The following is a 60,948-nucleotide window of genomic DNA, read 5'->3' on the forward strand; positions in this document are numbered from 1 at the left end:
CCAAACACAGTTTTAGTATAGTGGTATCAGGTGATGATGTTTTTTTTTTAATGAAACAAAATATGTTTTTTTACGTGGATATTTTATATCGGCTAAGTATTTTTTTAAAAGTTAGCTTATAAGCTACTTTTTGGTTTGTCAAACATGACAACATAAAAAAGCTTAAAAAATAAGTTAGCTGTGAGACGCCAAACACAATCTTAATATAGTAGTATCAGGTGATGATGTTTTTTTAAAAAAGGAAATAAAAGTTAAAAGCCTTGTGATAAACAAATGTGTACTTTTAAAATAAGATTTAAAAGGTGTCATACCCATCAATATATACTTATATAAAAAATATTTTTACTTGTTCACATGCATTTGAATTTTCATAATTTTTCAATCTCTTTCTAATAATTATTATAAACTTGTTAATAATGTTAGATTAATGCAAAAACTAAATTATAATAATAAATTAACTAAACTACAATATTAAAATATCATATTTTATTTCTATTTATAGAATTATGATTTTAATTTTTTAACATATTATAATTAACTTATTACTTTAGATATGTTGGCGTATGTGAGTAATTGCTATTTTAAAGTCACATCATTTGTGTAATTTATTATTTTATGCAAAATAATTAAATTATTAATTTCAATATACTTTTAAACGGTTAACTTAATTCAAATTTTCAATTAAACTTGAAAAATAATCGAGAGACTATTTTATAAATTGTTGAAAGTTATATAAATTATAATGCTCAACCTAAATTGTAATCCTAAATTAACAAAAAAAGAACCACGAAACTATTTCTTATCATCATTAAGAATTTTCAAATAAATAGCTAAAAATAACTTACAATAAAAATAGTTTAAAGTAATATTATATAAAAAAAATATAATATTATCTTTAAAAAAACAATGTTTGTTGTTTTAAATAATTACAATCAAAGAAACTAGTAATATTCATCAAATAAATTTCAAAAAAGATAATTTCTTAAACCAAATTAAAATAATTAAAAGTTTTCAAATACGTTATTTTATATAACTTACAACAACAATAGTTAAAAGTAACATTATACACAAAAATTATATTATTACCTTTATAAACAAAAATAATGTTTGATGTTTTAACTAATTACAATGATAAAAATTAAAATATTAAGCAAATAAACATGTTCAAATTAATTAATCATAACAACCACTATAAAGATCATTAAACCATATATTATATTTAATTTTATTCATGAGTAACACGCATGTAAAGATCATTCAGACAATTAGGATTATAGAATTTTAAAATATGTCTACATATATTATCATATAATTCAAAACTAACAATAATTTGTAACATCCCAAAAATACAATCCATAAATTTCATTTTAAATCATTAATAAAACCATAGTTATAAAAACATTACCTCAAGTCATAACTCATTATTCTCAAAACATCATAATCATCTGTCAAATATATTAGAGTATAAACGTCCCAAGCTACATAAATGGTGTGTGCACTGCAGTCATCCCGAACTCTTCCCGTTGCTATTGGAAGTACCTGAAACTAAAACTAAAAACTGTAAGCACGAAACTTAGTGAGTCTCCCCAAGCTACCACGTACCATACACATAAGCACATACAAACATACATTGGACCTAGCCCGCTACCTCGAGCCCCGCTCGGCATCGGACGAATCCGGTATCAGGCCCCGCTTGGCATCGAGCCCCGCTCGGTACACATATTTGTTTCTACCAGGCCTCACCCTCTATACACATATAAACATATAATCTTAATCATGCTAGTACATAAAAGTCAAACACAACACTATGACTTTTAGTCTCAAGGCCCCGCCCATACTCTGCTAATAATGAGATATGGAACCTCATCCACACTCAGCTAGTGATGAGATACGGGATCCCGCCCACACTCACCTCCCTACCAGGAACATACTGTTGGGTTTTATATACTACAACATCCTATGGTGCACATACAACCCTAAATACATTGGATCTATGTTCTCTCTAATTATACATGTAATGGTGTTTCCAAAGCATTAAGCCTATAACTAGCATGCAATTGATATAGACAAATACAAATACTAGTTATAAGAACATACTTTATTATGTAGCTTGAAACATTGTTGTATTTGGCTTAAAGAAACTAGAACCAATAGTATGGATGCCTCAAATGGAATCACAACACACCATGGACAAAGAGTGACATTTGAGATAGAATAGTAGGCACATAAAACCGTCCATATGAACTCCAAGAACTTAAGTGGCAATTTTGGCTATGGAGCAACATATTTATATGTAGGATTCCAAAGGTCATGGGTTAACTCAAACCCATACCCATGGGTTTATGATCCATGGTTCATGAGGCCCAACTCTTAGTCCAACATGGATTAATAGCCCAATACATATGTTTCACCAATTACCATAATTAGTCCATATAGATTTAATTAGTCTCTTTTAATCACTAAATTAATTCCAAACTAATTCTTGATCAATACTAATTAAATCATATGGTTTCATATTAATATATTGTAACTTATAATATATTAATAAATCATAAATAACATCTTCTCAAAAGTCCATCCTAACAAATTGTCCTAATGATATGCAACCCAAATGGACCATGCTACTCTCAGGTCAAGTACATACCAATTATAGTTATGGGCTTAGACACCTAATCCAATAGCCTCCCACTTGGATAAGTATAATAACTATTATTGCAAGTACGACTCCAAAATCCCGACAAGCAATCGTAGCTCTTAAAAGCCACTGTTGAACTTTGACCTAGTCATTGACGTGTCCATTAGATAAGGGATCCAATATTCCTCCATTCTAGATATCATATTGACTAAGACATGGATTATAATCATTCTCTGTGTCCATCTGTTGTTTCCCGATTTCCGATTTATGATGACTGGTTAATTAAACAAATCAAATCAGTCTAGGCCCGACCGAGCACTTATGATTTTCATCACTAAATCATAGAGGGGCCCACAAATATCGCTTTATCCCTCCAAGGGTAAAAGGAATGGATAAACTTTGACTCATATGCTTGCTCTATCTACTCATCAAATCACACACAACAATGCGTTTTATAACACCAAGTTACTGGTGCTTTTTCACATTATCAATGTGCAACCAACTTGTAGACTGCAACTCATAACTCTCCATTTCAAAAATATAAGATATTATCGTCTCATGATCACTCGTGATAAAATCCATGAAGTGATTTAAATGAGTGTGGGTTTAATCCAATACTCAAATCTTATTCCAAGAGCACTCATGAATACTGAAACTATGTCTAGAACACCTAGACAAACTACAGACCCATTGATGACAGTCTTGCCTCAATATCTACTTCCAAAGTATGATCGATTGTGGAAGACCCATTCATGACAGTCTTGCCTCAATATCTACTTCCAAAGTATGATCGATTGTGGATGGTTATGATCGATTGTGGATGGTTTGAATAACCTAGTTATTCGGGAAGTCAAAACATGCAAAGTGAAACACAAGAATAATACTAATCCTATATAGCCCTAAAATTTTTTAGTGATATTGATTACTCATTATTCATTTTATAATGTTTCAAATAATCAACTTAATACTTGAACTAAAAGAATAGTTGTCCCATGCTACAAACATGCACACTATGTTTACCTATGATCCTTTCTTTGTGGAATAGATCGATTGAAAACATTTCAATGATGCTCATTTCACAATTCCAAATCCTTATAATAAATGTAAGAATACAAGATTCTTTGCCATTTACTGAAATCTGTTAGATTCTAAACTTATATGCAATGATCCTCTTGTAATGACTATGCACAAAAGTCACGAAGACTTGGCAACAGACATTACAAAGTATTCTAATGGAGAGTTATTCCATGGAACTGAAGACTTAAATTCAAAGTACATTCATTTGGACATCCTTCTTGCAATAAGTTTTCTAGTCTTACATAGATTTGAAGAACAACTTCCACCTATGGAAACATTTCCATATTCCCATTTTGACTACCACTTCTGAACAAAAGTTGCCTCTTTTCAGAATATGTCAATATGGTCCTTCCAAAATCTATACTTCCAACTGTCCATAAGCAACTAATCTTTGGTAAACCTCAGATTGTCCTCGACAATTGCTTAATCATTTTAGTCATATCCAGTTCTAGTCCTTTTCCCTTGTAACGACCGAAATTTCGAAACAATTAAAACTTTTCAAAAACAATCCATTTTAATAACGTTGTTACAAAAAGGTTTTCAATACATTATTTAACAGAGTATTTCCCAGGTCCATTTCTTAAAACACCAACGGGAAGAACGGTACGATCACGCCTTTGCCTTGCCACAGACTCTTGAGAACCTGAAAACATGAAAACCACAACTGTAAGCCCGAAAGCTTAGTGAGATACCCCCAAAATACCAACCACATATACGCCCTTCCAAGCCACAACCTTCCGGTCCAAAACATATCGCCTTCCGGCCCATAGCGTAATGTCTTCCGGCCCATAACACATTGCCTTCCGGCCCATAACATATCGACTTCCGGCCTGCAACATAAAAAGCATACATATCATCATAGAACAACCATGCATACCGGGTCACACTCCAGACCAGACAACCATGCACATAACATGTAATCATATAACAATTCACAGTTAGCAAATCGATCAACAGATCACATAACATATCATTACCCTAACCAAGATACCAACCTAGCCGATCACTAGCATAACATCACCCTACGACTCAGCCAACATAATAATTATGCACATACGCCTTTCCAGGCCATGACCTTCTGGTCCACATCGCATTGCCTTCCGGCCCATAACGTAACGCCTTCCGGCCCATATCCCGCAATATCATACAACAGACAATTACCCGAATTTCCATCCGATAAAAGGGTCGGCCTTGGTGCCTTAAACCCTATAGATATAGTGAGGATAACTCACCTTGAAACTGCCGACTGAACACATAACTCAAGGTGCTCCGATCACTGATACGATCCCCACCACTGGATAGCCACCAAAGCACTGAACTCAAAACCATAATCAACAATTACCAAAGTACCCCTGGAACCACTGGTTAACCCTTGGTCAAATACTAGGTGAAAGTCAACCCCTGACTGACCCTACTCGCCGAGTCAACCCTATGACTCACCGAGTTCCCATACTCAAAACTTCACTCAATCCGCGACCTAACTCGCCGAGTCACCCCGAGACTCACCGAGTCCAACAACTCTGAGTCCACTCGCACACAACTCACCGAGTCATCCCTTGACTCGCCGGTTCTCGACTCAACCAGAAAATATTTGGACTCTTCGACAAGACTCGCCGAGTCTAAGGCTATCATCAACCTACTCATCGAGTTGTTCATACAACTCGCCGAGTTTCAGGCCATCTTCATCCAACTCGCCGAGTTGTTCTTCCAAATCGTCGAGTCTCAGCTCATCTTCAAGCAACTCGTCGAGTCCACCCATGTGACTCGCCGAGTACCACCGGTCTGAATCCATACAGAAGCGTTCCAGACCATGCAATTGATCCAAAACATAGATCTAGCCTCCTACCACTCATTTATCACGTAAAGTGGCAAACTTTACGTGAATCCAAAGAGATCTATGCATTTTGCACTTTAGGGCTAACGTTTGGGACAAGATAGCTTCATCCAACACTCAACACAGGGACTTTCCTACATTCCAACTCCCTTCCATTCCAGATCTGAGGTAGCAACCTCAGATCTAACCTCTAGATTCCAATATCACCCAAGATAAGCTTCCCCAAACCCCAAAATGAAGAGACAAGATAACAACAGCCTAAGAACGAGATATTACCTCAAAGGAACGCCCCAATCTGCAAGGAACTCGAATCCAAGCAAAGCCCCTTGCTCCACACCTTCAAATTCCCAAACTTTCTTCAACAATTACTTCTCCAAGCTCCAATCCACTCAACAATGGTGCTTCTCCACGATTTTAGGGTTTCTGGGACTCAAGGGGGTGATAAAGAGGCTGGGGAGGAAACATAATGCTCTTTATATAGGGATCAACCCCGAGAATTAGGGTTTTCTCCACTCAGCGCCTACGCGCCGAGTCCATCTCATTAACTCGCCGAGTCAGCTATTTAACACGCAACCAAGTCGTGACTCTACTCGCCGAGTCTATCCATGGACTCGCCGAGTCACTCTTTCCCAAATTACACTTTTAGCCCTTCAACTCAACTCTTGCTATTCCAGGATGTTACATCCCTCTTAATGCCCTAAGCATTTGGAAAACTGAGAACGGATAAATATTACAGCACGTATAATCGATCATATATCTGAAACATATAAGACACGATTCATGATGTCTCACATAAAGACATGATACTAGACCAGTCTTTTGCTATAATATTTTTTGTTTGCCATGTTCTCACAACTCGGACTATGAAGAGGGATGTCGTAATCATAATCGAATTTTGAGAACGCAATAAACATTTCCATATATAGAATTTCCTTATGTTGAACCATTCCAACATAACATTCACACACACACACACACACACACACATATATATATATATATATATATATATATATATATATATATTTGACTAAATTTGATTAAAATCTCAATCTAAGCTTTTAGAATTGGGATGAAGTATAATTTCCTCTCCCTTAATTATAGCAAAACAACTTTTCAAACCCTGCAACTTTGCAAATCGAAACTTTTGTTTTCTATAATTAACATTGCTAACTTGCAATACTTAACATAATAATCATGCTCCCACTAGCATGATAATTATATCCTTATTAACATAACACTTATGCTCTCACTAGCTTTGACATGTATCCATAAATTAGTTGGACTTCTAGAAATCAGTACTTATTTAATTTCTTACCAATGTTCAGATTTCTGATACGAGATGCTTCGATAAGACTTTAACAAAATCATACACCTTTCCTTAGACAACTCACATGTGTATATAAACAATTATGAAGAGGGATGTTGTAATCATAATGTTTAGACCTTTTTCCATTTCTCACAATTCAAACTATGAAAAGGGATGTCGTAATCATAAACAAATTTAAGAAATGAAAATATCATAATTGCTAACTATTTAAAATCTACTTAGTGAAAGCGTTTCCTCACCATCATTTTCATGAATCGGAGAGAAACCTTATGACACTTAGATTCTATGGTGTACGTGTTCCTATCCATGTGAATTTGTCATAACCATAATCACAAGACAAGGTTAGTGATAAATCCAAGCTCATATGGACTGAAGTTGTTTAATCTCAATTTCTCGCCACCTGGCAGTACAAGATCCTACCATTGCTTTCAGGTTGTTATGCAAACAATTAAGCACTCATAGAACTCACAAGCATAGCCAACTTTAACTGGAATGGGAACAAAATTATGAATATGTCAACACGATGGGGTACAAAACTCAAGTTGTATGCTAGTGATAAACAACATGTTTTATTCTTGATTATTTCTTGAGACCCTTTTCAATTTCATTAAGACACCCATTGACTCCATGACATATGAGATTCTCCTGTCAAGAACCATTCCTTAACAAAAAAATATTCAAGAGTTAGTGCGGATTCTTATCAAGAAAAACAGTTCACAATATTGGTCTTAGTTGGTCTTTGTTTTATCCAAAACATCACAACTTACTAATTTCGAATGTACAGGAGTAGAAAGCATTTTACTCTACATTTGACAAGTGTTATAAACCTTTCTTAAGATTATGTTACTCGAGTTACAATCTTGGAGTATGACTCTAAGACTTGTTTTAGTACGAAGTATGACTCATCTTCTTGATTTAACCATTTCAACAATTCACGGTTCCTCTTCTTAGCCAAGAAAATGCACTAAGATGTCCTTAGAGGATCAATTGTGATATGGTTTCATAATCACTAAGATAATCATAAAACAAGATACTCAAGTACTCTCCCATCGCTTCATATTAGAGAAACTTTTATCTTTCTACCTAATTTGATTCTTCTTATTCATCCTGCTATTCATTGAAACTGTTTCAATGATTCAAAATTACACTTAATCTTGTAAGTATAACCATATTTACTAAACTTTAGCAAATCATAACGAATAGTCTTATTGTTCTTTGTGGTGGACCTGATTAGCGCACAAACAAGTGTACCCGATCCCCTGGTCCTTCACTTGACTCACATATACATGTGAACAAGGAGTTAGTCTTAATTTCACAAAGATGAAAATTCTCATTCATCATACAATACAATTTGCATGATTCCAAGTTTCTATCCAACTGAAACTTGATTGATGAGAATCTTTCCTTATTTAGTAAATAATGACACTACTACAAACGAATGAATCAAATCCATTTCCAATATTGCTATCAATGGAAATATATAAACAACAATTTTCACAAATTCCATTGTAATACTTAAAATAAAATAAAATCAAAATTTTTCTTTTTATTAAAAAATTGCAGAAAAACATATCCTTACAATGCAAATACATATGAAAACAATGTTGTTATCTATTCCTAAGCAATCTATCATAACTCTTTAAAGTAGCTCAAAATTTTGATCATCGAACCATGCGATCGAAATCCATCTCTTCATGATCAGAATCAACATACTCTTCCTTTAAGCTTCCTTTGATTCTCCAAAACATCAAAATGTAATTTCCTTACATCATGTATTAAGAATCACCAAATAGGAACTTAATAGAGTTATATAATGGAGTTTACCTGAAGTAGAGTCAAACATTTTGACTTTACTATCTCTTAGATCTCTCAGTTAGTAAGGGCAACTTCGCTTTCAATGTCTCTTTAATTGGCAAAAACAATCCAAGAACCGACCTTTCTCTTAAGTTCAAACTTTTTGACTTTAGCCAATTTCACTCTCCTAGGAGAAGAAATCACTTCTAGATTGTTCCGTGGAAACTTAGGAAGTAGATATTCCAATAAAATTTGTTTAACCAGTGCTCCAAATCATTTTTGATTCAACAACAACAAGAAAATAGGTAAGATCAATAAGGGTTATGTCGTGATCTGTCATAAGGGAGTGACTGAGGAACCAAGTCAACAACCAACTTCCTTGAGACTTTGACACCCAGCTCTGCCAGCCTATCAATATGTGACTTCATCTCCAAGATGTTAGCACATATAGACATTGCTTGTCAATAGGGATTGAGTAGACGCTGTGAAGAAAAACCCCAAATTCCCGGGTTTGGGGCCTATTTAAGGGCACTTATAGCCTTATTTTCCGCTCATCAGCTGTTTGCCTTCACTGAGAGAAACCCTAATCACCCTTTGAGATAATAAAGAGGGTGTGTGAGTTAATATTGAGTATTTTGGTGTATCTTTGAAAGAAAAGATAAGGATTTCAAGCAAGGAACAAGATGAGGCTATTAGATCTGTGGTTATTCATCCAAAAGCTTATGTAAAAGGTATGAAGTTTGTACCTTTCTCATTAGTTTGGGTAGATCTTATATTATTGGAGTTTAGGGCTTCTTTTCTATCGAATATTGGGACTATGCATGTTTTATGCACATATAGAGATTTGGACATCAGATCTGGACCTTGTGACATCCCTAGAGTCCAAAGATTCCTACTTTATGAAGCCATAATGGAGCTTGTGGCTTTATGTGATAAGCAAGCCTTGAGAGTGTAGATCTAGAGTGTGAGAGGGTTTCCTACCTTGAAATCGTCTGTTTAAGTCATGGGTCTAGATGGACTCGCAGAGTCGATGATCCGACTCGGCGAGTCAGTTAGGGTTTTGTCCCGATGAGCTGGCCATGCTATAGTTGGACCTTCATGAAGACTTATGAGGGACGAGTGGACTCGACGAGTTACATGAGTGCAATCGGCGAGTCAGGTCAGACTTGGACTGTTGACTCGAGTTTGACTTCTATTGACTTTAGGGTTTGGTCAACATGAGTAATGGAGACCATGGAGGGGTAAAATGGCCTTTTATCTATTCCAATAATTCGAGAGAAAGAGAGAGAAACCTTTGGTTTATGTGAGTATGAATAGATTATTAATTAGAGATGATTATCGTATGTATTAGGCGGAGGCAAGTTTGAAATTTCCGAGTACGAGACCTTTACTTCCTAGCTTACGAGGCGAGTCTTCTCACTATACTTACCATAAGTCATATATTTGTGTGATTGAGATGTATTATGCGCTAATCTGTGTATTGTGATACTTTGCATTTTATCTTTGTGTTTTATGCTTATCGTTATGGACTTACTGAGTTAGGTCTAGAGGGTCCACCCGAGTTGTGGAACCGAAGGGTCTCCACTGGAACACATTGAGCAGAGGGTCATATTGAATTAGCCTCGAGTAGCTAATGTGATGTGTGTGGTATTTTGGGGAACTCACTAAGCTTCGTGCTTACCATGTTATGTGTTATGTGTTATGTGTTTCAGATACTTCTAAGTATCACGGAAAGGCGCCGACTTGATTGTAAACACATCAGAGGTTGATTTATGATTGAGAGGATCCTGGAGTTTTGATACATAAACAACTTTTGGATATGAGATTTGATAATTTGACATTGTGACATTTTGTGATTTTATTATTGAGATATATGTGTTTTTAAATTGAAAATTTTGGTTTTAAATTTTACGTTGTTACAAGTGGAAGATGAGAACAAGGAGAATACTATTGAACAAACCAATGACTCCTTGAACTATGAATCTGATGCTTCTAACTCAGTTACCTCTAAACCTATTGTTGGGAAATACAGGCCACCAAAACAAGCGAAACAATGTGTCTGCTGCAAGTATGCTTGTGGGAACAATCAGAGACAAGTCAAGGGCACACTACCAGGGGCAGGTGTGACAACCCGATATTTCGAATCAATGTAAAGACCTAAAAAGTCAAGAATTGTAATCTCTTTTGATATAATGGAATTAGTGTCAAACAAATAAAATGTTCAAAAGTCTCTATTGGGTTTCCTAAAATGATAGTTATCATGTCAGGGTTTTCAGAAATATAAAAAACACTAAAATATGAGTTATAATGAAGAAGTTATGACCAATCGAAAATTCGCGACAAAACCGGTAAAACACTGGCAAACGTAAAAAGTGAAATTTCAATAAAATACTTTTTAGCCTTAAGTATCTAAACAAAAGTCGTAGATTATACTAAACCGTGAGCGTTCATAAAAAGAACGTCAAAATCCCACTTTGTATGAAGAAGTTATGATTTTTCTAAGTTTTGGGATAGCAGTAAACAGATAAAAACTAGAAATAGAGATCGAGGGATTTTTGGCCGAAACAACCTAAATAAGAATCAAAGATCTCAACTATAGTAGCGCAACAGTAAAAAGTCTGACGACAATGGACACCGGATGAAGAAATTATAGATTTTTAACGGACTTTTCCTATCCCGGCGTGTTAAAAATATAATATTAAAAACAAAGTCAAAATTAGCCGATGGAGTCTAAACGAGAGTTGTAGATCATAATCTCATCTACGCGTGGATATAAAGAACGTCATAAATGGAGCTCGTACACGAAAGTTACGAATTTTACAAGTTTGGGACACAAAACTCGAGGCTGTCAAGCAGCTGACGACGTGAGCCAACCATACTCACGACGTGAACCTGTGACTGATGGGATCCAAATCCTATCAACGAGTTGTCAATTCTATGAGAGGAGGCAGGTTGAGCTCACGACGTGAGCCACCCATACTCACAACGTGAACCCTCATATTTCACCCCTAAAAATAGATACCGATGGTTTAGGGTTTAGGTGCTCAATTCTCTACTCTCTCGTGCCAAAGCTCTGCGTTTAACCCCCGAAGCCATCCCGAAGCCCCAGTCTTCACATCCAAGTCCTAAAGGAAGGTTTTACACTCCCTAGATTCTCGAGAATCTTGAGAAATCAGTTTTCTCCTGTCGAAGTTCTGCTCAGTTTTCCTCTCACCTTCTTCAATCTATCAAGTGAGTTCATACCCCTATAACTACGTTTTCAAATGCTTTGTAAATGCTTTTATACACTTTTAAGGGGGAGGGAAACAAGTAAACACACGAATATCCTCATGTGAATAACATAAATCTTTTGCTATATTTTTGCTATAATCAATCATATGTGATTTATAACTATCATACGAAAATGTTCTCATGCAACATATCACAATAACACGTTGTCCATTTTGAAATGAAACATGTTGTTATACAAATATCAAACACTTTATTTATATTTTGAGTATAAATGTTCAATGATGTTATTACAAATGTTATACTTTACATACAAATTCGACACTACACTAGGGTTTACCATTCAAGCGAAACACACTTTTGGAAAAACGATAACAAGTATAGTTTACAGGGAAATCATGAGATTTTACACACTATAAGTACTATATCAAGGAAATACTTTTAAATACAAGAACAAGTGGACTTTTCATACGCAAATCTATTTGATACTAAGTTTTGTGAGACATTCAACTTCACGTACTTTAAAGTATGTCGTTAAAGTCATGTATTATATACCATAATCTCTTGTAGGGAGAGTGTGATACTTGTGTATAGATCTATACGGGATTGACAATCCCGCACCTAAACTCTTAGCTACAGTTAGACCGGAAGGTCTGGTGTCACACCCCCGAACCAGACGGCGGAAATGTCCGAGGGCTATTGTGACTTAATTGAATACCATCACAATGAATATACATGAATCATAACATCATTCATCACCATGCATTGAAATATTACAACCATCAGTGTTTACATTCGGTACATTGTTTTAAAACATTACATTTCCAAAACACAAACCATTCGATATTAATTAAACAAAACATCATGATATTACTGAATACATTTTCTTCGGTTTACCTGTTACCTGAGAATACAAGTATTTTGGAAAAACATCAACATATGAAATGTTGGTGAGTTCATAAGTAATGTTTGAAAAGTAATGATTTGTATTGTTTTGAAAACCACCAGAAAATCCGATATTTTCTGAGAAAAAAAAAAGTGTTGTATATAAGAAAAAGTGTGGAGATCCGTAAGTATGCTTGTTGATTTCTGTAAGTGTGAATAATTGTTAGACTTGGTATGCATCCCATAGGTGAAAGTGTTGAATTCCCTAGGAAAACCCGATGTTTTCCTAATACATTAAATTACGTGTCTTATATATTGTTATGTCGTTGCGACGTTTGTATTCGATGATTCTAGGTGACAATGGATTAATTATGGGTTGTGAGTCGTTATAATCAAGCATTAATGAAAATGAATAGTTGATAACTACCAATTACAAACTATCCTTTTGGCTTCGTCCGTAAGACTCACTTAATCCAACCACCCTGACTTCTCATAGCCCCACAACTGAGGAGAATAAGGGTACGAAGCCCTCGATATTTCCATAAGTCGTTCAAGGCTATCGTGAATGCGAAAGGCACTTGGTCCGACTCGCATTTGACTTCTCGACTTTGCTAGCAGTACCAAAGGACCCTTGGGGCCCAACAGCACAATAAGGCTATTGAAAGTCCTTTTACAAGGAATTAGGTCATGTAAGGCCCAATAACATGTAAGCGTGTTCCCTTCGGGCCTAAAGATTATGTTATTGGGCTAGCTAGGCCCAAGAAGCACGATTTGAAACTTTTGAGCCCAAAGAATGTGTATTGACTTCTCGTATATTACCGCGTGTGTATTGTAGTACCGTTGTATATTGATTTTTGATTCGTTATTGATTCGAGATCGAATCAATTCGTTTGGTAACGATTTTTTTGGTGTTGAAGGTGTATTTATTATCACGTTTCGCCAGTAGACGTAGTACTCGTACTTTTATTTTAAGGGATCTATTGTTTTAAGAATGTGAGTTTATCTTCTTAAGCCCTTTCTCGGACAAAATTTACACTTTTAACCCTTTGTGTATAAAAGAATTTCCGGTTTAGTCTGTAAACTATTTTTCTTGACACTTTAGTATCAAAACTTATTGGAAAGACATTTTTTAGCACAAATTTACTTGAAAAACAGCTTAAGTCCCTTAAAATGAAATTTTCTCGGTTAAAACCCCCATTTTCGCAACTTTTACAATTTTGGCCCAAAATGGGAAATTTTTACATTTTTAGTCCCTTTTTAATTTGAAAACATTTTTGAACCTTAAAATAGTTTTTTTACACTAGTAATCCCCTGTTTTTCATAAATGTGCAGTTTCAGCCCCTCTATTTCCGGATTTTCGCAATTTGGGGCTTATTGGGCCGAAAAGCCATTTTTAAGCCCATTAGGTTTAAAATTCACATTTTAAGCCCCTACACAGTGTTTTTATTCAGAAAAATTATCTTGAAAACTGTTTGGACTTGTTTCAACCTCCAGAAATTATGTTTTGTCATTTTGGGCCCCTTAGTTTTGTATTTTTGACATTTTGGGCCTAAAAATGGTTTTTGTGTCCAAAAATGTTCATCCTAGCTAAATAAATCATTTTTATTGACTTGATTAGTGTAGAATGGTATAAGTTATGTTTATTTCATTCTTCATGTTGTATATCTCGATTTTTAGGTATTTTTAGTTAGCATAATCATCACATAACACATAAAAAACATACATACATGCATAAAATCACACAAGACATACATGAACTCATAGATCTACACATTTGCTTGTATTCTCCCCCACAAAAACTTATAAAAATAGAAAAATAGGGGGTATGAAGCTCACCTTTGGGTGTGGTTTCAGTTTTTGGAAGAAAATGAGAAGAAAATTCGGCCTTAGTACCCCTTGGAAGATCTCGAACTTAGAGGGTCTCTAAGAGAGTGATCATGATTTTTACATGGATTAGAAGGAGATTTTAATAAAACAAATAACCTATATCATAGATCCAAACTTTATCTTACCTTAGATGAAGAATTTGTGTAAGAATCCCCTTGAATCCTTCTTAGATCTCGAAAATATAGAGGAGGTATGAGAGAGTTTTCTTGACAGAAAAGTGAGTGAAATGTGTGTGTGTGTGTGTGTGCTTGAACTCGGCCGAGAGCAAAAGAGAGATGGAGAAAAAGAGTGGCTATGCTTGGAAGTATGAGAGTGCATGGATGTTTGAGTTTTCATGCATTGATGTCCAATGAACAGTTCTGAGGTGTCACTCACAAAGTCAACTCCTCTATATCTTGGGCTTGGGCCGAGAATGGGGAGGGTAAGAGGAGGTTCTTGGGCTTTTTGCCCTTAAGCCCATGTTATAGCTAGGTTGGATGATTGTTGGCCCTAAAAAAAATATAAATGTGATTTTTATGCTTTATTAGGCTAGATTAGGTTAATTATGGTCCAAAATGGTTCATATAATTATTCTATTTCATTCTAGGCCCAATATGGCCCAAAATATTGAATTAAATGGAAATGGGTCCAATTAGAGCCCATTTAAGAGTTCTAAGCCCAAGATAGCCAAATTGGAAGCTGTGACATCCCCAAAATCTCGGCCAGAAAAGACCGATTTCATTTATGCTTTTTAAACTAATTTTCAGAGTAAATCCTTTTAATTTTAAAAGAGATGCGGAATTTGTTTCCCAAAAACAAAACATGATAAAATAGATATTTATCAAAACATTTCATAAAGAAATATGATTTCATTTCATAATCAAAAGTCGGGATGTCATGTTCCGATACAGGTCATAAAGCATAAACGATAACATTACAAGTCGTTCAACAAATATATACATATACAGACTTGTAAACAAAAAAAAACAACTTGATGTTCGCCCATCTTAAGCTCTTGCGCCACTTCCTGTAAAATAAATCAACTGAGTGGGTCAGGCTTGGGAGCCTGGTGAGAATATAGGGTTTTCAAACCCACAATAATTATATTTAATTTCAACAATCAACAATAAACCCGATTACCCATTCCCGTTATCCTCACCTTACGTTCCTAAAAATAACGTCTATTATAAGGAACCTATTTCAAGATTTTTCATCGGGATGGACATTACTGCAGAGGGGCTTCCTCAACAATAAGTGTCCTAAAGGCAACCATGTGGGGGATAGAGTACACCGGTGAACACGTCGTTCACAACACCTACAGGTAATGAGCCTGCTAGTGTTCCACAGGACAGTCTAGAATAGTCCGTGGTCGTCATCCATACTCTGCTGAATGACTAGAATAACACCAATAACACCGAGGCCTCTCATCTGTTTATTACACACCAATTATCTACCCATGTTCTACCCAACATATTAGTAGATAAAAATATACATTTTATACATAGTTTAAAAACCTGTATAACATGCTTTAAGCAATACATATTCCACATAACAGATGAGGCATACACACATAACACGTATTTCATAGAGAATACATCAGATCTATAAGATAGAAGAGAGTGAATATACACTCACACGTATAACAACCAAATATATACACATAACACGTATTTTATAGGAAATACTTCATAATATTGCGTTGGAATGAAAATAACTACACACTCACTTGATCAGAAGATGATCGGGTAGCACTACGGCTTGCAGAAGTAGTAATCCTCCGCAGATCTGGAAGATCTCTTACGAAAATCGAACTTCTCGCGGGCAGAGCTTCGGCTCGGAAACCGCACTTCTCGGGATCTTCGGGATCTCGGGACTCGCTTCAGGACTCGGGAATATTACCGGGGCTTCGAGATGGCTTCGGGGGTAAAAACGCAGAGCTTCGGCGCAAAAACGAGAGAGAATTAGCAAATTGGCCGGCTGCCCTCGCATGCCTTTTATAGGAGGCTGGAAGCCTCTCGTACGCGGGGCGTACGCCAGTACGCGGGGCGTACTGCCTCAGAAACGTAAGCGCTTGCGTCATCCGAAGCCACTTGCTGCGATGTCAACATTTTCGGAGTACGCGGGGCGTACGCACTTACGCGGCGCGTAAGTCGGATAAGATCCGTGACTCGCCTTCGGATAATGCTTCCGAATTTGAATTAAAATAATTATAAATTAAGTAATAAACTTCGGAAATTCATATTTTCTTCATACGAACTCCGTTTTCGGCGTTCTTTATATCCATGGAAAGGTGAGACTACGATCTACAACTTTCGTTTAGACTCCGTCGGCTAATTTTGAATTTATTTTTATTGTTTATTTTTAATAGGCCGGGACAGAAAATTTCGTTATAAATTCATAACTTCTTCGTTCGACGTCCGTTCTTGCCTAACTTTTTATCGCTTTGATACTAACAACGAGATCTTCGATTCTCGTTTAGATCACTAAGGCTAAATATTGCTCTAACGTAAATTCATATTTTTACGTCACTCGGCGTTGTGCCGGTTCTGTCTCGAAACTTCGACAGGTCATAACTTCTTTGCTATAACTCGGATTTTGGCATTCCTTATATCTCCGGAATCCTTGTTTCGACCACTACAACTTTATGCAAAGATGTCGGGCTTATCCCACACTTAAATTTTGACGCTTATTTTATTCTTAATTCATTAAATTATAAAAATTAAGAAAATACACACATAAATCACATAATTCAAATACTTCACAAATAATACATTCTTATTATTTCAAGTTGAGTTACAAGGTTAACCTAGACTATTACATTGCTAAAAATGGCAAGCCTAGAAACACGGGCGTTACAGAAGCTTATTGGTCCTTTGGGCCCAATAAAGAAGTCCTAGTCCAAAAATGGACTTAAACAAGAACTTATAGGGTTTCCAATTGTTTAACGACTATTTGAATTGTTTGCATGGAGTGTTTGATTGAAAATTTTGTTGTCATAGAGTAAGCATCATACATGCTCTTATGTTTTTGATTCATAGTTTGACTTAAGTGTTGTAGTTACAAGGCACAAAATTCCTAACTGTGACATCATCCCCCCATTAGAGGGAATTTCGTCCCGAAATTCTTTTGAAAGCTAGATTTAAGAATGCTAGAATAGGTGAGGGTACTTTTGCTTCATTTGGTCCTCGCGTTCCCACATGAATTCTGGCCCACGCTTCGCGTTCCACCGTACTTTCACGATCAGGATGTGACTTTGCTTAGTATGCTTCACCTCCATGTCCATGATTCCAACTGGTTCCTCAATGAACAGGAGATTCTCGTTGGTCTCAATCTCGTCAAGGGGAATGTCGAGTGTTTCATATGATAGGCACTTCTTAAGATTGGAGACATGGAACACGGGGTGTACGCCGTTTAGCTCAGTGGGTAGCTGCAGTTTGTACGTCACTGGACCTATTCGGGCAACGATCTCGAAAGGTCCAATGTATCGTGGGTTCAGTTTTCCCCGTTTTCCGAAACGAATGACTCCTTTTCCAAGGTGAAACTTTTAACAACACTCGATCTCCAACCTGAAACTCTAAGGGCTTTCGCCGTTTATCGGCGTAGCTCTTTTGTCGGTCGCGCGATGCTTGTAGTCGAGCTCTGATTTGAACTATCTTTTTCGTGGTTTCATGAATGATCTCTGGTCCTGTTAACGCCTTGTCCAATGCGAGTGTTTTTGCTAGTTGGGTGTCACCCACCTCAGCCCAACACAATGGTGATCTACACTTACGTCCATATAGTGCTTCGAAAGGAGCGACTTTGATGCTCGAATGGTAACTATTGTTATAAGAGAATTCCACTAAGGGCAAGTGGGTGTCCCAAGACTTCCCAAAGTCTATCACACATACGCGAAACATGTCTTCGAGCGTCTGAATGGTTCGTTCGCTTTGACCGTCCGTTTGTGGGTGATAAGCGGTGCTCATGTCGAGATGGGTTCCAAGTGCTTTCTAAAGTGATTGCCAAAAACGTGAAGTGAATCTACTGTCTCTATCCGATATAATAGACATTGGTACTCCATGGAGTCTCATGATTTCTCGAATGTATAATCGTGTCAGTTTTTCCATCTTGTAGGATTCTTTTATCGGCAAGAAATGCGCGGATTTCATCAGTCGATCGACTATTACCCATATGGTGTCTAGTCCATCTGACGTCTTGGGTAGTTTGGTCACAAAATCCATAGAAATCCCTTCTCATTTCCACTCGGGAATCATCGGTTGCTATAATAACCCTGAGGGCTTCTGGTACTCCACCTTTACTTTGGCACAAGTAAGGCATTTGTTGATATAGGTGGCAATCTCTGCCTTCATGTTAGGCCACCAATATTGTTGTTTGATATCCAAGTACATCTTGTCCGAACCGGGATGGATGGAGTATTGCGTTTTGTGAGCTTCATTCATGACTACCTCCCTAAATCCTCCGAGTTTAGGGACCCAAATACGGTTCATGAAGTAGTATACTCCATCCTCTTTTACTTCTAAACCCTTCTCCATTCCGTGTAATGCTTCGCCTGCTCTATTTTCCGTCTTCATGGCCTCTGACTGGGCTACCCTAATCTGAGTGGTTAGGTGAGATTGGATGGTTATTGAGAGGGTTTTCGCACGACGATTAGAGTACTCCTTCCGGCTCAATGCATCAGCTACCACGTTGGCCTTGCCCGGGTGGTACTTGATTTCACACTCGTAATCGTTTAATAATTCAACCCATCTTCGTTGCCTCATATTCAACTCTTTCTGGTTCAAGATATGTTGGAGACTTTTGTAGTCCGTGAAGATGGTGCACTTCGTACCATAAAGGTAATGCCTCCAAATCTTCAGAGCAAAGACCACCGCTCCCAACTCCAGATTATGGGTTGTATAATTCACTTCGTGTGTCTTTAGTTGGCGGGATGCGTAAGCTATCACCCTTCCACGCTGCATGAGGACGCAACCTAAGCCCTGATTTGACGCGTCGGATGATTCTAACATTTCTTCATCTTCTGTTTGTGATAAGTAGGATATGTCATGGGAGAAAGTACCTTGAATAGATGACAAAGGTTGACCCAGTTTCAAAATGGAGTAGATTCCAAAGACCAACTGATCTCGCTTTGTGCTGGAGCAGCTATGGAGGCATATCATCAGACTTCGGTTTGTTGATAGTGGTTGTTCCAGGCACATGATATGGGACATATCTCAAATGTACAACATTAAAAACTTTGTTTGAGAGTATGTGTCCTCTACGGGAAGGGAAGAAAGGAAAGGATCACACATGGGTTTTGTGCTTAATGATGTGAATAATTTTCGGATATGTTCTGAGATTATGCGTGCTGTTCTCAGACCTTCTGGATGCAAATTCAATCGGTGACTTACGGTTTGAGTTTTCTTCTCGATACTCCTGAGTTTATCTTAAAGTGATTCGTTTTGAAGACAATATTTTAGTTTCTTATAGTTTTTCGTCTGAAAGTTTTGTTAATTGGGAAGTGATATGAAGTCTAGTGCTAAAGGGCAATCTGATATTCGTGTAATACACTAAAGTCGAATTGTTTAGACTGTATGTTCAATGTGCTGGTAGGCATGAAGGATTCAAAAGGATTAGACTTGGATTGACATATGAAAGGACTTGACAATATGAACTTAGATAGTCTCATTTTGACTGATAATACGACGATCGGGTAGATTAAGCAGTGAGATAAACACGAGAACCTCCGAGAAACACTAAAAGTTAATTATCTAGAATTGTGGCTCAACATTTCCTTGATGTATTGACTTATGTCCTTAATTCCGGTATTGATAGGGCGACTGGGGGTTATGATAAAGTAGGTCTATAGAAAATTATTTTCTTGCTTTCTATTTGTCAGTCATATGTTGCCTCCTCTGCGTGGTTGGAACATATCCGACCTAGAATGTGTAACACCTGGTTCCTGGTACGTATTTTTAAATTAAGTATTTTGAATTTTGGCTTGGGACTCGGCGAGTTGGTGGCCCAATTCGTCGAGTAGAAGCGGTTTGGACACGGGAGTTAAGTGGCTGACTCGGCGAGTGAGAGATTAAAGTTGGCGAGTGTGTGCTGTCTGGACAAAAACCCTAATATGAGGGTTTGCACCCTATATAAACGCCTTAACTCAACCTCCCTTGTCCCTAACACCCTCTTAGAGCTGCATATCGAAACCCTAGCCGATTGTGTGTGTTAAGGCCATTTTGGTGCTTTTGTTGACTTGTGAAGCTTGGAAGAAAGAATAGGAGCTTGAGTATTCGATTTGGGGCTTGTGGATCCATAAATCTCATTCCATCTTCAGCTTAATCAAGGTAAAATGCTCCTGCTTTGGTCTTCCGTTTGGTTGTTCATCTTTAGATTGTAGATCTTGGGTGCATTTAGGGCTTTCAAGCCATTTTAGATTTAAAGGGTGTTATGTGGACTTTAGCCTCCAGATCTGGACCTTAAGAGGGGTCTCATGGCATAAAGGTGCCAACTTTAGGGCCATGAGAGCCCCATGGCATAAAGGAACTTTACGTGTAAAATGGACATTAGGAGGCCAGATCTATGGTTTTGGTGTGTTAGACCTCATTTAAATCGACTGTATGGAATTGGTCAAGGTTGGACTCGGCGAGTTGCTCTTAGCACTCGACGAGTCAGTGACCATTGTGCACCCAAACCCTTTTGGTGAATGCGTAAATGTTAGGAAGGAAGTCCCTTGTGGGTTTAGACGCGAAAAGGGACCCAGAAGTCATGGGACTCGGCGAGTGGTATGAGCAAACTCGATGAGTCTGTAGCAATCTCCCAATCTTTGAAGATGGACTCGACGAGTTATTCATACAACTCGGTGAGTCATAGACTGGACAAGTTCTTAAGTTGGAGATGAACTCGAGGAGTTCAAGAAGGAACTCGGAGAGTCGAATGAAGATGGTCCCGATGTTATGATTTAAGGAGAACCCGTCGAGTTTTTGCTAGACTCGACGAGTGGAGCCGGGGTTTTGTGTGGGATTAGAGAAGCATGGACTCGACGAGTTGGTATGCCAACTCGACGAGTCAGGTCAACTGAATGTTGACTTTGACCAATGTTGACTTTGACTGAACTTGGGCTAACCATGTTTAGGGTTGTAAGTGATATGCGTTGACTTGAAGGTTGTCGTGTAGGGATCAAGGAGTCATTGGGAGTCGACTTGTACGTTTAGGATAGTTCAGACACTGCACGATATTGAGGTGAGTTAACTTCCAGTAGGGGTGGGTCTAAGGCCACAATTTCAGCCCACCAATAAGGAGTATTTAGAATATAATGGTCTTTGTGATAATCATCTTGGTCTGGTTATGTGTTGGTTATGAGGTTTATCTAAGTAGTATGTTATGTGTATGGTAGGGATTAGTTTCCCTGACAGTGGTCCTTAGGACCCAAGGGTAGGTCAGTACCCGGATATGCCTGACTGTATGCTTATATCTGTTGATTGTATGCTAGTGGTAGGGGATGAAATAGTCCTCAATTACCGTTTGAAAGATACCGATGTTGGCTACCGGTTGAAAGATATCAATGATGATTACCAGTTGAAAGATACCGATGAAGGTTACCAGTTGAAAGATACCAACGATATTGTATGGTATGTGGTTTGATGGGGGAACTCACTAAGCTTCATGCTTACAGCTTTGGTTTTGATTTCAGGTACCTCTTCGTCGAAGGGGAAAGAGTCGGTAGTGTAGCAACGCATCACACACACACATGTTTCCGCAGGAAGTTTTTGGGACTGTACTCTGATTTTTAATACTTATGATGTTATGGTTTGAAATACAACATTATGACTTTGTAATGAATTTTTTTATGGATAAGGTTTTGGTAAAATGTTTATTAAATGCGTTAATTCATAAATGAAATTTTTGGCCTTGAAATTTGGGTCGTTACAGAATGCAACATATGCAACTCTATCTTTATGCATACCCTTATCTATGCAATTCTTTCTGTCTATTAGCCATATGTTGTTCCTTTTGTGTGATTGGAATATCCGACCTGGGACACAACATATGCACCCTACTATCTCTCAAATCCTCTATCTATGTTAGTCATATGTTGTTCCATCTGCGTGATTGGAAGACGTACGAACTGGGATACAATATATGCTTTTCTATATCTGACTTCTCTCTAAATGATTGAATACTCACCTAAAGTAAGGATTTATTTGGAAGTTCTTAATTACCGGAGTATGTCGGGAAGTGGGAAACACACTCTAGTACATCTAAAATTGAATCATTTAATAGGTTTTATGTAGATCTCGCTGCTTAATTTAAGTGGACAACAATATCGTTGGTGTCACACCCTCAACCGGAAACGACGGAAACGTTCGGGGGTGGAGAACGTCATGTATAGTATCATAACAATTGCATCATAGTAATCAAAGTAAACATAATCATTACATTGAAATATAGGTGTTTACATCCGTTTGATACATAGTTTGTATACATCAAAAGTATAACAAAATATAAAAGATATGACTCTATACAATTCGTCTTCTCAAAAGCCTGCAGGAGTACCTGTCTATTGATTTCCTGATAATACAAGCGATTTTGAAATAGTATCAACATTAAGCTGGTGAGTTCATAAAAATGTTTTTTTAATGAAAACATGTTATTGAATCAGTAAAAATGTTTGTATGTTTCCCAAGAAAATCCAATATTTTCTAACATATATGTTTGTTACTGTATTCTGTAGTAGTGTATAATGTATTACTTTGTATGCCTGGTTACCACTAGCTGTATTGTATATCGTGTTTTGGAATGAAAAACCTTTTGTATAAAAGCCATGGCCATCACCAATAATGTATAGAATGTTTTGTTTGAAAACCATGCTTACCACCAGTATGTAGAGTAGTGTCATTACTTCAAATAAAACCATGTATTGTATCCCAAAGAATCCTCCAGTGTAAAGAATAATAGTTCTATTAATTAAAATAAAACTAATGAATAATGAAATCCCATAAACAAAGGTTAGTTTATACTATTATGAGTTGTATAACCATGCTTGATATGACTGACGACCTCTGCGACGTTCTTCAGACGTCGGGAGGTATGATATTTATCACCCTAGGCATGCCTGTCTAACTGTAGCAAGCAGTTTAGGTGTGGGATTGTCAGTTCCGAATAGATATATTCATAAATTTGAAACATCCCCGAAATAAGACCCAAAAAAAAATTTGTTTAACAATTACTAAAATACTAAGATAATATCATAAAATAAACTCATACGTCAATATCTCAAATTAATAGCAAAGTGTTATGTAAACTGTGTCAAGACTGTATCAAATCACATTTATGAAAAACTAAAACATCTCCCAGGACAACTGAAACTGTGGTGTATGCGATGCCATCAACCCGAGCTCTTCCCTTTGCTTGCGGAAGTACCTGAAACCAAAACTGAAACTGTAAGCATGAAGCTTAGTGAGCTTCCCCAAACTACCACATATCATACATTACATATAAACACATACTGGGCCTTGCCCACTGCATCGGACCGAAGTCCGAAACTAACCAGGGCCTTGCCCTCTGCATCGGACCGAAGCCCGGGACTACTGAGGCCTTGCCACTTGCATCGGACCGAAGTCCGGAACTAACTGCATCAGACCGAAGTCCGGAACTAACTGCATCGGACCGAAGTCCAGAACTGACTGCATCGGACAGAAGTCCGAAACTACTGAACATAGCATAGCATAAACATATCAACTAGCATGAACACATAAACTGCATACTGCATCGGGCTGTAACCCGGAACACATAACACATAAATCCTGTCTGAGCCACGAAGGCATCAAACATACTAAAATCTACATCAGACCGAAGTTCGAAAACTACTACTAGCTATATGGGCCGGCATTGTGGCCTTAGACCCGTTCCTACTGAAGAGGAAACTCACCTCGTGATCTGGCTGCTGAGTGTATGGCTTTGGAAGCTATCTGCTGCTGCTCCGGTATCTCCCCGGCTAAAATTCCACAAATACACTCAATCAAAATACTAATAACTGCATTGGGGTAAAGTGACTCTTTTACCCCTGGCTAAAGTCAACTCTCCTGGTCAAGGTCAACTCTTCTGGTCAAAGTCAACTTACAGTTGACCTGACTCGCCGAGTTGGGCCGCCAACTCGCCGAGTCCCTACTCTCATTTCTCAACCCTGCTCGCTGCTACTCGTCGAGTATAGCATAAACTCGACGAGTTCCCATTTGATTCTAAAACTCAGGTTATCTACATCCGACTCGCCGAGTTGTATGAACAACTCGACGAGTTGTTCTTGGATCTATGAAGATTGTCTTAGACTCGCCGAGTTGTATGAACAACTCATCGAGTCCCTCCATTACTGAGTCTAACCTCCGATTCACTGAGTCCATTCTACTACTCAGTGGTCCCCACTCGGAATCACTCAAAGGGGAAGGATCGGGGACTCGCGACTCGACTTGTCGAGTTCGAAGAACGACTTGCCGAGTCACATGCATGCAATTACTAAAAACTCGATTCTGCTCAAAACCACTGCATACAATTTATAGATCTGAGTTCCTAAGGCTGGTTTACCACGTAAAGTTCCCAACTTTACGTGTACATATGCATACAAAAGGATATAAAGGCTAAAAAGGCACTTGGAAGAGTAGATCTAGGGCTATCATGCAAAATGGCTCCATAAAGTTGATAGATCTATGTTTTTGGAACTGAAACATGGCTAGATTCGAAAGCTAATCAATCTAATATGATTTCTCTACTATGAACAAGCTAAGGAATGGATAAAATGGGCTAAATATGCTTATAAAGGAGAATCAATCATAGAAACAGGAGGAATCCGATTATTACCTCAATAAACTCTGAAATGGGTGCAAGAACTTGGATCTTTTTCTTCTCCTTTGGATCTAGCCTCCTTCTTCTCTTCAAAACTTCAAGATTTACACAAGAAATGCTCAAATACTCAATGGAATGGTTAGGGTTTGCTAAATAATGCTTTGAGGGTGAAGGAGATGAGTTTGGGGGCTCCTAAGATGGTTTAAATAGGGTGCAAACCCGGGGATTTAGGATTTCGGCATACCGACTCGCCGAGTCCCGAATATAGACTCGCCGAGTCGCCGATCTATACGCTGCTCAAGATCACGACTCTACTCAACGAGTCGGGCCATAGACTCGTCGAGTCCCTCTGCAAACTTCTAAAATAAATAATATAAAAGCAACATACTAGAGACGGGTCGTTACAATTCTCCCGCACTTGACTCAGATTTCGTCCTCGAAGTCTGCTACGGCTGAATCTGCAAATAACTCTGGGTAGTGCTCGTTCATCTCATCTTCAGCCTCCCACGTCCATTCAGACCCCTTTCGGTGCTCCCACTGCACCTTCACTAGCTGAATTACCTTGTTCCTCAAGGTCTTTATCTTCTGGTCCATAATCGCGACCGGCCTCTCAACATAATTCAAGCTGCTATCAACCTGAATATCTTCTAAGGGAACAACTGCTGACTCATCCACCAAACATTTCCTCAATTGAGACACGTGGAAAGTGTTGTGGATCTGGCTAAGCTCTGTCGGAAGATCCAACCGATAAGCAACCCGACCCACCTGGGCCAAAACCCTGAAAGGACCAATGAACCTGGGGCCCAGCTTGCCCCTCTTCCGAAACCTGATGACACCCTTCCAATGTGAGACCTTCAGAAGGACCATATCGCCTACTCGGAACTCCAAGTCTGAACGCCTCCTGTCGGCGTAGCTCTTCTGCCGACTCTGCGCAGTCTGCAATCTACTACGAACCTGCTGAATCAACTCGGTCGTCTTGAGCACCACCTCCGTGCTCCCAATGACTCGCTAAAAAACCTCGCCCCAACAAATTGGGGTCCTGCACTTCCTCCCATAAAGCATCTCAAAGGGAGGTCGATCAATGCTCGCATGATAACTGTTGTTATGCGAAAATTCCACTAACGGTAGGTACGTATCCCAACTACCACCACAGTCTAGGATACATGCCCAGAGCATGTCCTCGAGAGTCTGAATCGTCCTCTCACTCTGCCTGTCCGTCTGAGGGTGGAAAGCGGTGCTGAAATGGAGACGAGTACCCATCTCGTTGTGAAACCGCTTCCAGAATCTGGATGTAAAACGGACGTCTCGATCTGACACCACCGATACCGGCACTCCATGACGTGCAACTATCTCCCGCACATAGATATCAGCTAACTTCTCCGCCGATATGCTCTCCTGGATCGGTATGAAATGAGCACTCTTCATCAACCGATCCACTACCACCCAAATCGAATCTACCCCACGTGCGGTCCTGGGAAGCTTGGTGATAAAGTCCATGGTGATGTCCTCCCATTTCCACACGGGAATGTCTAACGGCTGCATCTTGCCATGAGGCCTCTGGTGTTCTACCTTGACCTTCCTGCAGGTCAGGCACCTCTCTACATACCAAGCAACATCCCGCTTCATGCAGGGCCACCAATAATCGGGTCGAAGATCTCTATACATCTTCGTCGCCCCTTGGTGGATGGAAAATCGAGACTTATGAGCCTCGTCCATCAACACCTGTTGTACTCCACCCCCGTACGGTACCTACACTCTCTCATGAAGGGTCAACAACCCCCGACTATCATAATCAAACGAAGCTACTCGGCCCACTATCCTCTCACACTTCTGCCTCTCCTCTTTGAGTCCCTCAACCTGAGCCTCCCTGATCCGTTCCAACAACAGAGTAATCACTGTCATCCTCAGACATAAGTCTCTGATAAGGGCTGTTGTCACCTTTCGGCTCAAGGCGTCAGCCACTACGTTGGCCTTCCCTGGATGGTAAAGGATTTCACAATCATAATCCTTCAGCACATCCAACCACTTCCTCTGCCTCATGTTTAGATTCGGCTGATCCATAAGGTATCTCAAACTCTTGTGATCCGTGTAGATGGTACAACGGACCCCATAAAGGTAATGTCTCTAAATCTTGAGGGCAAACACCACTGCCCCCAGCTCTAAATCATGGGTAGGATAGTTAGTCTCGTGAGGCTTCAACTGTCTCGAGGCGTAAGCTATCACATGCCCCCGCTGCATCAATACTGCTCCCATACCTGTGATTGAGGCATTACAGTAGACTACAAAATCCTCTATTCCCTCTGGCAGGGTAAGGATCGGAGCCTCGCACAACCTCTGCCTGAGGGTCTCGAATGCCGTCTACTGCTCAGGCCCCCAACAAAACACCACCGACTTCTTAGTCAGTCGAGTGAGTGGTACTGCTATCTTGGAGAAATCCTGAATGAATCTTCTGTAGTACCCTGCCAAACCTAGGAAGATCCGAATCTCGGATGGAGACTTCGGGACCTCTCACTGCATTACGGCCTCAATCTTGGCCGGATCTACCAAGATACCCTTCTGGTTGATGAGGTGACCAAGGAATTGCACCTTACGCAACCAGAACTCACACTTGGAGAACTTTACGAAAAGTCTCTCCCTTCTCAAAGCTTCTAGCACCTCCCTCAGGTGCTCATCATGCTGCTCCTGAGTCTTGGAATACACCAAGATATCATCTATGAATACTATCACAGACCGATCCAACATCGGTCTGCATACGCGATTCATGAGATCCATGAATACGGCTGGAGCATTAGTGAGCCCAAAAGGCATCACCACAAACTCATAATGACCATAACGGGTCCTGAAAGTAGTCTTTTGCACATCTTCACCTCTAACTCGCATTTGGTGATATCTGGAGCGTAAATCGATCTTGGAGAACCAAGACGCCCCCTGAATCTGATCAAACAAATCATCTATCCTCGGGATGGGGTAACGGTTCTTCATCGTTACCTTATTCAACTCTCGGTAGTCAATGCACATACGGTGCGACCCATCCTTCTTCTTCACAATCAGGATCGGTGCTCCCCAAGGTGAACTACTCGGCCGAATAAAACCCTTGTCTAGCAACTACTGCAGTTGCGTAGACAACTCCTGCATCTCAGGGGGAGCTAAACGGTACGGTGCCTTGGCTATTGGAGCCGCACCAAGAATTAGGTCGATCCCAAATTCGACCTGTCTCTCAGGAGGTATTCCCGGTAAATCCTCTGGGAATACATCCGGAAAGTCTCGCATTACCGGAACATCGCCAACTGTCGCCTTGCCCTTCTCCCGGGCATCCAAGACATAAGCTACATAACTGGCGCAACCTTGCTGAAAATAGCGCCTCGCCCTCGCGGCTGTACAAAAAGCTGGTCCACACTGTGGCCTCTCACCCTGAATCACTAATTCTCCCCCACTGGGAGTGCGAACCCTCACTAGCTGTAACTCGCAATCAATCACTGCCTAATTTGGACTCAACCAGTCCATGCCTACTATAACCTTATTCCCTCGCAGGGGAATAGGGACCAAGTCCACCGAAAACTGCTCGTCGAACAACTGAAGAGAACATCCTCTATGCACCCTGGCGACCCTCACAGTCCTGTCATCTGCTATCTCGATCTCTAGTGGACAATCCAGCTCCCCTGGAGCTCTACTAAATCTCTTGCTAAGCGCTAGCGATACAAACGATCGGGTAGCCCCCGAATCATATAATACTGTAGCAGAAATGTTGTTCACAGAGAACGACCCTATACAAAACATATAACCATAAGCAATAATCAATAATAATATAGAGATGAAGGGAAGATACATACCCGTCACCACATCAGGAGTCGCTCGCGCCTCCTCTGCTGTCATCTGAAAAGCTATACTCTTTGCCACTGGTGCCTCTGCTCGGCCCTGCCGGCCATCTGTGATCCTCAAAGTAGCAGGGGCAGGTGCAACCACCTTCCCTGCTGCAGCTAAACTCGGACACTGGGACTTTTTATGTCCCCTCTGATTGCACTGAAAGCAAATCAGATCTGATGCTGCAATAGCGGTAGCAGGACCCGTACAATCCCTGCTCAAATGCCCAATCCGACCGCACTTGTAGCAGCCGGAACTCCCTGCCTTGCACACCCCGTCGTGAAATCTCCCACACTTGCCACATCGACTGTGGCTCTGCTGACTCCTGAATCTGTGATCTGAAACCTTGGGCTTTTTACCCGAACTGCCTGTACCCAAAACCGCCTCCGATTTCCTCTTCTTCTCCATCTAAAGGTCAATCTCCCTCTCCAGAGCCCTAACAATCATGTCATCCAGCGTTTTACAGCTGGACCGGCTCACCAACTGTCGAATATCGCTCTGCAGCATCTCATGATAACGGACCTTCTTCATTTCCTCATCGGCTGCATACTGAGGAACGAGAAGAGCCCTCTCCCGGAATTTGGCAGTGATCTTCGCCACGGTCTCTGTAGTCTGGGTGAGGTCCTGAAACTCCCTGGATAACTGTTGCACCTCGATAACCGGTGCAAACTCCGCCCTGAACCTGGTGGAGAATCAGCCCAGGTCATGGCATCTAACGCTGCATCATCTCCAATGGTATGTCCGACCTCCTCCCACCAATCCCGTGCCCTGTCCTTCAGAAGACAGGATGCCAATCTAACCTTGTCCCCCTCGGGACACCTGCTCGTGCGGAAAGCGTTGGCCACATCCGCCAACCACCTGGTACTCGCTATGGGGTCCCGCGCCCCGTGGTAATCTGGAGCTCCACATGCCCTGAACTCCCTGAATGTAAGTGTGTGCGACCCCATCATGGCCGCCACCTCGGCACGGAAGGTGCCCAATCTCTCATCCATCAGCTCTAGAATACCCTCCTTGATCGAACCAAAAATCACAGGAGTCTGCTCCAGTATGATACGAGTAACCTCATAAGAAAGAAACTCTCTGGTCTGCTCATCCATTTGCTCGACCTCCGGGCATGATCCTGATCCTGATCCCCCTCCGACACCTGAACTGTCGACTGTTGGCCTCGAATGCAAAACTACCATTCTGAAACAAATCATAGCAACATCAGAAAAACTGGAATATCTCAAGGGATCATTGCTACCAATACTAGTTTCCTGGTCTTGTCTCAGCCTTCCTTGATTCGAGTACGGATCCTCTGCTTTTAGTAGTACGGGCCCATACTACCTTCCACATCTATCCGTACTTTCCTCAAGAACTGCCTTGACTCCACCAAGTCACTTCTACTACTACTGATCTCTACTACTCTCATCCTAGGCTTGCCCTAGAGGAAATCTCTAACTCCATTCAAAACAATCCTCAGCTGCTGAAGGCCTCCTTGTAATGCTAATTAGTCATTACCTGAATACCATCACATGTAATGAGGCTCAGATAATCCTTCGAGTAAAAGACTCGTCCCTACAACGGTTAGACTCAAACAATAGTTGCGCAATAGGGCCAAATCCAACACTCTGAGATTATCCAACCCTGATCACATATGATGTGACGTATTCACCTAATGGCTAATTCCCATCACTCAGAGTCCCACAAAGCACAAAGCAAGCAGCATTCGGATACAGGAAACTATTCAAGCAAATCTATTCTCATAACGAGATACTGTACTAGCATACAATGCTAAGCTCATACTATCAAGCATAACCCTAACAGGCTATCCTACTATTGTCTACTCAATACTAGCATGCAAAATTCGAAAAGCTGAAACACATATAGCAGACACATAAGGCATCCTCCTAGATCCTGTCCTATTCTAGCATGTTGTTCTACTGAAATTAAAACTGGCAATCATAACATAACTTGTATGGGTAATTTGGGAGTACTTACTTGAGCTCGGTTGATCGCATACGCCACACCATTTTCCTTTTATAAAAACACTTCTTCTTTCTAAGTTCTTTTTCCAAAATCATTTTCAAAATGTTTTTCTTTTGAAACTCTTTATCGTTTCCTTAGTTTGATTTCAAACACACCCGAAAGTGTATCCGAATCCCACAAACCAAGGCTCTGATACCAACTTGAAACATCCCCAAAATAAGACCCAAAAAAAATTTTGTTTAACAATTATTAAAATACTAAGATAATATCATAAAATAAACTCATACATCAATATCTCAAATTAATAGCAAAGTGTTATGTAAACTGTGTCAAGACTGTATCAAATCACATTTATGAAAAACTAAAACATCTCCCACGACAACTGAAACTGTGGTGTACGCGATGCCATCAACCTGAGCTCTTACCTTTGCTTGCGGAAGTACCTAAAACCAAAACTAAAACTGTAAGCACGAAGCTTAGTGAGCTCCCCCAAACTACCACATACCATACATTACATATAAACACATACTGGGCCTTGCCCACTGCATCGGACCGAAGCTCGGAACTAACCAGGGCCTTGCCCTCTGCATCGGACCGAAGCCCGGAACTACTGAGGCCTTGCCTCCTGCATCGGACCGAAATCCGGAACTAACTGCATTGGACCAAAGTCCAGAACTAACTGCATCGGACCGAAGTCCGGAACTGACTGCATCGGATAGAAGTCCGGAACTACTGAACATAGCATAGCATAAACATATCAACTAGCATGAACACATAAACTGCATACTGCATCGGGTTGTAACCCGGAACACATAACACATAAATCCTGTCTGAGCCACGAAGGCATCAAACATACTAAAATCTGCATCGGACCAAAGTCCGGAAACTACTACTAGCTATACGGGCCGACATTGTGGCCTTAGACCCGTTCCTACTGAAAAGGAAACTCACCTCGTGATCTGGCTGCTGAGTGTATGGCTCTGGAAGCTATCTGCTGCTGCTCCGGTATCTCCCCGACTAAAATTCCACAAATACACTCAATCAAAATACTAATAACTGCATTGGGGTAAAATGACTCTTTTACCCCTGGCTAAAGTCAACTCTTCTGGTAAAAGTCAACTTACAGTTGACCTGACTCGCCGAGTTAGGCCGCCAACTCGCCAAGTCCCTACTCTCATTTTTCAACCCTGCTCGCTGCTACTTGTCGAGTATGGCTTAAACTCGACGAGTTCCCATTTGATTCTAAAATTCAGGCTATCTGCATCCGACTCGCCGAGTTGTATGAACAACTCGACGAGTTGTTCTTGGATCCATGAAGATTGTCTTAGACTCGCCGAGTTGCATGAACAACTCATCGAGTCCCTCCATTATTGAGTCTAACCTCCGACTCACTGAGTCCATTCTACTACTCACTGGTCCCCACTCGGAATCACTCAAAGGGGAAGGATCGGGGACTCGCGACTCGACTCGCCGAGTCACATGCATGCAATTACTAAAAACTCGATTCTGCTCAAAACCACTGCATACAATTTATAGATCTGAGTTCCTAAGGCTGGTTTACCACGTAAAATTCCCAACTTTACGTGTACATATGCATACAAAAGGATATAAAGGCTAAAAAGGCACTTGGAAGAGTAGATCTAGGGCTATCATGCAAAATGGCTCCATAAAGTTGATAGATCTACGTTTTTGGAACTGAAACATGGCTAGATCCGAAAGCTAATCAATCTAATATGATTTCTCTACTATGAACAAGCTAAGGAATGGATAAAATGGGCTAAATATGCTTATAAAGGAGAATCAATCATAGAAACAGGAGGAATCCGATTATTACCTCAATAAACTCTGAAATGGGTGCAAGAACTTGGATCTTTTTCTTCTCCTCTGGATATAGCCTCCTTCTTATCTTCAAAACTTCAAGATTTACACAAGAAATGCTCAAATACTCAATGGAATGGTTAGGGTTTGCTAAATAATGCTTTGAGGGTGAAGGAGACAAGTTTGGGGGCTCATAAGATGGTTTAAATAGGGTGCAAACCCGGGGATTTAGGGTTTCTACCTGGCAGGCCGACTCGCCGAGTCGCCGATCTATACGCTGCTCAAGATCACGACTCTACTTGACGAGTCGGGCCATAGACTCGTCGAGTCCCTCTGCAAACTTCTAAAATAAATAATATAAAAGCAACATACCAGAGACGGGTCGTTACAAAATCTCACGCTCTTACTCCAGGAGACTTTGGTTACACTAAATGATAAGATTTATTCCGTACCTCAGATGGTGAAATTGAAGAGATGTCTCACAATCCTATATTAACTAATTTACGTGTAGTTTGTATTATTCTATTGTATTTGAATCCTTTTGCATACTTTGTAGAGTAATAATAATTATACTTAAATAATTATTTAGTGATGTTTTCTTGAAATCCGAAAGTAGTAATGTATATTATAAACTAACTTTGTCATTGTTTATATGTTTGTTAATGTATAAGCTCTGAAATTGTAAAACTGTGTATTGAAATCCCAAAGTATACCTATTATAGTCTGCATGTATGTTATGTACTTGGTTCATGTATTGATCTGAAAACTCTACAATTTTGGTTGTAAGTTTCAAAACATCCCTTATGCTCAGCATGTTACAAAAGAGATAAAAAAATCTAAATATTTAATAAAATAGGGAAATCTTTTGTTTGTATTAATTGCATAAGTTTTAAAGGTGTTGAAATTCTTTGGTATAAGTTCACAGAAATCATTTGTGTTTGACTTGTATTCCCCCTGAAAACGTTAAAAATAGTAAAAGTGTAGGGGTATGAACTCACTGATGGTTGTGTGAAAGTGTCGGGCTGTGAAACTGGAATGAGGACCCTTGAGTTGTTGAACACAGATTTAACGGAATCCTAATAATAATTAAACGCGTATATGCACTTTATTAGTGAAACCATTAATTATAGTGTTGGAAAACACTTGCTTTAGGTTAAGGAATGTTACCGAGACTGATGAAGTGAATGGAGGGTTTTGGTTTCCAAAGTGTTCACGGCCGTACACGGTTCATAGCCGTGAACGGTTCTTAGTGTTCTTGGTGAGGATTTGAAGGGTTCACGGTCCTCGAATGGGTTGCGGTCGTGAACAGATTTTGGCCCTTGAAGGTTTAAATATTTGAAGGGTTCACGAGCGTACACCCTTCAACAGAGGTTTGCTATTTCGGTGAAAAACGCGTTTTAGAGGCTCCACAACAACACTCAAAGATGATTTTTGATGATTTTCGGAAGAAATTGAGGAAATCTAGAGTTTGCGGTTGGAAGATTATAGAGAAAATATATGAGTTTTCTACCAGAAAAGTGTAAATGAGGGGTAAGAACACACACACACACACACACACACACATATATATATATATATATATATATATATATATATATATATATATATATATAGGTTGGGTTCATGGTTGGTGGTGGGGTCCACCCAATTGTGAATGGTTTACGGCCGTGATCAGGTTCACGGTAGTGAGCATCAATCAGACCAAATTTTGTTGATTTTCGAAGAAACTCAGGTTTTTGCGTGATTTTGGTTCCGACTCTTATATAAAATTTAATTATATAACTTAAATGATTTTCCAAACCATACGAATTTGACAGAACTAAATAAAAATTCAAAATTTATCTAACGGAATCTGGCTAATTTTAACGGAAAAAAGGTTCGGGTTGTCATAGTTGGTCGTCGTCAGTCAAATGGTCTATTTAGGAATATAATCACAATGACTTGTCTCTTATCATCTATCCAATTTGTCAACATCATTTGTGTTTAAGTGGACCACAATACCAGTGATTGACCAGATATAAACATGAAGTGTGTTGATAAACGATATTGAATTGTCTGACAACTTTAATCCCAAAAGTTTTAAAGTTGGCTATTATTTTTGTTTTTGTTAAATTTGTTCATAGTTTTCCTCTATGAACAAATTTAAGGGGGATAATTAAAAATTTTGAAATCAAACTAAAAAAAAATCCAAAAATAGTATTATTTATGTTTTATTTATTTTTTCCAAAAAAATCAAAATTCCAAAAATATTTTTGTTTTTGTTTTATTTTTTCAAAAAATATAAAAAAAATTCAAAATTAATGTGTGCTAAGTTTTTTTTAGTTTTGTTTGTATCTCAATTTTTTATTTGTCTTGAAAAGTGAATTCAGATGTAGATGAGACTCATGGAGACTATATCGAGATTTTTTGAGCAAAAGATTCATCCGTGATTGTCGAAGAATTCTCATTCGAAGGAACAAGAAATGAAGATTATTCTTTTAACATACAATCTTTCAACCCCAGAGGCAAGGTGAAGTTGTACTTGAAGATTATGTGACAGATTGCATTGAAGCCTCCTCAATCAAATTGATGTTATCTATGAACTTGCTGAAATGATCCAGAAGATTCAATATCTCTGTTATTATCTCTAAAGATTCTCAAGCTGAAAGTGCAATTTTTCAATAATCTTTTCCAGAAGCCTCCACACCCAACGTGCGTTCAAAAACTCAAATCTTGAAGAAAAGCATATCCCTTCAAGATGAAGTCATTCACATAGAAGATTCATTTTATCATCTTGAAGTTGTGAAATAATAGAAGACAAAAAGCTGAAGCCAAACTCCAAATGAAGATTGACAAGAAAATCCAACTACATTCTTAGGGGGAGTTTATTGGGCTAAAGAAAATAAAGCTATAAACCAAAGGGGAGATTGTTGGGTCAAGCATATGGTTTATACTTTGTTTTTCTAAGTATTTATTATTCTTAATCTTGGGCAGAAAATAATATTTAGTTTATTTGTAGCTTGGACCGAAAACCCATGTGTTTTCGGTCTAGCATTGGGTTTATGCCTTGAGTTTGCGGTATATATATATATAAGGGTGAGTAGGGATGGCAAAAAAACCCGAAACCCGATCATTTCGGGTCGGGTAACGGGTCGTTATCGGGTTTTTTATCTGGTTCGGGGCAGGGAGTGGGTTATCCTCGCCCCGACCCGCCCCGCCCCGATTATATATATATATATATATATATATATATATATATATATATATATATATAATATGTTCAAAAAATTTTGCTGTTAATTGTACACGTTCAAATATAAAATACTTATCGTGGATAATTTTTTTAGTTATTAACAATCTGGTGTTAATGATCATTTTTATGTGTTTTGACGTATTAAACAAAACTTAAATCAAATAATTTTTTATATAACGTCCAGTTTATTTTATTAAAGTGATGCATCATGTTTTTAATTTCAAAGAGTTGCTAGAACATGTATATTTTATAAGACATTGGGGTACCCTAAAAGAGAATAAAAATTTCGTTATCAGTTGTTGTAAACCCGATAAGATACCCGAAACCCGACGGGGAAACCCGAAACCCAATGGGGCGCCCCGATAAGATACCCGAAAGTTATCGGGGCGGGTTTGGGAATCCATGCCCCGCCCCGAACCTGCCCCATTGCCATTCCTAAGGGTGAGGAGTAAAGGGGGCTTTCATTCGTAATCATATTGTAGAGAGAGAGAGAGTTAGAAAGAAGAAGAATGTGTGTGTTGTGTTGGAGCATCAATCTTATCATCAATACATCATAGATTCATCTTCTTCTTGTTGTTCTCCTTCTTCTCCTTCTTCTCCATCTGATATTGCATCATCCACTTTATTGGGATTTTGCACCATCAAGTGGATCTAATTGACACATCAAGCAAAATTTGGGACTTACAAATACATGGACCATAACGCCCTTACCACCGAATAAGAATATTGTTGGATGCCAATGGGTATACAAACTCAAATATAAAAGCAATGGCATCATAGAAAGACACAAGGCTAGACTCGTGGCTAAATGTTTTAACCAGAAAGAAGTTGATTTTTTTGAAACATGTTCTCCGGTGGCTAAACTTGTAACTATGAAAATGCTTTTAGCCATTTCAGCTATTTAACAGTGGGACATGGTTCAAGTTGATGTGAACAATGCTTTTCTCAATGGAGAATTACAAGAAGAAGTTTTTATGAACATACCACCTGGTTTTTAAATTCAGGAGGAACACAATGGTTCAAAGATGGTATGTAAGTTGAACAAATCCATTTATGGACTTAAGCAAGCTTCAAGATAATGGTTCGACAAGTTTTCTCAATTCATGCTAGTTTTGGGCTATCTTCAATCCAAATCTGATTACTCTTTGTTCTACAAAGGTACCGGAGATGACTATGTGGCATTACTTGTTTATGTTGATAATATAATCATCACGGGTCCAAATAAACAAGGCATATAATTTTTGAAACAACAATTGAGTAATCAATTCAAATTAAAAGACTTGGGTTCTTTGGGATATTTCTTAGGGTTAGAAATTACAAAATCTTAGAAGGGTATTTTTGTCTCTCAACGAAATTACACATTACAACTTATTAAAGATGCAGGTTTTTTAGCTGCCACGCCTAAAAACACACCCATGAATCTTAAAATTCATCTTCAAAAGAATGTTGGAGCACCTTATTTTGATCCTTCACAATATAGACGGCTCATTGGAAGATTATTATACTTAAATATCACACACACACACACACACACATATATATATATATATATATATATATATATATATATATATATATATATATTTTGTAATCCAATGTTTGTCACAATTCATGTCCGGTCCATGTGTTCCTCACTTTGAAGCGGCTTGTCATCTGATTAAGTACCTAAAAGTGTCACCTGGACAAGGTTTATTTTTCTCAAAATAATCTTCTTTACATCTAAAAGGATATTGTGATTCCGATTGGGCCACGTGTAAAGACACAAGGAAATCCATCCTTGGATTCTGCATTTTTCTTGGAAATTCCCTCATTTCATGGGAAATAAAGAAGCAACCGACTGTTTCAAGATCTTGAGCTTAAGCTGAATACAAAGCCATGTCTACCACTACTTCTGAAATTGTTTAGCTTCAACAATTACTCAAAGATTTTAGCATGAAAAATGTTGATTCTACATTATTATTTTGTGACAATGAAGCTGCAATCCACATAGCTACAAATCCTCCAATTCATGAACACACCAAACATATAGATGTTGATTACCATTTCATACATGAAAAAGTTGAAAATATAACTATAAAGTTGCTTCCAATTCGATCAGCTATACAATTAGTTTATATGTTTACCAAACCGTTGCCAAGTTCGAAGCTTTTACCTTTTATAACAAGTTGGGTCTGCAAAATATTTATTCTTCAGCTCCAACTTGAAGGAGAATATTAGAGGCTTAGAATTATAAATAGCTATAGTATAAAGGTTAAGATGTAATTATGTGTTATCTTAGTTAGACATTCTTTCAACTCCTGTTTTTGATTCAATAGAATTTAAGAAGTTTCATTCTTCATTAATTTGTTTGATAAAATATATAATGATAGTTATATATAATAATGGTTTGATTTTCTACATAAATCGAAGATGTAAATTGTTAAAGCTTCGAAATTGGAATCTAGCTTACACGTGCTTGAATGGTGTACTCCATCGTTGACCATCTACACTCCAGACTGTCACTCACTCACCCTACGCTCCTGAATCATTACCCAGAAACAGTTAAACAACAAGCACGGTAAAACAGTAAAATTACTATTTACCACCGACGCCCAAACATCACAGTCTTTACCTATCTTTGCCACGTGGCCTCCTCACGTATCAAAAGGACACACATGGCCCCACAACGCTTCTATCCTCAACCAAAACCCTTATTCTCTCTCTCTCTCTCTCTCTCTCTCTCTCTCTCTCTCATCGCCGTCGTTACGTCTGGCGATATATTTTTACAATTTTATACTGAATAACTGATCTTATTCGCCATGAATGCCATCTGCAGCTCATCCGTGAAGGTTTAGATCATCGTCGGCCGCTTTGCATTCATTGCCGTCTGATTAGTCTCGTGATTCGCGGAGATTTAGGAATATTTCTTTGTAGGTAAACAAACTATAACTACTACTGCTGTGTCATTTTCTGATATTAGTTGAATTCAGCTTTGATTTTAGGGGTTTTGATGGCAATGCAGCTGTTCTTTGACGGTTAAGCGTTAACGAGAGACGGCGTTTTTAGTTCTCGGGTGATTTCTTGGTAATCGTGAAGCGATGTCTGGACCACTAGATCGATTTGCGAGACCTTGTAAGTTTATGATTCTTTCGGTTCTAAGTTCATCGTTGATAATATTCGAAATGTGAGTTGCTTATCTTGATGTGAAATCGTGTTTGATTGAATTGAAACTGTGTTAGGTTATTTTGGGTGAAAAATTAGGGTTTCTTTTGCTAGAGTTTGAATAATGTTACTTGAATTACTTTACGAGTCTGGATTTGATTTACATAATTAGTGCTGTTGATTTCTACTTGACACAATGGGGCTTGGGATGTTGTTGAGGTATTGTATTCACTTCTTATGATCTGATGTCCATGTTGATATGATTAGGCTTTGAGGGGTCATCAGGCAATGATGAAAAATCAGACAGAAGAGAACATGAAAGATCAGACAGAAGAGAACGAAGATCTGATTTTGAAAATTCTGAAGATGAAAGAAGGACAAGAATCAGTTCTTTGAAAAAGAAAGCACTTAATGCATCTAGCAAGTTCAAACATTCTCTCAAGAAGAAAAGCAGTAGAAGAAAGAGCGACTGTAGAGTCAGCTCAGTTTCCATTGAAGACATCCGAGATGCTGAAGAACTACGAGCTGTTGATGCTTTTCGACAATCACTCGTTTTAGATGAATTACTTCCACAAAAACTTGATGACTATCATATGATGTTAAGGTATTCTTCTCTTCTGTTTTATCTTTAATGTTTCATACATGAGTATTGATCATGTTCTATGTCTTATTAGGTTTTTAAAAGCTAGGAAGTTTGATATCGAGAAAGCAAAGCATATGTGGGCTGATATGATCCAGTGGAGAAAGGAATTTGGTACTGACACAATCATTGAGGTGATTACTTTCTCATTTGCTGTGATTTACCCTTAACTATATCCACAACTTGGTGTTGTTTTCTCATCTTGTATTTAAAATTTGAAATTCTTTCAGGAATTTGAATTTAAAGAGTTGGATGAAGTTATGAAGTATTACCCACATGGTAATCATGGAGTTGACAAAGAGGGAAGACCTGTTTACATTGAAAGATTGGGGAAAGTTGACCCTAACAAGCTTATGCAAGTTACAAGCATGGATCGTTACATAAAGTATCATGTACGCGAGTTTGAAAAAAGCTTTGCTTTTAAGTTTCCCGCTTGTTCAATTGCTGCAAAAAGACACATAGATTCAAGCACAACAATCTTGGATGTTCAAGGCGTGGTATGTAACATATTTGTTCCCCTTATGCAAATCTATAACTCCAAATAGATACTAATTGACATTTTGTAATATTTTAGGGTTTAAAAAACTTCACCAAGAGTGCTAGAGAGCTCATAATGCGACTCCAAAAAATTGATGGTGACAATTACCCTGAAGTAAGATCAACCTTTTATTTACTAATCAATTTAATATACTTTATGTATTACTATTATTGCAGTTCTTGATTAACTTTTCTACACCACAAATTTCCAGACACTTCATCAAATGTTCATTATCAACGCGGGTCCCGGTTTTAGATTGCTTTGGAATACTGTAAAGTCATTTCTGGATCCTAAAACAACTTCAAAGATTCATGTATGTTTATACTATACTCTTGAAAACAAGTTTCAGTTTGTCTTTATAAACTTTTTGGGAATTAATCTTTTTGTTTGGTGATCTCTTAGGTTCTTGGATGCAAATACCAGAATAAATTGCTTGAGATTATTGATTCCAGGTAATAATATATGTTTTCTAATTATTATATAACATAAACGTTTAAAAAAATGTTTAATCAACATATATTTTTCTTTTTTACAGTGAATTGCCGGAATTTTTGGGTGGCACGTGTACCTGTGCAGATCAAGGGGGTTGTCTTTTATCTGATAAAGGGCCATGGAAGAATCCTGAAATCATGAAGGTATTTATTTATTTTTACTTTCTTTTATATATTCCTAGAGTTTTGTTGTAACATGTTGACTTTATTATTCAGTTGGCTCTTAATAGTGAAGCAAGACGTGCAAGACAGGTGGTTAAAGTTTTAAACAGTGAAGGAAAAATTGTTGCTTATGCTAAACCTCAGTTACCCATGGTTAGTTTTTTTTAAAAAAAAAAAAATGCTATTTTCCTTTAAAAAAAATTAAAAATTTTAATTATTTTGAGCAGCTAAGAAGCAGTGATACATCAACAGCTGAGTCAGGATCAGAAGCTGATGATATTGCATCCCCGAAAGCAATAATGAATTATTCTCATCTTAGGTTGACTCCTGTTCGTGAAGAAGTAAGTGGTGAAATTTGATTTATAGATTATTTTTTTGATTTGTTTTTATTAACAATTGGGTTGTGTTTGGTATATAAATATAATATAGTCTAAGGTAATTGGAGGGACAAGTTATGCTGGTCAATTTTCTGGATATGATGAGTATGTTCCCATGGTTGATAAAGCTGTTGACTCTGTATTAAAGAAACAAGCATCGATGCCAAAGCAATCTGTTACAAGAGGTTAGTTATGTCATTTTGTATTATGCTCAGTTTGTGACTTTAATGTCTAAGCTCCAAAATGGTGTCTGGTTGGGCAAATTTAACACCTAATTCAGTATACAAATATGTTGAAACCCTTGGGATGTATTTATACTTTTTTATTTTATACAAGAATAGAAGATAATAAATTATTGATATACAGGGGTAGGTCTGGAATTTGGTGCTGAAAGGGCACCGAAAAGCGAAAGACTTGATGGTCGAGTGTTGGCATTTGTTATGGCTTTGTTGATGAGCCTTTTCACAGTCTTCCATACAACAGTCAACCGTGTGACTAAAAAGGTTTCATCCCAAAACAACACAGAGGAGGAGTTGGCATTGCCACCCATTAAAGAAGAAGCTGTTCCCTCTGTACTGGAGGCAGAAGTTGTTTCTTCTGTTATGAAAAGATTAGGTGAACTTGAAGATAAAGTTGACACTCTCAATGCAAAGCCATCTGAGATGCCTTATGAGAAAGAAGAACTGCTAAATGCTGCTGTTTGTCGCGTTGATGCCTTGGAAGCTGAACTCATTGCTACCAAAAAGGTAAAATACATACATACATTTCTATTTCTTTACCCATAATACCAACATACTTACACTTCTTTACCTATAAGTATGTTGTTATTATGGGTAAAAATGAACTTTGGGGTTGGTTTTGTGCAGGCACTTCATGAAGCTCTAATGAGGCAAGAAGAGTTGCTTGCTTACATTGATGGCCAAGAGGAGAAAAAATTCAGGGTAAGTTGTTTTATGTTTCTATATATTGTTTTTTTATTATGTTTTGGGAATAAATGGTTGCTAATAGAATGTATGTATATGTATATGCAGAAGAAGAAGATGTCTTGCTGGTGAAGAAGTTGCTGCTACACAGAGGATAACCCCCTGACTCTTTTCTTTTTTTAGTAACTGTTGCTATATGCATGTGTGTGTGTGTGCGAGGTTTGCTGTGTTAATACTGAGTTTTTACTATGAGAATGATACCAAAGTTTAACATGATGGATGATTTGTTTGTTTGAAAAGCGGTTTGTTAATACTGAGTTTTTACTATAATATGATTTGTGCTTGGTTTTGAAGAATTGGAAATTGCTGTCAATTACCACATAACTGTCATTCTTGATGTTTATCAAAACTAGCTGATAGTCAATGGCTGTAACTTTTATCTGTTGGGTAAAAATAATCTCAAAAGTTCACTATCGAACAACTTTTACATGTTACCAATAACGACAATATGCTCATTTGACAGATTAACTTGCAAAGGATGCTGAAATTTGAATGCTAGGGTCGCTATTTTATAAAAGAATTGAAAAACTATAAATGAGTACACAAGTTTTGAATCGAGTATTTTTATTCACAAAGCTTGGAATGGACAGCATTTCAAAAATCAACATTGCCTCGGGTTACACGATTCTCTCAACATTCCGACTACATTTTACCCTAAGAAACATGTCTTCTTTCTTCTCCCTCAGAAACCAAAGATGTTCTTCTTTTTCTTCTTCTTTTCAAGGTAAGCTGCAAACTCTTGTTGTTGAGCTAGCGCATCCTTAAGAGACTGCAAAAACAAACAATCCAATAATTTTGTCAATCCCCAAAAAGATGAAGTAGAAAATGTTTTTGAGTCGATGAAAACAAAACATACCTTCTTGGCAGCGGCAAGCTCAATCTCCAAAGACTCGATACGCTTCAAAGCGTTATTAAGCATCTCCTCTTTCTCGGGTGGCATCTCGAGGGGTTTGTTGGTTAAAATTATAACTTTCTCCTCCAAATCCCCCAAACGCTTCATCATCGAAAGATACTCGGCTGTTGAGATTCCAGGCGCTTGCATCTGGTAAGGCTCGGGCCTCCGTCTCACTGGCTCTTCTTCATAATACACACCCGAGTATTGGTTGCTATCCGTAAGCTTTTTAGGCATGTTTCGTGTCATTCGCACCATCGTCATACATCCCATCATAAACGTCATCATACCTGTAAATATTTGGTTCCCTAGCCCATCCCCCTTGTATCCATTGTTCGCGTAATAATTATCTATATCAGTAACAATAATTAATAACTACCACTCTATCTTTCTCAACTTCTTTCTACAAGTATTTGATGGTGTAAATTTTGTTACCTCTTGGAGTGGGAGCTTTATGCATCGGTCTAGCATAACTTGAATCAACAGCTCTTTCAATCGCGTGTGTATTGTCTTTGGGTTCATATGCGCTTTGGTTGCTTCTTTTAGGCTCCTTTTTACAAGATACAATCTAATTAGAAGATAAATTTCTTAAAATATAAAAGGAGCTAAATGATAGAAATAGCAATGTACTTTCTACTTTTTTCGTATTGTAGGATTGTTTAGTACTTTGAAATTATTTTTTATTAGAGAATACTACTTGGAAAAAACGTCACCACTATACAAGTTTTTATGCCATGTCATCGTCCACATCATGTGACACGTGTACAAGGAAAACTGAAAGTACATTGCTGTTTCTTGCATTTAAGGTAACTTACTTCTTCATGAACAGGTGTTAGTTGTGGATGCTTGACTTGCTCCCTATGTGTTCCGGAAGGTTCATCATCCGCCTTGAAACAACTACTCGTGTTAACATCTACTCTATTTTAGGAAATATAACTATTATTTTCTACTCATTTAATTTACTACTTCAATATTCACAAAAAATTTATAAACTCCTATATAAAAAAAGAAAAGAAAACCCAGACATGGGAGATATAAAAAGTGAGCATATTATCTAAAAAGACTACCTCAGATACGTTCTTCTCATCTGGGATGGTAGATCTTGATGAACATTTGTGTTCACCATTGCGAACCATCTGATACACAAAATTACAAAAATTAGTTTTACTTTTATTTTTTAACAATGTGAAAATCCAAATCCCATTAGTAAATGACGAAAATAACCTTCATGATATCTGGATCTTGCCATGGACCCTTATCAGAGCGCATGCAGCCACCTTTACTGGAACAGGTGCACGTGCCACCCAAAAAATCCGGGAGCTCACTAAATATACAAATAAAGAGAAGCAAAAATGATTTTTTTTTTTTTTTAACCACCATGTATAACAGTGTAAAAAGTCTAAATGACCATTTTACCCTTACATTCTAACTCATTCATTCCAGATTAAGACAAAAAGAAACAACCCATAAGTACCTTGCATCAATGATTTCCAGGAGCTTGCTTTGGAATTTGTTGCCCAAAACCTAGTCAAGATAACAAATAGTCAACAAATTTATTATTTAAAAAAAAAAAAAAAAAAAAAAAAAGATGGTGTGAACTTACATTAATCTTAGCTGTAGTCTTTGGGTCAAGGAAGGATTTAACTGTGTTCCACAAAAGCCTAAAGCCAGAGCCGGCATTGATGATGTACATTCGGCAGAGAGTCTACAAGAATATAACATGTCACAAATTTCAAACATTTTCCAAATCAACCATTTTGACATAATACAACACGTCACAAAATAATATAATACTAGTTTTTTTTTTGCTATTTGCCCACATGAATATCAACATTTTTGACACAAGAGAAGTACCTCAGGATAGTTGTTACCATCAATGTTTTGGAGAGACTGTATAAGCTCCCTAGCAGATTTGTTCATGCTTTTCAACCCCTAGTTTTTTTAAAAAAAAACATGTTGACTTATTTCACAAGTTATCTCACATAATCAATAGATGCAATATAGGAAATTGAAATGAAAGATTAGGTGACTTACGACATTTTGTACATCAAGAATGGTGGTGCTTTGATCAACGTGCTTTTTTGCAGCGATTGAGCAAGCTGGGAACTTATCAACAAAAGTTCTTTCAAATTCCATCACGTGATACTTGATATAACGTTCAAGGGTTGTTGCTTGCATGAGTTTGGTAGCATCCACCATACCAAGTCTCTCAATATAGATAGGTCTTCCATCTTTATCAACCCCATGGTGTCCTTGAGGATAGTATTGAAGTACTTCTTCTTTTTCCTTGAATTCATATTCCTAAACAAAAGATTTTTCATTTTTGAGGGTTATAAACCAAAATCAAATGCTTTTAAACAACACTTATTGTGCCCAAAAATACCTCCATGATGGTGTCTGCGCCATACTCCTTTCTCCAAGTGATCATATCAGTCCACATTTTCTTGGCCTTGTCAAGCTCATAGTTTCTGGCCTTCAAAAACCTGAATAATCATGACATAAATTGAGAGTATGATCTATAATACTAGTTCATTAGTATTGAAAGCAAATTACACCAAATGTAGTTTACAAGGGATTTGGAGAAAAGTAAGCAACCTTAAAAGCATGTGGAATTCATCATGCTTTGCAGGTAACATATCTTCTTGGATCAAAGCTTGACGTAAAGCTTCAACTGCCTTCAAATCTTCTGCATCATGTTCATCTTCAACCACAACAGACATGACTTTACTGTTCCTCCTGCTTTTCTTGGAGAAAGAGGTCCTAAATTTGTTTGAGGCATTGATTGCCCTCTGTTTCAGAGAGTTACGCCTAGCCTTCTTATCCTCCTCTTCCAAGTCGATTTTTTCCATACCTGTACAAAATCTCCATCAGATAAATCTATCTGTTTTAATGGCGTCAAAAAAAAAAATCGAGATTCGTGTTGCATTTCGATGCTATTTGACTTGAAAAAAACCCCTGAATTAGACGTATATTGAGAAGAAGAAAAGGAAACGAGTTCATACTGGGTCGAACGGGGCGTTCAGGTCCGGACTCACTCATGATTTGCAGTTATGAATGTTTGTTAGCAGTGCCGAATCTTAACGCCCTTCTCAAATGCCTGCAGATTTTAGGGGGAAAAAGGATTATCGTACGAATTCAGCGAATGATTTCAACATAAAGTAGCTGCAAATGCTTACAAATTCCTTCACATAAACCCAACGTGAAATGTGATCGACAAATTCAGGTATAAACTAATCAGAAATTCCATAAATATCGGAAACATCATGTGAAAAAAAAACGCGATTAGTGATTTTCTCGAACGAATTACCAATCTATTCCGTTTTTTCATTCCATCGGTTAGCTAAACACATGCAGACAACACAAACGCATCCTACAATGCTTGAATCCCGAAGCTCATTGTAATTCGAGTTAGCAAAACGTGATGATTCAGTCAAATCAATTTAATCATTCTAAATCTTCTCTAGGTAACAACAATTATACAATTTTAATCAAACAAACACATTTACGAAGAAGAAACCCTAAGAACACGTGAAGCTATCAGAATGAAGAGCAGAAAACGAAGAAATGCAGAGAATGTATGAGAATTAAGGAAATTACCGACCAGCGACAAAAAAATGGCAGGATGTAAGGGAGGGAAGAAGGGCAGAATATTTTCTATAACCTCATCATCTCATCCCCCAGACTATATTTTTGGAAACCATGAATGGAGTCTTGAGAGAGAGAGAAAGAGAAGTTTGGGAAATGGCAGCCAGCCACCCTGTTTTTCATGTTATAAATGTGTCGGGTCTCGGCCTTCCATGAATATGGTTACCATTCAGAAAATGCCGCTATAATATACAAACACGCCATTATACATTATACATGTATATATACATAGGTACGTAAAAATATTCACAATTTAATAAATCTATTTATAACCGATACAAAGTGTATTATTGGATAACATGGATTGTCTTTAGTTGATCGAATCATTAGGGAACTTCTGCATGTGCAAATATTCAAATTCATTCTGTATTTATATATTTTAATATTTATATTGTTGGTCCTAGCCTCCTAGGCCCTAGGTATAATCAATAACGTATATAGATATCCTCACGACATAATTATACATCACAATGCAATAGAAATGGTGTCACACTTGTAGGTCCATATAAACGTTACATCACTTTTGTCACATTTGAGCTAAAATTTATTAAATATCTTGAAAATAAACATTTCAAACATATTATTTTTTTAAATCTAAAAATTCATTGAAATTAAAAAAAAAAAAAATACATCATACCAAAAATACCATCGAATATTCGAATACATCTCTCTCTCTCTCTCTCTCTCTCTCTCTCTCTCTCTCTTGCTTCTCTATTGATCCGCCGTTACCATCATCACCACCATCGGAAAACCCTCACCGCATTTGGACCTCACTAACACGAGCCCTCACCATCCTTCATTGGCACTCGGTGCTCTCTCTTTCCGTTGACCACCACCAAAAACTACCCACCACACCACCAAACTCTACAGAATATCCCTTATACATTTCTAATATGAACATATGTACAATGTTTGCAGGTATCTACATTGGGTTGAAGCAAACTATTCGAATGTTGGGCACTTGAAATCCAAGTATACAATAACCCCTCCATTTGGGCGTTCCTTGTTCATATTCGAAGTGCTAACTGAAATTGGTTAACATTTGTTTTCGGTTACTACAATTCCTTGTTACTAGGGCCATAAGACTTTGAATTATGTGAGTCGGGTAAATTAGCAGATTAGTAAATTAGTAGATTAGTAGAGATTATGTGAGTCAGGTAAATTAGTATATTAGTAAATCAGTAGATTAGTAGAGATTACAGATATTATAGAAGGACAAATTACAGGTTATGAAATTCCTAAGACTGGACGGAGTGGGGTGAGGGAAAGGTGAGGGAAGCTTCCCTCCCCTCTTGAACACCACTCCGTGGGTGAGGGAAAGCAATGCGGGAAAGGAGGTGGAGGGAGGGGGTGCCACACTCTCTCTCCTCTTCTCATTGGCCAAATATATTATTTTAATTTTTTTTTCTTTTTATCTTTTTTAATATTTATAAAATTATATACTTACTATAAAAATATAGAAAATATATCAAAATTCATGGTTTTTAATTCTCTACAAAATAAGTATAATATATGTATGAACTATATTTAAAAAAAAAAAAGTGAGGGTAGGACTTCCCACCCATTCCTTGGTTTTTTGGTGAGGGAAAGGAAAGTGAAGGAAAGAGGGATATACACCCTCCGGTCTAAATAGTCAAACGAAAACTAAAAACTTTTAGTGCTGAAACTGTAGATCCCATAATAGTCCAAGGGTCGATATGTAATTTACTATTAGTCTTCTTTGTGTTTTTTCCGCCCTTTCTCCCAATTCCCCCCTTTTCCCTCTCACACTCGCGGCTTTATAAATACCGCTTTTTTCCGCTGCTCGTTTTCCCACTTTTCCTTTTGCTAAATTTCGTCGCACTTGTCAAATACTGAAAGAGACTCTCACACACAAACACACTCTCATTTCGTCGCCGATTTCAACATAATTTCGTACATTTCACGCTTCGTTCCTCGATCGGTATTCCTTTCCTTTCGTTTCTTTGAATCTGTTCATTTAACCCATGTTAATTGCAGTATGTTTTTCTGGTAGCTGGTAATTTTTGACAAAATGCTGTGAATCTGGATGTTGTAATTTAGTGTGTAGCGGATTTTTGACAAGTATTACGATTGTAGAGAATTATCAGAGAATCACTTTAGTTTTGATACGCTTTGTAAAGTTTTTAAGCGCTGATTATTATAATGTTGTTGATAAGGTTTATGATTAGTTTAATTTGGAGGATGATTGAGTACTTATTTGCGTGTTAACTGAAGCATAACTTGATTTGGATAATGATGTGTTTTGTCTATATTTTTAATTTGGTGGTTGGGGTATTTTATTGTTTTTTTTTTCTTTCGTGTTGTATTTAGGGATTTAACTGTACAAATGGCATCCCCTTATACCTTCATCTAATCTCTGATGATATCTTCTCTTTCTAATTTATCTAGCATGAACCCTGTCTTATCTTCTGACAATTTACTTCATGGGCTATTTGGGAACTTTTCAAGTTAAATGCTATATATTGACCATCATCCTTACAGATTTATGAAATTAGTTCGGGTTCAGAGATTCCTTTGTTAGTGTCACGACATATTAACAAATCTTCAAACAATCATATCAAGTCCAACATTCCAAATTACATAGATTAGAGACATTAAGTATTCATTTTGCCTTAGTTGAAGTAAAAGAGCCTTCTTTTTATGGTGTCTGCAACTCTGCATACAAATACAATCATCCAGCTTTAGTAGCTTTTAAATGTTTGCATTCAGACTTTCTTTTCACTGATGAGTGATGATCATTAACTTTGTTTCAGACAATTCATGGCTTCTGAAACACTTGTGGGTGCATGCAATGGCAGTGTCTGTACACATCCAGACCCCCAAAGAAGTTACCAAGTTGTTGTTGCTGCCACACGTGCAATGGGTATTGGAAAAGATGGAAAATTACCATGGAGGCTACCTTCAGACCTCAAGTTTTTCAAAGAAATCACCATGACAACATCAGATCCAGTGAAAAAGAATGCTATTATAATGGGAAGAAAAACATGGGAAAGCATACCTTTAGAACATAGGCCACTCACTGGTCGCCTCAATGTTGTTTTAACTCGTTCAGGGAGTTTTGATATTGCAACTGCTGAAAATGTTTTAATGTGTGGAAGCATGATTTCAGCTTTGGAATTATTAGCTTCATCACCCTATTGTTTATCTATTGAAAGGGTGTTTGTGATTGGTGGTGGTGAAATCTTAAGGTATGTATGCAATCATTTATATTTAATAAAACATCTCATATAGATGACATTAAATTATTTAACTTTTGAAAAGGTTTATGATTTATGATAATAGGTTTTTGTAAAATAGTAGGAAAACCAATGTGGCAAAAGTAAAAAAAAAAAGCTCTTATTTTTTTTGGCTCCTTTGTATCTAATTTGTACTTGATTACAATCTTTATAATTGCAGGGAGTCACTGAATGCTCCTGGATGTGATGCAATCCATATAACTGAAATTGAAACAGACATTGATTGTGACACTTTCATACCATCTATCAACACTTCAGAATTCCAACCATGGTATTCGTCATTCCCACAACTCGAGAATGGAATCCGCCATTCCTTCACTACATATGTTCGTGTGAAAAGCTCTGGAATTGAAGACCCAAAGGTTAATGGTTCATTGTCTGAATGCCATTCCGAATCACCAAAATTTGATGCAAGAATGTTCTCTTTTTTGCCCAAAAAGATATTTGAAAAGCATCAAGAGTTTCTTTATTTGAAACTAGTGGAGGATATAATTTCTAATGGTGCTTTGAAGGGTGATCGTACAGGAACTGGTACTCTGTCAAAATTTGGTTGCCAGGTACTTTCAACCTCATATTTACCTTATTACCCTTCCCCTTTACCCCATTTTTAAAGTTATTTTTCTCTTTTTATTGCTTACAGATGCGGTTTAATCTGCGAAAGTCTTTTCCACTCCTTACAACCAAGGCATGTGCTTTTTTTTAACCTGTTCATGAAGATGGCAAAATGACTTATATACCCTTTATTTGGTTTTACAGAAAGTGTTTTGGCGTGGAGTTGTGGAGGAACTTTTGTGGTTCATAAGTGGGTCAACAAGTGCTAAGGTAAATCTTGAACCTATTTCACTTACCACATAAATAGTAAATGAATGTTGTAGTATTTGTCTTGGTTTTTAATAAATAATGAATGAAAATGTGTATTCTTTATTTGGATATAAGGTTTATTTTTCTCTTAGTTTATTTTATTTTATTTTATTTTTTATTTTATGGTTATAAGGTCTTGCAAGATAAGGGCATTCATATATGGGATGGTAATGCATCAAGAACCTACCTAGACAGGCAAGTCTTGGCATGAATTCTTATTACTATTATTATTATTTTAACATATATATATATATATATATATATATATATATATATATATATATATATATGTATATGATTTTCATTTTTATATTTCATTCACACTTTCAGTATTGGCTTGGTGGATAGAGAAGAGGGTGACCTGGGTCCTGTTTATGGGTTCCAGTGGAGACATTTTGGTGCAAAGTAAGTTCTCTGTGCAAAAAAGACGTAAATGCCCTTCTCATTTTTTTTGGCATGTATTGGACTGGAACTGTTACTGATGTCAATCGACAAAAAGTAGCGTTTTTTGTCCCACCCTAAAAGTGGAACAGAGACTCTCTTAATCTCTTGTCTGTGAAAAAGACATAAATGCCCTTCTCATTTTATTGGCATGCGTTAGACTGAGACAGTTAGTGATGTCAACGGACACAAAGTACACTTTTTTGTCTCTCCTAGAAAGTGGGACAAAGACTAATTACTTGTGAGTGCAAAAGATGTAAATGCCCTTGGAAATGTAAATAAGTTAACTGATTACTTAAAAACATTTACAGGTATACAAATATGCATGCTGACTACAGTGGTCAAGGGTTTGACCAATTGCAAGATGTTATTGACAAAATTAAAAACAATCCAGATGATCGTCGTATACTTCTTTCAGCATGGAACCCTTCAGACCTCAAACAAATGGCACTTCCACCATGTCACATGTTTGCTCAGGTTCTTTCTTTATATTTCTAATTTATTTATATTTCCTTCACTAATCCCTAAATAACACATTATTATTATTCATTATTCTCTTTCTTTTTAATAGTTTTATGTAAATCAAGGAGAGTTATCTTGTCAAATGTATCAGCGATCAGCTGACATGGGCCTTGGTGTTCCATTTAACATAGCATCATACGCCTTGTTGACTTGCATGATTGCCCATGTTTGTGGTAAAACTCCATTAATTCAGATAATTTGTTTTAATAATTTTCTTTTTTGGTTTATTTGAATTTAAATATTTGGTTAATTACAGATCTTGTTCCTGCTGATTTTGTCCATGTTCTTGGTGATGCTCATGTCTATAGCACTCATGTCAGACCCTTGCAGGATCAGCTTCAAAAGCTCCCTAAACCTTTTCCTGTAATCATACATACTTTTTTTTTCTACTTAATGTAGAAAGAATGACTTAATATAACTTTTATGATATATTCATATGTTGTTTTTGATGTGTTTAAATGTTATAATTGCAGGTATTGAAGATTAATTCTGAGAAGAAGGATATAGATGGTTTTGTGGCTGATGATTTTAAACTTATAGGATATCATCCTCATCAGAAAATAGAAATGAAAATGGCAGTATAGATCTGATTTTGGTAAGCCCAAATATCATTATTAAATTACATTTTTCGTCCCTGTGTATAGCTGGTTTTTGCAATTTTGGTCCTTATTTTATTTGTAAACAACTTTTTGGGACTACAATTGAAACAATCAGTTATACTTGGGGACCAAAAAAGTAATTTGCACTTAATATTGTTAAATGATGGTTTTAAATTAGAAATGTTACATGCAGGGGGCAATGGGTGTCGTGTTTTTATGTAACGACGTGGATAATGATATTATTATTATTATATTATATAGTTATTGGGAATCCCTTAGTTCCACATATCGGTTAAAGGTGATCTGGGTATGTAGTTATGTTTTAGCTGATTGATGAGGATTTTGTTAAAACAAGAGCCTGTTATGACTTGTGCGAGTTGTACCTTATGCTTGGGTTATTGTACCTTGTAGCCTTGTTAGTATCAGTGCAAAAACTAAGACTATATATACTTAATGAGATTCTAGGTATTGGTATTATATGCTTGGTGCATGTTTGTTTCATGGGTGCTTGGTTGAAGGAGAGAACAAAATAGAATTATCATATTTTAGTATTTTATAGCAGTTGTATTACGTTGTTTTTTTTTTTTTTTTTTTTTTTTTTTTTTTTTTTGGAAATGAAACTTTCCTAGTAAGAGATTCTAGGATAAGGCTATGTTTGGTGCGTTACAGTTAGCTGATAAGTTAGTTTATTTTTTGAGCTTTTTTATGTTGTGTGTTTGGCAAACTAAAAAATAGTTTATAAGCTAACTTTTTGAAAAGCTATAGTTTTTTAGAAGTTTTTAATTTTTTTTTTTCAAATATACCTTTTAATTAATGGTAGAAACAAATATTTTTAAATGTTTTTTTATATAATTTTATATATTTCAGCTAATTTTTCAGTTAGTTTTACAAACATCATTTTTTATCAATTAATTTTTTAGTTATTAGCTAGTTTTTTATTTAACATTTAGCTTTTCAGCTAGTATGCCAAATATAACATAACTTTTGTGTACCTACTAATCCCCGTTACAAATATAAGGGTACCTACTAGTATTCCAAACATAACATAATTTTACAAACATAACATAATTTTTCAGCTAGTATGCCAAACATAACATAACTTTTGTGTACCTATTAATCCCCGTTACAAATATAAGGTAATATCTTATGACCTCGAGTTATTGAAAATGAACTAAATGGCCATAGGGTGCTTAGTGTCATGATTTGAACATGCAAATCATGTTAAGGAGTTAATTGGTTACCATACGATTTTCCATGTTTTATCAAGTTATCACAATCAAAATAATTTAGTTACATTAAGATCGACAACCATAACTAAAGGTAGACAACACCATGATTTATAGACATGATCTTATTTTCATCCCACATTGATAGCTACATGGTTTGGTTTGTGCGTTCTTCTTGAAAGAATATGTAACAATGAAATTTTTCAAAACAAATTTTCATTTCTTAAAAACATATTTTCATCCAAATCCAACCATAAAAATCCCATATATCATAATCATAATACAAAACATGTCAAATACCAAGATCAAATAAATCCAAATCCGATTGCGTGTGTGTGTACGAGTCATGCCGGCGCCTTCCTACAGTCCTCGCTAGTACCTGAAACACATAACACAACAACTGTATGCATAAATGCTTAGTGAGTTCCCCAATATACCACTTACACACATACGCCCTTCCGGGCCATGACCTTCCGGTCCATGTGTCTCAGGGGACTTCCGTCCCGACCTGGTAAACCTTCCGGTTCCACCCGTGTCGACCTTCCGATCTACATCATAATGCCTTCCGGCCCAAATCAAGCATAACATACATATCGCATACAAACAAGCAACTCATAATATACAGTGCATATATCTTATAGCATACCAGACCTTCCGGTCACACATAGGTACCCTTCCAGGTACAGTATAGTGAGAAGACTCACCTCGTATGATGTTTAAGTCTCACGTGCTCGATATCTTTGAATCTCGTAACCTCGACCTAGCCTCGCCTAATCATATCAAATAATCATTCCAAATCATTAACGGCTCTCAAGGCTATACTATATTCCTTCTAAAATTCCACATAAGTGTAAAAGACCATTTTACGCCTCCCTATCCCAAAAGTCCACATGTTGACTAAAACCCTAAAAGTCAACAACAAGCAGTACGCGGGGCGTACCAGCTCCTGTACGTGGGGCGTACTCTTACCTTCCAGAAACGGGGTACGCAACCCCTTACGCGGCGCGTACTGGGATTACGCCCAGCGTAATGCCCAATTTCTTTGTTTAGCATATTCAGGTCTTAAACGGTTAAGACTTGCATCCAAACTTTAGATTTGACCCCTCTAATACGTCTTATACCATAAAATTGGAACCTTTAAGCCTTTGCATGGCTGTAAAGATCACTTTGTGCTCAAAACACATTTCCTCTTTCCATAATGAGACTATAACTCATGCATGCCACAAGATCCACGTCCAAGACTCGATTTTTATGACTCCTCAACACATTTTACACTAGAAAAGGTCAGATCTAAGCTTATGGAGACTCTTTGCACATAAAGTCTCCAACTTTGAACCAAAACCCTAACAAATGGTCCAACAAGCAAAGCTTACGAAGAACAAGGAAAGCTTTAAGCTTTTTACCTCAGGAAGGATCTCCAACCACTGTAGAACTCGGATCTATACTCGTCCTTCAACTTCTAGCTCCAATAATGGCTCCCTCTTATCCTTCTTCACCTTGAAAAGACAATTTCAAGCTCAAAAACTCACACACAAGCTAAAACACGAATCTCATCTCTCTAAGGGTTCTCTCAAGGGTGTATGGTGGCCAGGGCAAGGGACTACATGTTCCTTTTATAATGCAAGGCCACAATTTAGGGTTTTACATTTGGGTCAGTTACGCCCGGCGTAACCTTGGGTACGCCCAGCGTACCCGGATGAACACGCGTATGAATTAAGCGCATGAGTACGCGCGGCGTACGCCCATCGTACTCATCAAATTATCTTTTCAACTTCAAGTGACTAAATTGCCAACTCTCCAAAATAGAAGGGTCATAAAGCTAACTTGGAATTCGGGCTCTTACAGACTACTTGTATTTTTTATGATGTGAACTCCACATCCTACTGTTTCTAGACCAATGTCATCCCCAATACGTAGTACATGGTGGAAAACTATAATTCACATTTCACCCATACTTTTTCGTAACTATAGATAAACAAATACTTTTACATTTATATTTAAAAATCAATTTTGTTATGGTATTATAATATGATTTTATCCATTAATATATTTATATATTTTTTTTATCTTGTTTGAATTAATCTTTCGTGATAATTTTGATCGGCTTCATATAAGATTATTGTATTGGTTTTAATAAGCGTACATTGCTATAAAATGGTTTTAAAACAATAAATTAGGCGAAATTAAAACGTAAAGTGATTTTAATAGACAAAAAAATATATTGGATTTTTATGAACTTTTCAATTATAAAGTTATTAAAGTATCAAAACCAAAATTATCAAACTCAAATATTAAAAATAAAGTGTCGCTCCAACAATAATACTGTAGATCCACCGAGTAAAAAGTACAAATAATTTCTCCTGATTATTAAAAGGGATAATGACTTGAAAGGGTAACGAACTTTCGACTTTTGTCACATTTAGTCACTAAACTTTTTTTCGTTATCGCCGGCCATAAGGGTAAAATGTGAACAGTTTCAATAGTTTAGTGACAAATAGATAACGAAGAAAAGTTTAGTGATTAAATGTGAATAAAATCGAAAGTTCGTTTCCCTCAAAAAAATTCAATGACTAAATGTGAACAAACTTCCTATTGTATTATGTTTTAGCAAAATTATTTATTTTTGTTTAATTGTAGCAACATTTGTTGATGAAGAAATCTATGAAATAAAAAAACAAAATGTAACATCCGGATTTCCAGGTATCATAATTTAAGTATTTTTATTTTGAGTTAAGAAGAGAGAATCGACGAGTTGACGCCTCAACTCGTCGAGTAAGGTCGCGACTGATGACTCGGATTAATGAATGGACCCGACGAGTCGGTGAGGCGACTCGACGAGTCCGCGCTGTTGGCAGAAACCCTAAATCTTTGGGCCCGAGCCATATTTAAAGGCACTTATGGCCTTCAATTGCGACTACCTTTCTCATAAGCGAGAACCCTAGCGAGCTTGAGTGTGTAGAGTCAGAGGAAGAGCTATCTTGAGCTTTTTGGTGTGATAGATCTGGACCCTTCTAGGTACAGAGAGCTGATAATATGAAGCTTTAGTAGAGTAAACCTTGGGGTTCGAAGTTAGGAAGCATAACCTTAACCAACAATGTGATGAAATAAAATGATGAGAGATAGGTGATGATAGAAAGGTGATGATAATTATGTAAATAGATGATGATGAAGATGTGATGTAGGATGAAAGAAGATACATTAACCTTAACCAGCAATGTGGCGATGTAGTCATCTACCATAGTATAGATGGCGACCACGGACTATTCTAGACAACTCAGTGGAAACACCAGTAGGCCCATAACCTGTAGGTGATGAATTACGATTTCAGGTGATGTTGTAACTACGTATTCATGCGATGATACTCTAACCCATATGAGTTCAGACGATGTTGTAACTACATATTCATGGGATGTCACAAATTTCACATGCCAAACCAATGGTCATAATTCACATCAGTGAGAATGATTCATTTTTTTGTAAAACCAAAATCAGATTGGAAATTTTGATTTTTTATTTTGGAAAATGTCAAACCATTGGTTTTTTGTTTTTTTTTTTAAAATATATTTTCAGGGTTTTTTTTTTTTTTCCATAGATTTCTTCATCAACAAATGTTGCTACAATTTAACAAAAATAAATAATTTGCTAAAACATAATACAAGAGGAAGTTTGTTCACATTTAGTCATTGAACTTTTTAGAGGGAAACGAACTTTCGATTTTGTTCATATTTAATCATTAGACTTTTTTTCGTTATCTATTTGCCATTGAACTATTGAAACCGTTCACATTTTAACCTTATGACCGGTCATAAGGGTAAAATGTGAACAGTTTTAATAGTTCAATGGCAAATAGATAAATAAAAAAAGTTTAGTGACTAAATGTGATAAAAATCGAAAGTTCGTTACCCTTTCAAGTCATTATCTCTTATTAAAACTATAGTTAAATAATTAAAATTTTAATATTATATTAAAGATAAAGAGTAAATGATAAAAAATCCATTGTGCTTTAACATATTTTCAAAAAGTTTTATTTATTTATTTATTTTTTTATCAATAAAGCCATCAATGATTTTTATTTTTGTAGTTTTGTTAAAATAACAAGTTTCTGTGTTTACAACATGTAACCTCTTGCTCGAGTTGTTTGATAAATAACTGTTTAACTTATTATCAACATAAATATTTTTTTAAAACATAAAAAATGATGAAAAACTGATAAGTGTCATTTTCGTAAAGCATTTAAAAAGAAAATATAAATTATGAGAAAATGACAAGTGAGACTAAAAATTATTATTTTTATTAGTATAAAAAGATAAGTCGTATCAATAATAAAGATAGAAAAAACAAAACCTACACATCATACAGGGACTATCTATTCATTGACATCCTCCTATTTTGGTTTAGCGGTTGGTTAAAGGGATATCCTATTTTACCATTTAGACACCCTATATAGTTTTTAAGGTATTTTTATTGGTTAAAATTGTATTGTTTTTTCGAAAAAGATGATTAAAAATAGTTACATATATGTTGACTTTTGATAAAGATGTTTATAGTGTCTAAATGGTGTCTTAATAGCAACACATTGTGAATGTTACAAATTGAAATATTTACAGTTTAGATTCACAATATGAATCTGAATTGATCGAGTTTTTTCACATTATAAATGTTACAAATTGAAATATTTACAGTTTAGATTTACAGTGTGAATCTGAACCGACTGAATTTTTTAGTCGGTATTGATGTTTACTAATAGAGTACAAAAAATTAATATTTTTTGGTATAATTAGTTTTTTTGGATAAAAATAAACTTAAATATTGAAAAAATAACAAAATGAATGAGTTTTTTTTTGAAAAAGAAGTTCGTTTTTTATATATCAACTGAATCTCTATAGAAAAAGGACGTAAAATCGTGAACATCGGTATATTCGAGTTTTTTTTTCGATAAAAAATATGGCCTAAAAAAAATTTAAACGAAAAAAAGAGGTGAGTTTTTTTGGTAAGAATGTGAATTTTTTTGTATAATCCGGTGCATTTGCATCTATTGTACAAGTTTACATCTATATTTTTAGCCGTTTATTATTATGATTTCCAACGCTTACAATTGTTACCTTAATACCTTATTAATTATAACTTCATCCTACTTCGTTAATCAATCTTAGCTTTTTGTATCGTAATATTTTCGGTAGCTCTTGTTTAGATACTCTTTTTGGACAGATGTCATCCCCAATATATGGTACATGGTGGAAAAGTATAATTCACCCTTATTTTATTGTAGCTATAGATAAACAAATAATTTTACATTTATATTTAAAAATCAGTTTTGTTATGATAACATTTTACGTGGTTATAATTATCTCCCAATGCTTAATGAAACTATTATGTGTTTTTATCCGTTAAGCATTTATATATTTTATCTTGTTTGAATTAATGTTTCGTGATAATTTTATGTTCTGAATTTTTAAATAAATTTTGACATCGGTTTCTTATAAAGTAATTATACCGGTTTTAATACAAGTACATTGCTATAAAATGGTTTTAAAACATTAATATGGATAAAATTAAAATATAAAATAATTTTAATAGATAAAAATAATATATTGGATTTTTATGGATTTCACTTATAAAGTTATTAAAGTATCAAAACCAAAATTATCATATGATCTGAAAAAACAGAGTTGTTCCAAACAATATTATAGGGCCACCGAACAAAAAATACAAATAATTTCTCCTTATCATTAAAATTGTATTTAAATGATTAAAAAATTAATATAATATTAAAGATAAAAAAAGCCATTGTACTTTAACATATTTTCTAAAAGTTTCTTTTATCAATAAAGCCTCAATGATTTTCATTTTTGCAGTTTTGTTAAAATAACAACTTTCCATGTTAACAATATGTAACCCCTTGTCCCGTAAGGAGTTTGATATTTTGAATGTATTTATTTAATCAAAATTCAACAAGTCTGATACAGTCTCTGAAGACATGTGAAAGGAAATAAATCTCTCAACAGTCAAGGAATTAAGAGATTATAATCATCCAACACAATATGGTTTATTAAACACCCCTTGAATAACTTACACTAACATGACACAAATAGGTTTGAAAGATGACGACAATGGGTCTGCATCCCTATCACCCGATATTGGTCTGGATCGATGAGACCATGTTTCTCAAAGGAGTTATATAACCCCTTTGATCGATGAACAAATGTTGACAATGTGAACTTGGATAAATGGGTTTTCATCTTTGATCATAAAAGAAAAGTATGGATCATGGAATGATACATAAACCTTTTTAAGAACTAGTGAAAATACATAGGACGTGTTCGGCAAAATTAGCTGATAGCGGATGGCTTGTAGCGGGTAGCTTGTAGCTTGTAGCATTTTGTTAAACACTACGGACATGTTTGGCATGGAGCTTTTTGAAGTGTTTGGGAGCTTCTAGCTTTTAGTTTTTGACAAAAAACTTCGTTTGGTTGTATGAGCGTTTAACTTTTAGTTTAAGCAAAACGTTTAAAATCTAAAAGCTACTTTATGTAGCGTTTAACAAAACGTTACAGAGCTTTTGAAATCAATTTCCATAATTACCCTTAAAAATATATTTATTTATTTATTTTTACTCAATTGTCATTTTATGTAATTTTATATATTTCAAAAGCTTTCAACTACTTTTGCCAAACACTCATATAACAAATAAAAATTACAGCTTCCTGCTACCAGCTACTCGCTACACGCTACCCGTTACCTGCTTCCAGCTACCAACTACTTTTGCCAAACACGCCCTACATGAAGTAGCATTTGGATTTTGAGCATTTTGTTTAAACTAAACGCTAGAAGCT

General features: G+C 37.0%; 3 protein-coding genes across 9 annotated transcripts; 2 read left to right on the plus strand and 1 right to left on the minus strand.

Moving 5' to 3' along the window:
• Positions 1 to 39,039: 39,039 nt before the first annotated feature.
• Positions 39,040 to 42,968, plus strand: LOC145014487 (phosphatidylinositol/phosphatidylcholine transfer protein SFH6-like). 5 transcript variants are annotated; one of them, XM_078972866.1, is made up of 15 exons: positions 39,040 to 39,253; positions 39,322 to 39,451; positions 39,749 to 40,085; positions 40,156 to 40,255; positions 40,352 to 40,618; positions 40,696 to 40,773; positions 40,871 to 40,972; positions 41,062 to 41,111; positions 41,195 to 41,294; positions 41,367 to 41,465; positions 41,540 to 41,653; positions 41,742 to 41,874; positions 42,056 to 42,435; positions 42,556 to 42,630; positions 42,721 to 42,968. In XM_078972866.1, exons 2-15 carry the CDS (start codon positions 39,418 to 39,420, stop codon positions 42,742 to 42,744), a joined length of 1,893 nt encoding a protein of 630 aa, XP_078828992.1. In that variant the 5' UTR covers positions 39,040 to 39,253; positions 39,322 to 39,417; the 3' UTR covers positions 42,745 to 42,968. The 5 variants fall into 5 exon arrangements, with proteins under 5 accessions (XP_078828992.1, XP_078828991.1, XP_078828993.1 ...); XM_078972865.1 differs by having other exon boundaries at positions 39,040 to 39,249; positions 39,310 to 39,451; XM_078972867.1 differs by having other exon boundaries at positions 39,040 to 39,249.
• Positions 42,969 to 43,207: 239 nt separating this feature from the next.
• LOC145014488 (phosphatidylinositol/phosphatidylcholine transfer protein SFH12-like) lies at positions 43,208 to 47,396 on the minus strand. Of its 3 annotated transcripts, none has more exons than XM_078972868.1 (14): positions 47,166 to 47,396; positions 46,567 to 46,661; positions 46,160 to 46,415; positions 45,948 to 46,047; positions 45,599 to 45,865; positions 45,419 to 45,496; positions 45,168 to 45,269; positions 45,039 to 45,088; positions 44,789 to 44,888; positions 44,632 to 44,700; positions 44,380 to 44,451; positions 44,000 to 44,132; positions 43,529 to 43,914; positions 43,208 to 43,441 (listed from the first exon to the last, which is right to left on the minus strand). In XM_078972868.1, the coding sequence occupies exons 2-14, from the start codon at positions 46,601 to 46,603 to the stop codon at positions 43,355 to 43,357; spliced, it is 1,737 nt and encodes a 578-aa protein (XP_078828994.1). In that variant the 5' UTR covers positions 46,604 to 46,661; positions 47,166 to 47,396; the 3' UTR covers positions 43,208 to 43,354. The 3 variants fall into 3 exon arrangements, with proteins under 3 accessions (XP_078828994.1, XP_078828995.1, XP_078828996.1); XM_078972869.1 differs by having other exon boundaries at positions 47,162 to 47,396; XM_078972870.1 differs by having other exon boundaries at positions 44,000 to 44,114; positions 47,166 to 47,394.
• A 1,597-nt stretch (positions 47,397 to 48,993) lies between these two features.
• Positions 48,994 to 53,366, plus strand: LOC145014489 (bifunctional dihydrofolate reductase-thymidylate synthase 1-like). Its single transcript, XM_078972871.1, has 12 exons — positions 48,994 to 49,151; positions 49,984 to 50,418; positions 50,627 to 51,023; positions 51,107 to 51,151; positions 51,223 to 51,288; positions 51,461 to 51,522; positions 51,658 to 51,732; positions 52,080 to 52,245; positions 52,340 to 52,463; positions 52,547 to 52,653; positions 52,764 to 52,885; positions 53,083 to 53,366. The coding sequence occupies exons 2-11, from the start codon at positions 49,991 to 49,993 to the stop codon at positions 52,872 to 52,874; spliced, it is 1,581 nt and encodes a 526-aa protein (XP_078828997.1). The 5' UTR covers positions 48,994 to 49,151; positions 49,984 to 49,990; the 3' UTR covers positions 52,875 to 52,885; positions 53,083 to 53,366.
• The last annotated feature ends 7,582 nt before the right edge of the window (positions 53,367 to 60,948 follow it).

This window comes from Lactuca saligna, chromosome 9 (assembly GCF_052625555.1).
Source record: "Lactuca saligna cultivar CGN05327 chromosome 9, ASM5262555v1, whole genome shotgun sequence".
Taxonomy (NCBI): Eukaryota; Viridiplantae; Streptophyta; class Magnoliopsida; order Asterales; family Asteraceae; genus Lactuca; species Lactuca saligna.

Excerpts from the sequence above, each read along its gene's own strand:
- LOC145014487 (XM_078972866.1), top strand. The coding sequence starts at position 39,418 with ATGTCTGGACCACTAGATCGATTTGCGAGACCTT. Across the intron at positions 40,973-41,061 it reads AAACAACTTCAAAGATTCAT|GTTCTTGGATGCAAATACCA; the intron begins GTATGTTTATAC and ends GTGATCTCTTAG. Across the intron at positions 41,295-41,366 it reads AGAATCCTGAAATCATGAAG|TTGGCTCTTAATAGTGAAGC; the intron begins GTATTTATTTAT and ends TTTATTATTCAG.
- LOC145014489 (XM_078972871.1), top strand. The coding sequence starts at position 49,991 with ATGGCTTCTGAAACACTTGTGGGTGCATGCAATGGCAGTGTCTGTACA. Across the intron at positions 51,523-51,657 it reads TCAAGAACCTACCTAGACAG|TATTGGCTTGGTGGATAGAG; the intron begins GCAAGTCTTGGC and ends TCACACTTTCAG. Across the intron at positions 52,654-52,763 it reads AGCTCCCTAAACCTTTTCCT|GTATTGAAGATTAATTCTGA; the intron begins GTAATCATACAT and ends TTATAATTGCAG.
- LOC145014488 (XM_078972868.1), bottom strand. The coding sequence starts at position 46,603 with ATGAGTGAGTCCGGACCTGAACGCCCCGTTCGACCCA. Across the intron at positions 44,133-44,379 it reads TAACACCTGTTCATGAAGAA|ATTGTATCTTGTAAAAAGGA; the intron begins GTAAGTTACCTT and ends TCTTCTAATTAG. Across the intron at positions 43,915-43,999 it reads TAAAGCTCCCACTCCAAGAG|ATAATTATTACGCGAACAAT; the intron begins GTAACAAAATTT and ends TTACTGATATAG.